Genomic DNA, 72,089 nt, shown 5'->3' on the forward strand with positions numbered 1-72,089 from the left:
TTAAATTTCATTGTAAATTTGTAACCCAAATATCCAAATCAAATGTTATCCCTGTCCCTATCAAGTATCAACCAAATTAACAAAGATCCTTGTCAAAGATCCTTGTCAAAGATCCTTGTCAAAGGCAAACTGGGAAGTCAATCTTGATAACATTGAAATTAAATTTCTAAGATAAAATTGTCGGACTAAGAGATAGCCATGTAAAATCTCCTGTTGCCTTCAAACTGATGTAATGATGAAGTAATAAGACAGTTTCTGATGGAAGCTTTATTTGGGTACCGAGGTATATACCCTAACTTTTTGAATTCTCATATCTCAGGAAGCGGTTACCACCTATAAGGTCACATATTTTTCTACCATTGGCTATACTCCCTTGGTTTGTTGGAGCTGCGCGTAAGTGGACTGATCTTATTGACCGCTCAAGGACAGTAGGACACAATGACTTTAAAAATCCTTCCATAGAAGAAAGAGATACGCAGTCAACAGCACAAATTAAGCCATATTCCATGTATCGTTTGTTTATTTGTCTTCTGAATTTGTTGAATGGTTGAGATACATCTACCCGAAAAGTTCTTAATATGCAAATAAAACCTCTTTTTTTGGTGGAACTAGCCACACGACATAAGGTCAGGGATGAGATAGAGCAGTTGATGGATGATGATGGGGATATGGCAGAAATGTATCTTACAGAGAAGAAGTCACGCATGGAAATGTCAATGTATGGTGGGTAAACAATCAATCTTAGGATTCAGATTAAATGATGGTGCAATGTCCATCTTTGCTGCTCCTGTTTCTCCTGTCTCCCCTGCCCTAGATTCACGAAGACTAGAGAAAAGTTTCAGCTTATCAAGAAGCCGTCTTGGAAGCATGAGAAGTTCAGAAAGTGCTAAAGAGAGTATAGAAGAACTGAAAATATTGTTGGAAGCGTATTTTGTGGTCATTGACAACACCTATAACAAGCTTACATCGGTAAGTTGAACTTGTGCCATTTTTATATTATCATACTGGAACATTTATTTACATGCTTCATTCTTTATTCATTTCAGCTGAAGGAATACATTAAGGACACTGAAGATTTCATTACACTACAAAAAAACGCGGCACATTGTGACGCTTTTTGGGACGAATTGCGACGCTCTAAAGTGTCGCTATTTCACATAGCGACGCTTTGGGAGAGGGTTGCTATTTTCATTGCCGCTATTTACCGACGCTTTAGAGCCTCACAATTTGCAAAACAGCGATGTATTTCTCCGATCCGTCGCTATTTGGGATATAGTGACTCTACAGGGAGTCGCAATATTGGACTATATAAAGCGTCACTATTTGCACGCGTATAGACACATTTTTCCGCCACTATAAACCATATAGAGACGCTTTAGACACCCGAAATATATAGACTCTTATTAGAGTCACTATATGTTTACTTTCGTGCGAGGTCTCCCCATTCCCTCCAAAATAATTTAGACCCTTTGAAGCGTCACAATTTGCATCATATTATTTTTCATATATACGTAATAATTTAGAGACTTTGGAGCGTCACAATTTGCATCATATTTTTTTTCATATATATATATATATATATATATATATATATATATATATATATATATATATATATATATATATATATATATATATATATATATATATATATATATATATATATATATTATTTTTCATGAATTATCTATAAAAAAATATATCGACCATAGATAATAAATCATAATCAAATACAAATATTAACTTACTACGTATGTACACTATCTTAAAGCAACATATATATATACATATATATATATATATACATATATATATATAACATCATGCTATGATTCATATATATACTTAAGTAGTTAATTTAGAAAAAGTGATAAAAATCATCTATACATTAAATTAATTCGCAGAGTCTAGTCAAACTGAAATAAAAGTGATATTTTTAAAACAAAAATAACTTTCTAACTAGCATTATCATTTTTTCTACAAGATAGTCCAAAACTAAATAAAAACAAGGTTACGAACAAGTAAACCTATCCTTATGCTAGCTTAGCTTCAAGATAACTTGTTCATCTCTTGATCTACATTTACTATTACCACTTGAATCATCAATAATCTGCAAAGAAAATTTATGTCAAATATATATGAATTGAGTATGATGAAATTCCATAAAATCAAGGGAAAATTAACAGTAATCCTAACCAGCTTGATCCTAACTACTAGTGGTCTTTTCAAAATAATACCAACTATTAATCAAGGGGAAAATCAAGGGAAAAATGCATGATTATTAAAAATATAGGCATGAACAATGAATTGTTGTCCAAATTGAGTTGAAACCCAAACAACAACCAACACAGAACAGTATGCCTGACTGACTGCAAACCTGCAAAACTCTGCAACAACAGGACTGAGCAGTAGCAGCAGCTACAACAGCAGGACTCAGTAGTAGCAGTAGCAGCAGATTCAGTTACATCTCATGTGATCAAAGCTGTAGATTCTTAATCTTTCGAGTTTAGTTCCTCTTGTCAGTTATAGATTTAGATTAAGACCTCAAGAACTTTCTTTTTTTCTTTGATATAGTATTCATTAAATTATTGTCATCTTGAACTTGTTCAGCCAAGCAGATTACAGATATGGGTATACGCTGTATACCATGTTAGCTAAAAGATGGTTTTACTTCCATATCAAAGAGCTGAAAAGAAAATGTAAATAAAGTTCAAATTTTCAAAATGTCTACTCTTATATATATTCAGGCGTGAAGAGAAGCAAAGCAAGTGATGCTTACAAGTACAATAGCTAAAGAATTTGTGCCTTAAATGGTGGAACAAACTGAGTTTGTTAAATCTGAAAAGACCAGGAAGTGCAATACTACTACGTACCAATTTATAGTTGAACTACTACTACTACTACAAAAAAGTCAGCAATTCAACAACAAGGTCAAGAACAATGTTAAAGAATCATGATTAGTTGTTTACCATTTAGCAAATACCAAGTCAGTAACTCAGTCAGGCACAACTACGGACTACCAATCTCATGAATCCCTAAACAACACCTCAATAACAATTCAATTACTACTCAATTCAGTCACTACTAAAGTACTAATCATAATCTAATAATCAGTAGTCTACTGGTTGGGTGCTGATATATTGCAACAGATTCTTGCTTGCTGCAACTGGCCGCATTTTCCTCTACTTCTTAATTCTAAAATACAATTAGATAATGTGACTAATTATTGATCATTCTTGGAAAGCTGTGGCATGTGAGCTTGTGGCTAATGATTGATAATTTACTTACACATGTTCAGGAGCTCTTATCAAGTTATGCATCCAACTACAAATGTAAGACATCAATGGACTAGAACACATCTACAAGCTTGGCCTACATGTCACAACAGTGGACTAGAAGACATCTGCAAGCTTGGCCTACCACAAGACAGCAGAATTCTTGGCCTACCACAAGACAGCAGAATTCTTGGCCTACCACAGTCATGGCAGACTAGCTGAGTTTCATGGCACACTAGCTGAGATGGTTGCCAAAAAAAACACTATCGAGCTATATCACCTTAGAATGATGAATCACCGTAAAAAATACTAGCAGACTAGCTGTAGTTATGTATCGTTCTCTTAAGAACAACTGCAGTATGCTATTAGTATCTCTAATGTAGTATGTGAAATTGTTTCTAAACATGAGTCACATCAATATTCGCAAATGAAAATACAATGACCTACCTCAATTGGAAATAACATTATTCGCGAAATGAAACCAGCCCAGCATACTCAGCAGTACAACACAAACTCCTCCCAGAAAACCGTGAGTCCAGAAACTTAAACTACATCCCAAAGCACAGGAAACATGCAGCATACAAGATATTTGAACCAGCTAGCCATGCACACTCAATCACAATTTAAGAGGGTTCGGACTTCAGAATAAGGAAAAATCAGACCAAGGGAGAAGGAAAGACGGGGAAAATTTCTAACATGGTCACACAAATAGGAAAGCCAAAAGAACCACTGATAAAGCAAGGAATACATTACAGTTCGTAAGTGTCTAATTCTGGTTCGCAGGCACTAACTACAAGAAAAACATTCTTTTGTACTTTTGAAAACATACCCAAGAAAAAGAACAATTGTTTGCATGTGTTGATAGCAGCATTGTCTATACTGCATATTTTAAACAACATCATCAGTGTTCAATCATGTAAGTGCAAGTTCACCGGCAGTTAAATATCCCATGGAAAATTATGATACTCTGGAGTTTATTTTAAGTCATTCAGCTATTTTGAATTTTAAAATAAAGCTCGTAATCTGTACACACATAATAGCTTCTTAAATTCCCTGCGGCAAAGGATGCATGGCTAATTCTTGATATTTAGTATTGACAAAGCAGTAAAATATAATTTTGAATAGACCCACTTCAAAATGTAGAAATACACTTTCAATAAGTTAGAATTTATTTGTGTCTACACAAAACATGGCCAGAATGATAAGCAATTAGAAAAGCAAGAACGCAGGGGAACTATGCCACAACTAGGCTAGACCAGCCGTAGCAATAGCAATAGCAGCGGCAGCAGCAGTAGCAATCTACTCGCTTTTACTTAGTCCTATTTATGCCAACTTTTTGTTCTCAATTTATCATCTTCCACCCCATTCCACGGGACTCAATTATATTTAATAATTCTCTTACTCTCAATCTCTTTCCTTCTAAAAGAAAAAGTAGTAGGGTAACCACTTGAGTATCTTGATTTCTCCTTAGTTTTTGTTGTTAAAGTAGCTAATCAGGAAAATGGAGGTTGTACCATGTGGGTCAATTGCAAATTGCATTTTCTACTTGTGAGGAAAAGGCAGGACGACTAAACTCTGACAGCATGGGGTAGGATCCATGCTAAGAAGCTAGATATTATTGTATTAATGTTTCTTCTGTTTACAAGTCTACACTAACTCAAACTAGAGAAAGATGGAACACAGTAGTCAACTTCACCAAGAACGGCATACTGCTGAGATGAAGGTTTACTGTTGAGACCACTCTCACCAAGAACGGCATTAAATCGCTTAGAAAAAGAGAAAAAGAGAACCTATGAAGTGAAACTGACCCTTTCACATCAATTCAAATACACAATATTCTGTCAAGCACAACAACTTTCTAGGTACATGAAGACATGAAGTAAGAATTAAACAAATTAAAGGAAAGACATCCAAAACATCAATAATGACAGTAGCATTTTCTGTACTGAACTTGTTAAGACTAAGTGGTAAGATCTAAGAAATTCGGTGATAGAAGAACCAGGAAATGGCCATCCAAGTATTCTTTACAAACTCGACTAATTTTTCATAATTACTTCTCAAAAGTATACAACGGCCTTGTAGATATAGTTACTCCTTAATCCTTTTCATTGCAGATCCATACAGATTTATCTTTTGGTTCTTGTTCTGTGATAAAACACATTACCATAAGCCAATTTCCACTGCAGCATGGCACATTATGCTAATTTCCATCAAATGTCATGTGAAATGAGAAACAAGAACCAATATATGCTATTACATTTTGGCATGTCAAAAAAGTTTCGCAGTCTCAATAGCAAAAAATCCTCCAAAAAGCACCGCACAGAACACAACAAAGTCATAGCCTTATTTCCCAAAAGGATGGGGTCGGCTGCATGAACATTGATCTTATATATTTATTTATATAGGGCTATTGAATTCACTTAACCCTGAAATGTGAATCTCCGATACTCCAAGTCAGAAAAGAACTGATCAGAACATAACTGATCAGAACAGAACTGATCTGACCAGTTCTGATTATTTTTGATAAGATCAGTTCTGTTCTAACCAGTTTTGTTTAGATCAGTTCTGTTCTGATCAGTTAGTTATGTTCTGACCAGTTCTGTTTAGATCAGTTATGTTCTGACCAGTTTTGTTTAGATCAGTTATGTTATGATCAGTCTGTTCAGACCAGTTCTGTTCAAGCTTATAATTTCACCTGCTGATGTCAAAGAAGGTAATGGTCATGGATTACATCGCGGAGTTTTGAGCTAGAATCTAGGATCGATTAGTGTGCATATCGTCATATCCTACCAGCCTAAAGATAATTCTCAAAGTTTCAGCTAATATCAACATAATACCTTATTATGATAATACTAAATCTAAGCATCTACCTTCTAATCTCACCATCATCCATAAGTAATCGACAACTATAAAGTTTGTTTCAGCTATAAGTTTATCTATAAAGCATGAAATGCAGTTAATTAATTCCATATGAAATTACCTTGCATTTGGCAATAGTGTCAAAGTCTCATTTCTCGGCCTGGTTGTCACCATTGCCACCAGAATCATCAGTAATCTACAAAAAGCATTTTAATATGTAAATTAGATATGCCACATTTCAGGTAATGATACATGATGCTCAATCAGAATAATTTCCAGAAATAACTAACCATATTTATTGCTGATTCCGCACCATCTAAAAGGTTCGATGAAACATTCCCTTTGCGTACTTCCTTCAAAACTTGTCCCAAAAAAGAAGCAATCATTTTAAATGATTGTGTTGTTTCTTCGAACTTGGTATGCAGAACTTGATTTTGTTGCGCAAGGTCCTCATTTTGCTTCTTGACAACTGATATTTCACCTTTCATGTTCTCCACTTCCATAGCATTGTTGTTAACATAGCCTGACCCTTCTTTCCTCAGCAAACCTTCCACTCCAAAGATGTCGCTTTGCTTCACTCCAAATCCATAATTCAGAGGACGTTTAGGTACTTCACCTTTATACATGAGCTCATTAAAGACTGCATTCTCAATTTCAATTACGGGCTTTGAAGAAGAGGAACTCGCAAGCTTTCTTGGACCTTTTTGTTGGCATCCTCCTGTTATATAATATGAAAAGATCACTCAAAATCTATCAACCAAGAATACTATGTACAAGTAAAGAAAAAAATAAATAGACTTCAAGTGACAAGATTGATGTATAGAATTAGCTCAATGCAATGATACCACAAATTGATGAGGAAGTGTGCCCTCTTTAAAGCTTCCATCTTCTTTGGCGTAAACTGATTTGAAAAATGCCAATTCGCTAAACTCTCCTTTCTTCTCTTTCTGCAATTTTAGGAAAAAAATAAATTGAAAACTGAAAATTTCAAGTTCTTAAACCGACTATCACTATATTTGTTGAACACTTTGAGTTGTTATCCCTGTAGTAGGGTTGCTGGGTACCCGTACTACTTATATGAACAGTATGCCTGACAAGATTTATAGTGAACTGATCATTTATCTACAACCACCAAATGCTAGATTCAATACACACAGAGCTGCATACCCCTCTTTAAATCTAATACAAGTATGATCCTGAAGTACAAAAAAGAGACCCCAAAAATCTTCGAATTATTTGCTTCATCTAAAGTAACCTTTTCTAATACATGATCAGTAAAAGGTCATTGCTGCTCTATTGATTTTGCTACCGTATTTAGTTTATACCCAAAAGTAATCCAAAATAACATTAAGATCAATCCAAGTATCATACACAGCCGCATTAAATGTCTAGACAACAACTAAGAAAACCTATAGTGCTCTGTATCCAAGCTTATATTAATTATTCAGATATCAAAAGACCTTCCCCAACAGAGCTAAGATCATTCTTCACAGCAAGAGCAATTCAAGATTTAAGTACCACGAACCCTTGGCCTCTAATATACATAGAAGTAAATTTAACCACTTACCAAAACATTACTCAGTAAACTCCTAAACAGGGCCAACTACCTACTCTGTCTCGTGTTTGCCTCTAATTCACATTGAAGTGAATTTAACCACTTACCTAAACATTACTCGGTTAACTTCGAAACAGGGCCAACTACCTACTCTTCCATGTGGTTTATGATCAATCCTCCGCATAACTAACTATCAAGACTTAACAATACTTTCTTTATACTTATTCAACTGTTAACTAAGCATGAGGAAATTTTCCACAATTCTACCTTCAAAAGGAACTATGTAGTCTGAAATGTTTAAGAAAATCTTCAGAAATTGATATCTAATTTCTAAAAATTAATTGAAAACTGAAAATTAGGAAGGCAAGACACGTCAACACTACGGGTACGTATCCATATAAGTAGTATGATCACTGTGACTATTTTGGGGTCAGCTGGATTCTGGTATGAAAAACTATCAGCTGGATTTTATGTACTAAGAGTCCATAGACTCATACTTCTTGAGTCTTAATGATGATTAATATAGAGAGAATCTCGGAGTTTTGTGGTTTTATGTGTATTATGCCCTACCTTGGGCTTATAATCTGCAGTTTAGCAGAATGCTTTGGCATCAATAGCTTATGTTACTTTTCTTGTGCTGTATTGCTGTTCAGAAGTTATTTATATGCTGCAAATGGTTTTAGCCCCTTGCCCCCTTCTGAACAAAGCAGGATTTCTGCAGCAGCAAGTCTAGTAACTATTATAACAATGAACGTAAGCTCCCTCTCTGTTCAAGTCTTCTACTAGTACATTATTTCGAAAAAATAAACACAACAAAAACATCAGTATAGAAAGAACTGATAAATCTTCAACAGCATGAGGAAATTTCAGGGAACCTCAAAATTTCATGCAGAACACAGATGAACTAGCATAATTCAGGATATTTTTTTTTTCACTGAAACATCTCCAAGCTTATTACACAACTCTTAAGCAACTCCTATATGCTGCTTCTAACTGAGTGATCAATTTTGTATACAGATGACAATGATAATGTATGAAGTGCTGAGGTTATACCCACCTGCGATTCTCATGTACGGTATGACCCACAAAACAACCAAAGTTGGGGATATTTCACTGCCACCAGGAGTACAAATATGTGTACCAACAATGCTACTACATACAGATCCTGAATTATGGGTGAGGATTCCACTAAGTTCAACCCACACATATTTTAGACTTTTATATTACTCCATTTTTTTTTATGAATTTTAGACTTTTATATTACTCTTAATTGTTTATGAATTTTAGACTTAGCACCTATAGCAATTGAAATGCTACAAACCAAATAGCTAGGCTGAAAAGCATACCATATCAACTCTTCGATTAGCAAAGCTTGTAGCACCACTGTTGTGGTTATTGCCTTGTAATGCTCGAGCATTTTTTTCCCATTTCAGATTTTTCCTAGTTTCATGAAACCAATGTTAGCATATATAGGTGAAAAAAATAAAACTTACTAAATTTAGGATATTTTGGGGTGACAAACCATGGCCTATGGTAAAAGCCAATAATCTACCAAATTCGTCCAACTCCTAATGGACACTCCATCAGGCAGATTGGCATAGTTCTCTTCTGGAGATTTATTCACATCGAAAAAATTCTTCTTCAATTTGTATCGATGATTGTTCCATGGTTTGTCAATACGCATCACTAGTGCCTTGTTAACTAGAGGTCCATCAGGTAACACAAAATGTTTCTTCAAAAAAAAAAAGGAAAAATTAAGTTACGCCACATTAGTAAACAGTAAAGTAGAAAGAGAAATTCAATACTCAAGCATGGATTACTATGGTGCAAACCAATATTAACAAAATAATTTGCCTAAGTGATCAAGTTTAAGAAATATACTTAAGCTATTTTCCACTAACAAACAAACAAACAAACAACGCACCTTGGTAGTTAACAACTTCTTATAGTAAACACAAAATATTCTAATTATTTTTCACCTTTTTACCAACTAGCTCTATGAATAATAAATCAATAAATTAGGATATATACATCGATCTACAATGACAACTTGTAAGAAAATGATCTAGTAGGTTCGTTACATGATTTTTAATTTAGAACTACTTAAGTTGAATAATTAGTAGTTACAGTTTCCTTTTCATCTTAGAGATAGGGATTCGATATTCACTCTTCTATTAAGGACATCCTTTTTTTTTCCTCACATGCAAGAATCTTTTACCTTCTGACAATTTTGGTGTCACATTTTATATTTGAGATAGGATATATCAGGAGCATTTTGGAATGTTATAAAAGCTAAAGAGTTTTCGATTTTACCCTCCCATGTCATGCAAAACATGTTTGTGTTACCTGATGAACCCTCCCAAGTTCACCAAGCTAGTTCTGATCAGATCAGATTAGACTGATCTGATCTGTCTGATCTGATCAGAACTGATCTGATCAGCACTGATCTGATCATAACTAGCTAGGTGAACTTAGTGATTCTGCAGAAACTTAACCCGGGGTCGGAACCCCCATGACCAAATAAAAACCTGAAAAACTGGCAACTGGTTGATGAACACAGATGGAAACAGAACAAATTTAAAGCTAATTAAACAGTTAAAGAAACCAACCAAAAAATCTTAACCAAAGAAGCAACCAAGTTAAAATAAAACTACAATTAACATAAGTGTTAAGAACAATAAATCCACATACCCGAATCATTGTAACAACATTAGTTTTTAACTTACTGTTCACATCACGCCAACTTGGGACTCCCACTGGACAAAGTGAATCATTTTTTGCAATATCTCCAAGGAAGCTCACAAGGATCTTCCCACATTTTCGAATAGGTTGGTTGAATTCATTGAGCTTGACAATGTATTTGAACCCCTTTGCATCATGCCAAACGTCTCGAGGCAGAACTGGTCCCTTTACCAGATGTCGTATTCCATCAGCATCTGTCACAAAAGCTAAATCAGACTAAAACATCACCAAGATCGATAATTTACAGTTTGCATATTTGATGTAGAGACATGTTTACCTATAGCTATAGCCTCCTCCTCATCAAACTCCCTCGATTCTGGCCAATTTTGAATAATGATTCGATGTCGAAGTGTTGGTTTCTTCACAGCAGTATCACTTCCTTCTCCTTGATCAAATTCATTTTCACTCTCAGAAGCCGATTCTTCAACTGCGTCCCAGTTATAATTTGGCATAACTTCACTCTCAACCTATTTGGATGGAGGATATCGCGGAGGTTGAAATGCATTCTCACTCACATGCATGTATGTTGGAGGCAACTGACCAGAAGCAAGCTTCCCGGTTCTCTTTTTCATTGCCATGGTGTCTGGTGGTGTAGGAGATTGTGACATCACATGTTTTGTTGCTCCCAAAGGTGCAACAAATTCTCTTTCTCTAAGTGTGGTTTGACACTTGTAAAAGAAGATACCGGCTGTTGTGTAGCTTTTTGAGGCTGCTGTGTAGCTTTGTGAAGCTGATGGGTAGCTTTTTGAGGCTGATTTGTAGTTGTTTGAGGCTGTTGGGAAGCTTTGAAAGGCTTCAAAGAAGGCTGCAAGGTAGCTTTGAAAGGCTGCAACACAGGCTGCATAGTAGGCTGGTGTGGATTCGGTGTTGACGCTTTTTGTGTTGCAATTTCAGTCAGATTGGGAAACGTAGGTCCTTTATACCATCTACTTTGTGTTGTTCCTGTAAGAGTGGGCGGAATTGGTTGTTGTAATGGGTTAGAGGATGGTTTTGTCTGGGTAAATGATGGTTTTGATAATGCCTTCAGTTGTGGCTTTGAAACCATGGAAGTAGGCCGAGGCAAGGATGATTGTGGTGCAACCATGGTTTTTTTAGCAGCTACTGGTTGCTTAATGGGTTGTGTTACCGTCCCAAATGTCTGTGACACTCCAAGTGTTGGAGGACTGAACGGTCCCCAGTTTTGGGAGGATGGATCAAAAGATTTTGGGGACTTGGATGCAGCAATGCTCGACCATTCGTCAACAGCTACCAATGTTCTTTTAGTCCTGTAACTCATATTTTAGTTCCTGTTCAGAAAAAAGAAACACAATCAGCCATGAATAAAAAGGTCATTAAACCAACTCAATTGCTAAATTAGACTTGATTCAATATCAGAAGTTGATAAAGCAAAATATGTATCACAGGCTAGATTTACAGAAAAATGAACAAATGTAGGGAAGAAATGTGCTAAGCGCAGGTCAAAGTGTGAGGGGGTCGAAAAAGCGCGAGGCTAATGCGTGACCTTGTCCCTCGTGGGTGTGATGATTCTTTTTATTCAATCAAGTGTAATTGGATTTCCTGTGAGTATACACCCAATTGACTAGTAATATAGGAGTCGCCATTCAGTTTTTAACGACAATGAGAAAAACTGACAAAACCCGGTTATCGTGACATAAAGGGAGTGCAATTATGTTTGACCACGACGACCGTAGGTTCCCTTGTGATCCCTGGTGTGGGGATCTCTCAATATACACCCGCAAGGTAGAGATTGAGGGTTCGGGGGACTGTAACTACCGAGAGGAGTAATTCGCTCGTCGATAACTCCAGAGGCAGGATATCCTTACTAGCTCAGCATAAATAATTGAAGGGACATGCGTTAACTATTAAACTAATCTGAGTTGATTTTAGCAATATGCAACATATAATACTAATTCGATCGCGATTATCTTATTTAAATAACATTAAGGGACCTAGCATGATAATCCGATTTCCCAAAAATATTATATTTGTTAGGCGTGATAGAACAATCAAATTAGGTTAGTTTAACAGTTCATAAAAAGGGCGAGGAAAGCAGTTAAATCATCGAAAAGGGACACATTACGACGCACCCTTGAGAGGTGCGTCACGGTTCTCAGAAAACTAACCACTTTGACTTTGCTATTTCTCCTTTTTATTTAACGAATCTCAATTATGGGACAGGATACGTTATGGTCGATATATGGATCGATTGCGACAGAACGCGTGAACAGTTTCGCAGCGAGAGGCTTAGGCTATGGGGTTTAGAGTCAATACTCAGAATATATTATGTGTTGTTGTGTGTTCTTTCACGGTGAAACTAGGGGCCTATTTATAGGGAAGAGTTCGTGGAAAGATAGAATTAGGAAAAGAGACGTACCCAGGTATTTTCAGCGCCCAGGCCTGGGCGCCGAAGATTTCGGCGCCCAGAGCCAGGCGTTGAAAATAGGGTCTGGGCAGTTTTGTTTAGTCAGATTCGGATTCCTAAAATCCGTAGAGTTTGAGATTAATTCGAGTCTTTTAGCGCGTATCAATTTTGTGACGGAATGCGTCTGGGCCCGTTACGAACTCTAGGCTCGTTAGGATTTTAATTAATACGTAACTCTTATTTCCGAATCCTATTAGGAATAGGATTCTCGCAGTTTTCTATCTCATTTAGGATTTATGTTGGAATGCAACACCTAATTTTGACAGGTTTCTATCTCTTATGATTTGCCACTTTTAGACGCTACCTTTTACGGCAGTTACTATTTTTAACAGGTTTCCATAAATAGCAGGTTTCGGGTGAAATGAAATGGGGAATCGAGATTCGTTTATTTTATAGGAGATGCGTTGTCAAGTGGAGTTTTCATGCTTTCATCATCGAACCTTTCCCTTGCGGGAATGGGGACAAAAGTAGGTGTCTACAGTTAGCCCCCACTTTGACTGAGTCTTGGAGTAAGACGATGGTCAAAGTATTAGACGGAGTGCGTCACACAAGCCATGGTGTATGTGACTTGTTTTGCGAGGGTCTCACGAGCCCCCGAGTGATAACATTTGACTTAAGGGTCATCACTTGAAGTGTCGACATATCCCTCACGTGTCATTGGGATTTTTCAACTGATAGTATAGAAACTTCCTCACTTTGTCATTGGAAGGATCTAAAGGTGCGTAGAAACTCCCTCACTTTGTCATTGAGAGTAGCTACAAATGTTTTCGAAATTAAAGCTGTAAAGTGTAATTGGGCCTGGCCAAGCCCAATCACGAGGTAAAACGTTTTTAAAGATTCTCATTTTCAGGGCTAGCTAAACGAGAAAACCCCCTTGTTTTTATAGGACGTAAAACGAAGGAAAATCCAGCAATCGTTCTTTTTTGGAAAAACGAAAAACCAATCCTTTAATTTTTGGAAAAAGGGAAAACCAATCCTTTAATTTTCGGAAAAAGGGAAAACCGATCCTTTATTTTTCGGAAAAAGGGAAAGCCGATCCTTTAATTTTCGGAAAAAGGGAAAACCGATCCTTTGATTTTCGGAAAAAGGGAAAAACGATCCTTTGATTTTCGGAAAAAGGGAAAACCGATCCTTTGATTTTCGGAAAAAGGGAAAATCGATAAAAGTTATCGCTGCAGCGACTAAGGACCTGCGCTGTTAGTGACGCAGACCCCGCCCGCTGAAGGTGGGCGAGCCTGTCCGCTGAAGGTGGACCCCCCGTCCGATAGAAGTGGACGAATCTGTTTTGATGTTTTTTGAAAATAAGGACCTACGCGGTTTGTGACGTAGACCCCGCCGGCTGAAGATGGCGAGCCTGTCCGCTGAGGGTGGACCTCCCGTCCGATAGAAGTGGACGAATCTGTTTTGAATTTTTTATTTTTTTTGAAAATAAGGACCTACGTGGTTTGCGCCGTAGACCCCGCCGACTGAAGATGGCGAGCCTATTTTAAATTTGTAGACTTTATTTTTCGAAAACTAAGGACCTGCGCGGCTAGTGACGTAGACCCCGCCCGCTGAGGGTGGGCGAACCCATTTTGAATTTCTTATTTTGCCTATGTAGAAGAGCTTTTGGTGATTACAACCTGTTGGTGGGTCGTAGTATTTCCTGATTAGATGTGTCCTGTAAGTGGGTCCACATTGTGCATTTTTTGTTTAACAATATTTTTGTTTATATATTTTTCTTCCTTTTTTTTTTGTGATAGAAATATCAAGATAACGGATATCTTATACAAAATAGGGGAGTACGCGTGCCCGACAGCGAATATTCGCTGTCTAGGAAGCATTTTCAGCGCCCAGCAGTGGGCGCGAGAATTTCTAACGCCCAGAGCTGGGCGTTGAAAATGCGAAGGGGGGGGGGGGGGCTGGTCTTTAAATTCGCGGACCGTCTCCTTCCTTTCCCATTTTCACCATTTTCGCTCAAACTTCTTCACTTCTCTCTACTGATTTTTGCTCGTATTCTTCACTTTCCTTCACGAATTCTACTCCAAATTACTTCCCAATCTTTCCAATGTAAGTAATTTTCAATAATTTTGAGCTTTTTTGTCAATTTCAGTATTTTTGTCAAGTATTTTCGTGCATGAAATTGATTTGGGGGTTTTTGATTTTGTGCCCCTTTTCTTTAATTAGATAGTTGGAAATGTTCCACATAACATGTTAATTAGTTTGTGCATGTTAATTTTTGCAAGTATGTTGATTTTTGTTGAATTTGGGCATTTTCATGCTAGCCCCCAAGTATACCTACGAATCTAGTATTTTCTTATAATGTAGGCGTTCTTGGTATATTGCTTGCGTTCCTCATAATTCATGAATGACAAATTATGGGAGAATTTTGATTTTGCTGGAGTTAATTTTTTACTTAGGGAATTTTGCTAAGTATGAACTTAGTATCATGTTTTTAGGGAACAAAAAATTATATGACTCCATTTCATGAGTGAAATGCCCTCTTTTTAGGGATCGGTATGAGTGCCGATTTTGTCAAAGGTATAATGCCTTGTTGTATTGTTGATCAGCATGTCCGACGAGTCGTTACCCCCTCCTGGTGGCCACGAGGTGCGTGGCATGACGCGTCAGTCGACTGGCCCGGGTCCCCTATGGGTGGGCCCTGAGCTTTACGATGGTCGTGATCTGCACTACGACTTAGAGCACCATGTGACCTCCCGCCTTCACGCGAGGAGAGAGACTACGTTCCGCGGCTATGGCGCCGCGACGAGTGAGACCGTTTTTAGCTATCTGAGCTCGGACGCCCAGGCCTTGGTGAGGGCGAGCTCACTGTTTCCGGTGGTTGAGACCTTCTGGGAGATACTTCGGCTCAACATCTCCCTGTCCTTTCTGCGGTCGTTCATGAGGTGGTGGTGGGATACCACCAACACCTTCCATTTTCCTTGGGGCGAGATGACGATCACTCCTGAGGACTACACAACTTTGACGGGTTTGACCTTACAGGGAACCCCGTTCGTCTGAGGTCGGACGGCCCATCGCCGACTGTTGCTGAGGGTACCAGGCTCCTGGGCTCGTGGATGGGTAGTAGGTTACCTTCGTACCAGCCCCGTGGGATACCTTTCGCTGACCTGATGTGGGATTTGGAGCACGGGGTAGAGGAGTCGCCTTCGAGACAGGCTCGGCTGTTCTACCTCCATTTTATTACTTCCACTTTTCTATCGGGTCCGACTGACACCTTTGACCCGAGGTGGATAGGCATGGTGGAGGACGTGTCTACACTGGGTGACTATCGCTGGGGCGATTTGGGCTATGCGACGCTTGTCGGCCAGATGAGTTTGTCGGTGCGCGACTCGGACCCGAGTAGATGTCACTTTGTGATCACATTAGCGGGAGTGCCGCGTTTGATCGAGGTATGTGCCTAGACTTTCTTTTGTTTTTCTCGCTTTTACCCAGCCTCTTTTTTTTTAACGTTTTATTATCCTTTTGCTTTTTGCAGCTGTGGGCCTTTGAGCACTTACCTTGGCTGGCTCCCCGAAAGGGGCAGAGGCCTTTGGAGTTCCCTGCCGGTCGCCGTTGGGGTTGGAAGAAGAAGCTGACAGTGCGCCCACCGCCCGATACCGTGTGAGATCTTATCCGGGACGGGAACCCTGAGCATGTACAGAATCTTATCCTCTATCTCGTATTTCGTCATTCTTTTCATGTGCGAGATCTGACTGCATTTTGTACGAAAACAGGTGGTTTGGACCCTATGGCTCTCTTTTAGGGGTACTCATGCTTCGGTCAGGGAGAGTTATGCCCTGAGCCAGATGCGGGTCTTGTTCGTTGGCCGCCGGGACCCTGTCTGGTACCTGGGAGAGCGGGTACGTATGCAGACGGTCGGGGTTTTTTCGGTGCCCAGGCCTCCGCCTGCGACCATGCTGTCTACTCGCTCGATAGGCGAGTCGTGGAGGGTCCACTCGAGGACTGGCGTGCCGGCGACAGAGTTGGTGATAGAGGGAGCTAGCTATTACCAGTTTATCCAGGATTCTCTTCGTCTCCCGGAGCCTGGCGCTGTAAGTTGCCTCCTCTCTTTGTATTGATTTTAGTGTTTTCATGTTCGTGCCCATGTGTTTATGCCTACTGTGTTTTGTGCAGGAGGGTCCTGACCCCCTGTTGGGGGGATGGGTGCTTCCCGATGCTCGGATCTCGTATACCGGAGAGAGTGGATCCGAGATTGTGGAGACTTTCCCGGAAGACCGGGTTTTCCATGCTCCGCTCCCTGAGGGAGTAGAGGCGGAAGACCGGGTTTTCCATGCTCCACTCCGCTCCCGGAACACCCTCTTCTTTATATTTTTTCTTTCTTTTTTACTGACATTCTTGTTTTAGGTTCCGGCCCGTACGGCCAATGCGATGGTGGGGGTGATCAACCGGTTGAAGTCCGCGTTGGTTCGAGCTCGGTCTGCACTTTCTTGCAGGAGCCCCCACTCTACTAGGGTAATGTGCCATCTCTTTTTTCTTTTGATCTGTACCTTTGGTTTGGCTTTCGGTTATTCACTCTCTTTTTTGTCCCTTTTTGCAGACGGCTACTGGGCGTGCTGGGGCCGACGACGCGGGTCCCTCGGGCGGGGGACACGGTCGTCGCGAGAGAGAGAAAGCACGATACTCGCCCCTACGGTATCGCCGTTCTGACGCGTGGGTGAGTTCTTCCGGGGAGAGGTCCGAGCCGGAGCGTAGGCGGCGTTCCGTGTCGGTGGCCCGAGAGCCTAGCCCCGAGTTGCAGTCGCAACCTCATTTTTGGGGTGACTCTGGCTGGGGTCCCTCATACCACGGGGAGTTGAGTGGATGGACCGGCGAGGCTTGGAGATATGGAGCCGATGACGAGTCTTAGGCTTACCTCCTGTTTTATACATATTCATTCTTGTGTTCCGCATGTATATATATATTTTTTTTGCGATTTTTGGTGCAAGAATGTTTTGAGCCTTCCGTGGGCTTTGTTTTAACATATTATAGCAATATTAGCTTCCTAAACCAACGACGAATTTCGAAAAAGAAAAGACTTTCGTAAAAATAATGAGTTCATATAAGAGTGCACATATATTTTAGACTAACCGACTACTTGGGGTATTACATATGCATGTTCACTATTTTTTCTGTCGACTCGTGTCATACTCCTTTGTTGGGCTTGTTCCTGGAAACTCTTATGGCTTTTTCATTTTATTTGGTCTTGCCCGTGCATGGGTTAGGGTAGAGTGCCCTTTGCAATATCTTTTCTTCTTGATGCGTTGCATGACTTTATTATTTTTATAATTTTTTATTGGACCGAATCCTTGAGAAGGATTGCCTACGTATCTTGTCAGAATCAGGTCGTAGTTCTAGCTTTTTTGAACAAAAACTTTTTGAAAGGGTGTTCATTACTCGTCTGCTTCCCCCCCCCCAAGTGTTCGTGGTTCTTTTGAGGGTTAGAAAAAGGAGTACGAACACTTTGTAGAGGCGGGAGGGTAGGTGGCAAGAGAGAACGACGCCCCATTTAGGGCGAAGGAAATATCGGCGCCCAGGCCTGGGCGTGAGAAATAACAGCGCCCAGTCCTGGGTGTTGAATTTTTGTCCTTCGCTTTTTCTACTTTATCGAGTTTTATGCCGTTTGTTTAGAGTAATGCGCAGAATGTTTGCTTATGAGTCTTAATATGTTTCATTAGATGCCTTAACTCCGGACTGAATTTTATTAAATATAGTACTTTTTCAATTGGTCTAGGTTCGTGAGGTTAGCGAATTCCGCTCCATCTATGTCGGCTAGTTGGACTGCTCCGCCAGGTAGGATGGTCTTTACAAAATATGGTCCTGTCCAGTTAGGCCGGAATTTTCCTCGAGGGTCCGTAGTAGGTGCGCGGACTTCTTTTAAAACAAAATCGCCTTCTTTGATGTTTCGAGGTTTGACTCTTTTGTTGAATTGCCTTGCGATGCGCTTTTGATACACTTGCACGTGATGTAGAGCTCTCAACCTCCGTTCGTCTAAAAAGACGAGTTCGTCGTACCTAGCTCGAACACAATCAGCTTCGGGTAGCTTGCTTTCTAGGACGATCCGGAGGGAGGGAATCTCCAACTCGACCGGTTGGACTGCTTCCATTCCGTATACCAAGGAGTAGGGTGTTACTCCAATGGAGGTGCGGATTGAGGTTCGATAGCCCCATAGTGCGAAGTGTAATTTATTGGGCCAATCCTTATAATTTTCGGCCATTTTTTCGATTATGACTTTAATATTTTTGTTGGCCGCCTCTACCGCGCCGTTCATTTGCGGCCTGTAGGGAGAGGATTTATGGTGTTTGACATGATATTTTTTGAGCAGGTCTTGGACTTCGGCCCTGAAGTGGGAACCTTGGTCACTTATGATTTCATGTGGAACCCCGTATCGACAGAATATGTTCTTTTCTAGGAATCGAGCGACATGTTTGGCTGTTAACTTTGCATAGGAGACTGCCTCTACCCATTTAGTGAAGTAATCAATTGCAACTAAAACGTACTCGTGTCCCCCTACGCCTGTTGGTGTTACCTTGCCGATTATATCTATACCCCAGGTGGAAAAGGGCCATGGAGAGGTGAAGGTGTATAGTTCTGAGGGAGGCAAATGGTTAAGGTTACTGAAGATTTGGCATTTTGGGCAAGTTTTTACAAAGTGATGGCAATCGGTTTCCATAGTGGTCCAATAGTACCCTGCGCGGGATATTTTTCGGGATAGCATTTTTCCGTTCATATGGGGTCCGCACACGCCGTTATGTTATTCTTCCATCAGTCTTTGGGCTTGGTTTTGATGGACACAAAGTAACTTGATTTTATTCGGCGTGTATTTGTACAGTTCTCCTAGAATTATGCTATATTGTGAAGCGAGGAGGCGTAGGGCCTTTTGTGCTCGCGGGGAAGTGTTTGGGGGGAATTCCCCACTTGTTTTGTAACGAAGGATGTCCGTGTACCATGGTTCTTCTTCGGTGTTTTCAGGTTCGGAGTCTATGGCACAACAATAAGCCGGCTCTTTCCTTCGCTCGACCCGAAGGGTCATTCCGTCCCATTCATTCGGGATGTTGAGCAATGAAGCTAGCTTCGCTAGTGCATCCGCGAATTGGTTGTCGTCTCTTGGCAAGTACGTATACTCGATTTTTTCGAATTGCTCGACTATTTGGTCCAAGTGAGCTTGATATTTTGAGAGACTAGTGCTTCGGACCTTCCATCTTTTGGATATATGGTTGATTATTAGGGAAGAATCCCCGAAGACTTGTAGGTATTTGACTCCGAGGCTAACTGCGGCCTCTAGCCCGACTATGCAGGCCTCGTATTCGGCGGCATTGTTTGTGGCCTCGAAGTCAAGTTTGATGGAAATTGGTATATGGGCTCCTTCGGGACTGACTAGGAGAACTCCGACGCCGCATCCTTTTTGGTTGGACGCGCCATCGAAGTATAGTGTCCAATAGTCGTCTTGTATCATCAGAAGTTCCTCGTCGGGGAGGAGGTAAGCTTCCGGGGTTTCCTCATTCGTGGCATGCTCGACCAGGAATTCGGCTACCGCTCTTCCTTTGATTGTTTTTTCCGGCATGAATTTTAGGTCGAATTCTGAGAGCATGACTAGCCACCTGGACAGGCGACCACTCAGGGCGGGCTTTTCGAACACGTATTTTAAGGGATCTAGTTGTGACACTATATGAACAGTGTGGGCCAATAGGTAATGTCTGAGTTTTTTGGATGCCCAGACGAGGGCGAGACAGGTTTTCTCAAGTTCTGTGTATCTCGTCTCGTACTGTATGAACTTCTTGCTCAAGTAATAAATGGCTCGCTCGGATCCATGTACACACTGTGAGAGCATAGCTCCTGCTGCAGTATCCGTGACGGTTAGGTATAGGCGTAAAGGGATTCCAGGCAAAGGTGGGGAGAGGACGGGTGGCTTGCTTAGGTATTCTTTAATTTTATCGAAGGCAGTTTGGCATTGTTCATCCCATTCGGCCTTTTCCTCTTTTCTTAATTTTTTGAATATTGGCTCACAAGTCATAGTAAGCTTGGAAATGAACCTACTAATGTATTGCAGCTTTCCTAGGAAGCCCCTTATCTGTTTTTCAGTTTTTGGTGGGGGCATTTCGGTAATGGCTTTGATCTTAGATTGGTCAATCTCGATTCCTCGCGTACTAACAACATATCCTAGCAATTTTCCCGAGGTAACCCCGAACACACATTTTTGTGGATTTAGTCTCATGTTATATTTCAAGATTCGAGTGAAGAATTTTTTAAGTGCCGGGAGGTGACCGCGCCGGTCTTTAGATTTGACGATCATGTCGTCCACGTAGACCTCAATTTCTTTATGTATCATGTCATGGAGTAACGTGGTGGCTGTTCTTTGATAGGTGGCCCCCGCGTTTTTCAAACCAAAAGGCATTACAGTGTAACAATATGTTCCCCAAGGGGTAATGAAAGTTGTTTTTTCCATGTCTTCTTCTGCCATTAGTATTTGGTTATATCCGGCGTACCCGTCCATAAAGGAGAGGAGCGCGTGTTCTGCGGTGTTGTCTACTAGTATGTCAATGTGAGGTAGAGGGAAGTCATCTTTAGGACTGGCTTTGTTGAGGTCTCGAAAGTCTACGCACATTGGCACTCGTCCATCTTTTTTAGCTACGGGGACAATATTGGCCACCCATTCTGGGTAGTTGGAGACTTTTATAAAGCCGACGTCTAATTTTTTAGTGACTTCTTCTTTTATTTTCAAGGCTATCTCTGGTTTGAGCCGCCGTAGCTTTTGTTTTACTAGCGTCATTTTGGGATCTAGCGGAATTTTATGCTCAGCGATTTCTCGATCTATTCCTGGCATGTCTTTGTAGGACCAAGCAAAGACACCCTCGAATTCCCGCAAAGTGGAGATTAGATCGGCCTTTTCAGTGGGAGTTAAGGTGAGGCCAATTTTAATAATTTTAGGATTTTCTTCTGTTCCAATATTTACCGATTCTGTGTCCTCAATTATAGGAGTTTTGAGTTCTTGTTCATTTACAGCTTTTATTAGTTTGGTATATTCCTCTTCTGGCTCTTTTTCGTGCTCATTAGTGGCGAGACATTCTGCATTATTACTCTGATTTTTAAGCGGCACATACTCAAAAGTTTTGTTTATCTTATTAAAGTCATGAAGCATTACATCAAAAAGATCTCCCGGAGTAGAGATTTCCGGGTCTAAACTATTTTTGGGAGGGGTTACAATTTTGCTAGGTTCGGACTCGGAGTCAGACTCGGATTCAGACTCTAATTCTTCGTACATCGGACCCTCTCCCGCAGATATCTTGAACTTTATCCCACGAGCATTAGTCCATTTGAAAGTCTTGCGCCACCCTCGTTGGATTTGGTCATCTTTTGAGGGTGATGGAGCGATCAATTTAGTAGGATCGAACACTTCATCTTGGAGAGCTAGTGCCATAATTTCTGTTTCCTTCTTCGCTCTTTTCTTTTCTAACCCAAACAATAGCCCGAAAGCATGTGAGTTGGGGAGCGTTTTTGGCATAGCATGGTTCTTTGGGGCGAGTGGCCTTTGAGAACGTAAAGGGTCGTGTCCCAGAGCATGCATCTCTTGGGTTTGTGCGACCTCTAGGTACAGATGTTCGGGATACGCTTCTTCCTTCGCGTTTCTTGATGGCTATCACGGGCAAGTACTCAGGGGCCCTGCATTATTGTTGTGGAGTAGGAGACACATTAGTTTGTTTCGTGAGTCGGTTTTTTAGGCATTCTATGACTACCCTTAAGTCGGACTAGTATATTTGGACTGTTATGTGTGCACTTTGAACTCTTTATGTTTTTTAAAATCTCTGCCCGTGTGTCATTCATGATTATTTGCATGGTCGACTTTTAGTGTCGAGCATTGCCGTCGTAGGAGACCTAACAACGACGCAAAGAGTTATTAATTTTTCGCGAGTCGCTTTTGAAATCGAGTGCTTTTCTTACGCCCTCGTAGCAATTCTTTTTTTTATGAATATTTTTTGCTACGTATTTTTTGCTACGTATTTTCCTTTCGTGCGGCCAAGCAGCAACTTCAGCGCCCAGCTAGGGGCGTGAGAAATTCTGGCGCCCAGCCAGGGGCGTTGAAAATGCGTCCCTGGCTGGTTCTCGTTTTCTGTCTTCTGTTTATGCGACTTCGACTTGCGTGCTTGCCTAATAACGTCCTTTACGCGTAACAGCGTTTGTGGGATTCGTTACGGGCCATCCCGAGCGTCGCTTATTTTGTGGCGATCATTCGGGTTTGCGGAACACGTGTTTCGGTATAACTCTTTGGCAAATTAGTCTATGAATGTTTGGGCAGTTTTTAAGGTCGTTGGTTTTCTAGGATAGTTTGTGACACACAATCACATATTTCGCTACACATAACTACAATACAAACATGGGTTTGAAAATTAAATATGCCATGTAGTTTATGATAGGCTTCTATGGGTAGTTTATCAGCGCCTGGCTTGGTACCGCTTCTATCGTAGATCCAACACATGCCCTGGTCGAGGTAGTGTCTTCAACAGATGAATTTCGCTCAAGAGGCCAACCCGCAAGTGCAAGCCAAGGGGACATGCAGGCGAGAGGGACCTCATGGGCGAGCGATTGGGTTCGGGATAGGTGTACTACCTGCACAAGTACCGAGTGGGAAACATGCGCGGCGTATGCACCCCCCTATTGGCGAAAAAAGGTATCCTTAGTCCCAACTCCCGAGAGAGCCGAGATTCGTTATGATGTTCTGCCCGTTCACATTAATACGCTGATTTTCAGGTCGTCCCAACTTCATGGGGAAATAAACGCGGGGTAGGATCGTTTCACCCTTCGGCTATTTTGATTACCTACAAGCACGAGTATTTCCTTCACTGTCCCCAGTGGAGTCGCCACTGTGAGGGGGTCGAAAAAGCGCGAGGCTAATGCGTGACCTTGTCCCTCGTGGGTGTGATGATTCTTTTTATTCAATCAAGTGTAATTGGATTTCCTGTGAGTATACACCCAATTGACTAGTAATATAGGAGTCGCCATTCAGTTTTTAACGACAATGAGAAAAACTGACAAAACCCGGTTATCGTGACATAAAGGGAGTGCAATTATGTTTGACCACGACGGCCGTAGGCTCCCTTGTGATCCCTGGTGTGGGGATCTCTCAATATACACCCGCAAGGTAGAGATTGAGGGTTCGGGGGACGGTAACTACCGAGAGGAGTAATTCGCTCGTCGATAACTCCAGAGGCAGGATATCCTTACTAGCTCAGCATAAATAATTGAAGGGACATGCGTTAACTATTAAACTAATCTGAGTTGATTTTAGCAATATGCAACATATAATACTAATTCGATCGCAATTATCTGATTTAAATAACATTAAGGGACCTAGCATGATACTCCGATTTCCCAAAAATATTATATTTGTTAGGCGTGATAGAACAATCAAATTAGGTTAGTTTAACAGTTCATAAAAAGGGCGAGGAAAGCAGTTAAATCATCGAAAAGGGACACATTACGACGCACCCTTGAGAGGTGCGTCACGGTTCTCAGAAAACTAACCACTTTGACTTTGCTATTTCTCCTTTTTATTTAACGAATCTCAATTATGGAACAGGATACGTTCTGTTCGATTTATGGATCGATTGCGACAGAACGCGTGAACAGTTTCGCAGCGAGAGGCTTAGGCTATGGGGTTTAGAGTCAATACTCAGAATATATTATGTGTTGTTGTGTGTTCTTTCACGGTGAAACTAGGGGCCTATTTATAGGGAAGAGTTCGTGGAAAGATAGAATTAGGAAAAGAGACGTACCCAGGTATTTTCAGCGCCCAGGCCTGGGCGCCGAAGATTTCGGCGCCCAGAGCCAGGCGTTGAAAATAGGGTCTGGGCAGTTTTGTTTAGTCAGATTCGGATTCCTAAAATCCGTAGAGTTTGAGATTAATTCGAGTCTTTTAGCGCGTATCAATTTTGTGACGGAATGCGTCTGGGCCCGTTACGAACTCTAGGCTCGTTAGGATTTTAATTAATACGTAACTCTTATTTCTGAATCCTATTAGGAATAGGATTCTCGCAGTTTTCTATCTCATTTAGGATTTATTTTGGAATGCAACACCTAATTCTGACAGGTTTCTATCTCTTATGATTTGCCACTTTTAGACGCTACCTTTTACGGCAGTTACTATTTTTAGCAGGTTTCCATAAATAGCAGGTTTCGGGTGAAATGAAATGGGGAATCGAGATTCGTTTATTTTATAGGAGATGCGTTGTCAAGTGGAGTTTTTATGCTTTCATCATCGAACCTTTCCCTTGCGGGAATGGGGACAAAAGTAGGTGTCTACAGTTAGCCCCCACTTTGACTGAGTCTTGGAGTAAGACGATGGTCAAAGTATTAGACGGAGTGCGTCACACAAGCCATGGTGTATGTGACCTGTTTTGCGAGGGTCTCACGAGCCCCCGAGTGATAACATTTGACTTAAGGGTCATCACTTGAAGTGTCGACATATCCCTCACGTGTCATTGGGATTTGTCAACTGATAGTATAGAAACTTCCTCACTTTGTCATTGGAAGGATCTAACGGTGCGTAGAAACTCCCTCACTTTGTCATTGGGAGTAGCTACAAATGTTTTCGAAATTAAAGATGTAAAGTGTAATTGGGCCTGGCCAAGCCCAATCACGAGGTAAAACGTTTTTAAAGATTCTCATTTTCAGGGCTAGCTAAACGAGAAAACCCCCTTGTTTTTATAGGACGTAAAACGAAGGAAAATCCAGCAATCGTTCTTTTTTGAAAAAACGAAAAACCAATCCTTTAATTTTTGGAAAAAGGGAAAACCAATCCTTTAATTTTTGGAAAAAGGGAAAACCGATCCTTTAATTTTCGGAAAAAGGGAAAACCTATCCTTTAATTTTCGGAAAAAGGGAAAACCGATCCTTTGATTTTCAGAAAAAGGGAAAACCGATCCTTTGATTTTCGGAAAAAGGGAAAACCGATCCTTTGATTTTCGGAAAAAGGGAAAACCGATAAAAGTTATCGCTGCAGCGACTAAGGACCTGCGCTGTTAGTGACGCAGACCCCGCCCGCTGAAGGTGGGCGAGCCTGTCCGCTGAGTTTATTTTATAGGAGATGCGTTGTCAAGTGGAGTTTTTATGCTTTCATCATTGAACCTTTCCCTTGCGGGAATGGGGACAAAAGTAGGTGTCTACACAAAGAAGGGAGTTTTTCTACATGGAAAGTTCAACATAACTGTAGCTAACAAAATATTATCTGCAATCTACTCCGCGATAAGGCGATCAAGCAATTGAATTTACGAAAGTCGTTATTGTGGGGCGATAAAAATACCAGAGGAGAGAGAAAGGAGATAGTGGTGAACGTTGAGGGACAGGAGAAGAAGTGAACTGATCTGGACTGATCTGAGCAGGACTGATCTGTACTGGTCTGAGCAGGACTGATCAGAGCAGGACTGATCTGATCAGGACTGAGCTGGTCAGGACTGAGCTGATCAGGACTGATCTGATCAGGACTAATCTGGTATCCTTTTAACTTAAACTCAGGTGCCGTCTTTCTTGTTTGCTGCAATAAATTGGCCCTAGGACTCTTTGATTACTCTTTGATTACTCCGTAATAAATTAGTAGACATGCTTGGTTAATTTAAACTAACAGATCACATGTGCCACGACTCTGAGATCACTTGTGCCACAATATTCGTGTTTTAATGTTCTTATCTACTTATCACCTGTAGCAACTGAAATGCAACAAACCAAATAAGGTTGAAAAACAATCAAAAACAGCTCTCTGATTAGCAAGCTTGTAGCACCACCGTTGTGAATATGACCTTGTACTTTTCTACGGGATAATAAAGGGGCAAGAAAGAAAATATAATTTGTGATATCTTATCTGTGATTCTATTCATCAGGTAAATGTAAGAACAGTTTGTTCCTGGTCAACTACTCTGATCTTGAATTTCTAATCACTAAGAAAATTACAAACTAAGCTCACTGAATTCTCTTCTTTAAATCAAACCAAACTAAGAACAATAACACCACATAACAGCAACCACTGGATTAAATAGAGCGAGAAGGCAAACCAGATAGTCATTATAGTAAAAAAGTTCACCTAGTGCATGAGCAAAGTAGAATCAGCACTGTTAAGCAAGTGCAAGCATAATCGCATGGTATAGCAACTAAGAAGTGAAATATAATAGAATAGTACCCCCATCCTGTTTGAATTAAGATATAAATGTAACCAGAAAACTGCAAAATCAAGACATAGAACTATCGAAAAAATTGACTCGATTTAAGAACATGAGACTGCACACTCATAGGGTGTTGGCTAACGGGCGCACTGATCTAATTACAGTCATCTATCCAAAGACATTTCAATTCCTTATTTCTGCGTGAAAGAACAATTTGTAAGTGTAACCTTGCTGACAGACAATATACCATATAAATGCTCAGGAAAAAACAAAAATTACTCGAGTTTGATCGAGGAGCCTAACAAAAAGCAGAACCAGCCAGGAAAGGCGCTAGAGAAAACAAAGCAGAAGAGCTAAAACTAAACCAAAGCACTTGAAATCTTTAGTATATACCCTGATCAATAGTCAAACAACAAAACAACCAAGCAAAAGTAGATGACAGCAACCTGGTATTAATTAGTATAATGAAAATGTGCTCTTAGCCTCTAAGCATAGGCTAGCTAGTTGTTACGACTTACGGGCAGGGATTCAATACGATGTGTGCTTTTCTATCTTGTACTGTAATCATATTTGGTTTGGTTATGTATTTCGATTTTCTTATGAAGGTATATAAGAATCTTCAGAAAGCTGTTAGCCCTCCAAAATGCATATAGCTCCTACCTCCGCTCAACTACTCCTAAGAACAATTCTCTACCTATTACAAGTTTCGGTAACACAAGAACAAACGATGAACCGAATCAAATAAAAAAGGGGGAAATCACAAAAAATAAAGAAAAATTGCCCCCTTTTACGGAATAACAGTATAACAATCTATGCAACACCATCAAAGAAACAAGTAGTAAGGGCACTTGGACATTAGTAGACAATAAAAGAAGTTAGTATAGATTAAGTATATAACTCATTATTCAACCAGATTAAACAATATAACTCACAATGTCATGAACAAATACAAAACCAAAGCAAAACAATAAAAAGATAAGCATAATCAATTGGCCCCACCCTCTTCCTCTACTGGTAAAGAATCCCCTAAATCAAACATTTCTCTAGGCTTGTTCTTAACAATATGCAACCATCCCTTTTGTATCTCATCTTCTACGTAAAAAACTTGTTTTGCTTGAGATGAGAATACAAATGGATCATCTTGCAACAATCGTCCAGAATGCATCAATTTAGAGAAATTGACGCATACTCCGCCGTTTGGATATGCTCTTACACCCCTATGAATGTCTACCCAATCACAACGAAACAATACAACTTTGTAATCTCCGTAATAATCTAATTCATAGATATCTTTCACTTTTCCATAGTATTCCTCTCCATCCGCTTCGACTATAATTCCAGAATTTTGTGTCAAACGACGACAATCGCGATCCGTGGAAAGGAATTTGTATCCATTGATTATGTATCCTTTTAATTTTCTGCCATAAGAATGCAAACCACCCGCCAAAGCTTTTCTTAGTTTCCCATCTTCGGTGGTTGCATCTATGCAATGTAACTAGAATGATACATCATTAAATCAAATAATTTTTTTTAAAAAATAAGTATTTATTCACATTAAAAGAAGTTAAGTAACCTTATTTTGCAGCCACCCTCCAAATTCATTGATGATCCAGTTACTTTCATCACTCTCCGTGACAGGATTTTGTAAGTTCATTTGACGTTTCTCGGTTAAAAATTCACTTCATGGAAGAAGAACAAAATTAATAGTCATCTATTATAACAATAGATAATTCAAAGGAAAACCAACATAATACTTACTCTAGATCCCCTTTTATCTCATCGGAGTGAAGCAAAATGTAGCGATGAGATTGTTTTAAGCTTTTGTCATCAAGGCGAATGCTGACATCCTTCCTAATAACTCGACCACCGGAATTAAACAAGTAATCATTGGGATTTGGAATGTCATCATCCATCCTTTAGGTATGTTGAAGATGGTCTTAACACCTTGAAGATATCTCGAACAAAACCTAATTGTCTCCTCTAAAAGGAAGCCTTCTGCAATAGATCCTTCAGGTTGGGCTTTATTGGTTAAATGTGATTTCAAATGGGACAAGTACCTTTCAAATAAAACATTTGTACTTAATATATAATAAATGTGAAATATTTAATAAAAATAATATAATTTAGACGTGTAAGATATTAACCTTTCAATGGGATACATCCATATGTATTGCACTGGTCCACCAAGTTTAACCTCCTCCACTAAGTGAATCAACAAATGGACCATGATTGTGAAAAATGAAGGCAGAAACTCCCTTTCCAAGTCACAAAGACTTAAAATAATTTTATCTTGAAGACCATCTAAATCATCTAGATCAATAGTAGTAGAGCACAACTTCTTCAAAAAGGAAGACAATCTAGCCAACAAGTCAATCACTTTTGTAGCTTTAGAGGCCCTTAAGGCAACGGGAAGGATATCCTGCATTAGAACATGGTTGTCATGACTTTTGAGGTTAATCAGCTTCCTTTGCTTCATATTCACACAACTAGAAAGGTTGGATCCATATCCATCAGGAACTTTAATTTTCTGCAAAACATTTAGGAACCTCTCCTTCTCCTCCGTAGACATAGAATAGGAAGCCAAAGGCATGCATTCACTTCCGTTAGGATTAGTACTCAGCCAAAGGTGAGACTTTATTCTCCATGCTTCAAGGGCTTCTCTATCATTCTTACTATCTCTACTCTTATCCATACTAAGAAGAGTTCCCAAAATATTCTCAGACACGTTTTTCTCAATGTGCATCACATCTAAATTATGCCTTAGAAGATTATGCTCCCAATACACCAAATCAAATAATATGCTTCTCTTGGTACCAAAGTCACTTTCATCTTGGACATCATCATCATCATCATCATCATGTCTTCTTTGCCTCTTTTTCGGTGGTGCTTTTGACTTTCCGTAAACATGCTTCAACTTTTCTTGCTGCCTCAATATATCAGTGCCGCTAGGACGAGATGGGGCTTTACCCCACTCATTAGTTCCAAACTTCTCACAAAACTTGGCACCTTGACATCGATATGGGTGATCTGCAGGTAACCATTTTCTATAGCTACAATAGCAAATCTTGCTCCCAAATCTATCAGAAGGCGTGGAATCTAAGCATATAGGACATGCATTGTAACCTTTTGTGCTCAAACCAGAGAGCATTGCATAGCCGGGAAAGTCATTAATAGTCCAAAGCAAAGCCGCACGCAAATTAAATTTCTCTCCGGCAAAAGCATCAAATGCTTCAACCCCTGTCCACAACAATTTCAATTCATGCACTAATGGTTGCAGATACACGTCAATATCATTTCCGAGACTTGATTTTCCCGGAATAAGCGTGGACAGAATGAAAGAAGACGGTTTCATACATAACCATGGTATAAGGAATCAACATCACTGGCCACGTACTATAAGTGGTGTTCATTAAACGGTAAGGATTAAAACCATCACTCGCAAGACCTGATCGAACACTACGAGGGTCTAATGCAAAATCTCTATGACGCTCATCAAATGCCTTCCATGCTAAGCCATCTGAAGGATGCCTTAAAATCTTCTTATCATTTTCACCCAATCGCTCTGTATCATGCCATCTCATATCTTCTGCTGTTTCTGATGACATGTAGATTCTTTTAGTCTAGGTATAAGAGGAAAATATCGCATTACCTTAGCTGGCACACCTTTCTTACAAGTATCCGTACCTTGATCACTTACAACGCCACCCCTATCCTTAGTTTTCGTCCACCTCGATGTACCACAAACATGACACTTGTCTTTTTCTAAAAATTCACCCCAATACCACATGCAATTATTCGAAAAAGCATCAAACTTTTCATACCCAAGGCCCAAGTCTTTTATCATTTTCTTACTGTAATAATAAGAAGAGGGAAAATCAAGTATTTGAGGAAATGCATCTAGAATTAACTTCAACAGCATATTGAAAGATTCTATGGACCAGTGATTCATACACTTCAAGTGAAACAAGTGTAACAGAAAAGATAACTTTGAAAAATTGATACACCCCTCGTATAATTTTTCCTCGGAAGCTTCAAGAAACTTCTTATACGTCACATCTTCTTCTATTGTAGAATAATCATATTCTACATCTGTGTCATAGGCCACGGGCTCCTCAATCAATTCATCATCCTCTTGTGCTTCTAAATTTGGGATATTGGGAGGCATATTAATACTAAATGCTGATCTTAATAGCCCTCCCATATTATCTCGACCTACAAACCCACTTTGGTAATCAAGGGATCCTTCACTAGTAATCCCTCCATCACTCTCAAATATACGCTGAAACGTATCCCCTTTTCCATGAAAAATCCAATCCTTATATGGCTTATAAAATCCCTTAAACAAAATATGCCTCTCCACTTCATTTACGGAGAACCATTTCTCTACCTTACAGTTCTTACATGGATATCTAATTTTTCCTTCGACTAGATCTTGCTTGGAAAACTCAATAAATTCCATACAACCGTCGATATATTCACGATGACCAGTGGGTAGATCGATCCAATTTTTATCCATATCTATACGAAATTAGTAGAGTAATTAGTAATATACGTCGTTCGTAGAATAGGATATTTTTATATGTACTTATTAAAATATTATGATCATTCTTAGAACCTTGATATATCACACGAGATTAATTTAAGTGACATATAAAATCAAAACACCTCCGTACACAACTCTTCTTAATTCATACCATAACTTATGCTTTTTTGTTTAATCATTCTTCATTAGTGACTAATATTTGTTATCTATCTTCATCTTCTAAAAGTTATTACCCTCCTTCACTTCCATATTATATTTTCTTTTTGCGTACAAGATGATACTTTCAACTTCACATGAATTTGCAAGGAAAATAAAGCATGTAATTTTAGCGCACAAGGTGATACTTTCAACTTCACACGAAGACAACATTATAAATCCATTTTTTATAAGGAGTAAGAGTACCTTAAGTAACGTGGCATCACGTAATCAGAATTTATGGTAGTAAAATTTCATGAATTAAATGTAATTCAGCTAAGCAAAATTATGCAGTGGGGATAATGTAATTAGACAAACAATACCAACACAAAATGCCAAAGCTAACAAAAATACCTACTTACAAATTTAAAGCTATTATATCAAAACATTTGAAATTAAATCAACAGGAATACAACAGAAAGAACCAACTTTTGCATGATTGACGTAAGTTAAGATAGCACAATAAACGTCAGTATATGCTCATTGTATATAAATTAGACATCGAGGAAATGTAAAGCCACGGAAATTATATTCTAACACTTAACAAACCTAACTTGCAGAGTTGCAGCCCACCCTTCATTGTCCATACAAAATTTGGGAAATAACAATTGTCCAATAAAAATCCTAAAACGGACTTTATAGTATACATACCTCTAGTATCAAAGAGAAGATGCAACGCACGAACCGATGCACGAACCTATGAACAACGCTAAAGACTCGTAGGAAACCTTGAACCGGTGTAGCAATGCATGAACTGATGCACGAACCTACGAACAACGCTAAAGAATCACAGGAAACCTTGAACCGGTGTGGTCGGCGAAACCTGATAATGTTGATAAATTATGGTCAAAATATAAGGACAACAACATTATCCGGAATTTAAAATCTAAAAAATATAGTAGATGAAGTTATCAACTTAAACAGAAAACACTATAAACATATTAATTCATGACTATGAATGCTCCATGAAAATGAACAAATGTAGGGAAGCAATGCGCTAAGAGAAGGTCAAAGAAGGGAGTATTTTCTACATGGAAAGTTCAACATAACTGTAGCTAACCAAATATTATCTGCAATCTACTCCGCGCGATCAATCAATTGAATTTACGAAAGTTGTTATTGTGGGGCGACAAAAATACCAGAGGAGAGAGAAAGGAGATAGTGGTGAACGTAGAGGCACAGGAGAAGAAGTGAACTTATCAGAAGTGAACTGATCAGGACTGTTCAGAACTGACCTGATCAGTACTGATCAGATCAAGACTGATCAGAGCAGGAATGATCTGATCAGGATTGAGCTGATCAAGACTGATCGGATCAAGACCGATCAGAGAAGGACTGTTCCACTAAATTATTTGTATTTTCTTATTAAAATTAGTATAAGTTCTATTGTGACAAATAATTTTGCAAACTCATCCAACCTAATATGTTGTGTTTTCAACAGGTTAAGCTATCTCCATTCTAAGAAGATTATTCATAGAGATGCAAACACAGAGAACATGCTACTAGATAAAACTAGGACTCTGAAAATAGAAGATTTCGGTGTAGCCCGTGTTGAGGCTTCAAATCCTAGTGACATGACTGAATAGACAAGAACACTTGGTTATATGGCCCCCGAGGTATGTCTGCCACACTTACCTGTTTTCATTTTGAACGAGGATTGAGTTAAGGGATGCAACTAAACAGTTAGCTCCAATGCCTTCCCCTAGTTTTTAGTTTTCTACGAGTTATGTTTGCCTAAACGGTGGCGTAGCTCAATGATTAAGCTGAAAAAAGTCATTCTAGTACTAAAAATTGCTTGGAAGTTGTATCACTGTTTTCAGAAGGAAAAGACTGGACTGGAATATCCATATGTATGGATTGCTTGGTTGGTTTCACTGCTATATTAACATACCCCTACGGCCCTACTAGAACAGAAAAGAAAACAACTCTTCTAAAGTAACATGATGAGCTGATGGAAACTATGAGTAGAGTAAATATGTAACAAAATTTACCATGCTACTAGGTACCATTTCCAGAGACTGGCTTTTACTTTAGCATCTTTTTGTCAATGTATTTTGGAGTATGGTTGATTTAACAAAGAAAAATACAAAGTTTTATAATGGCGGTCTTATGCAAACGGCCGTCTTGGTGTCATATAAGTTACGTAAGCTCAATATACATACAGATTAATCATAACAACTCTGAGTTTTAAAGCTAGTAAGCTCAATATATATACAGATTAATCAACAAGTTGGCAACCACTTCGGGATCTGGATACAAATCATCAGGAAAGCTGTCATATAGAACTAATATAGAAGTACTATATTAGCCTCTGTATCTGTTTCTACTTTTAATTATGGATAAAATTGTTTTAGGGTTCAACAACACTTTGTGTCTAGATCAGCTGCCCATGCAAGTATGCAACTGAAATTTCAAATGATCATTTCTCATGTGAAGTAAAAAACATCCCTTCCATGGTAGGAGGTTGAAACTTTGTCACTATGACCTAGAAAAATCTATAGTCTACAGCCCTACACAGAACTTATCAAATACTCAAACAAACCCCATAAGTTTAACCATTTGTGGAATGATCCATAAGAAATAAGATCAGAATATCAGCTCACGTCATAAAATATGCTTGGTAAAACAGAACACCACATATAGGTATATCATCTCACAGTGCTCCTGTTAGCCTCCTAACTCTTCAGTAAATCAACCAACATGGAAGCATAAACCAACACAAATTTTTAATGAAAAAAGAAAGGAAAACATTAAAGCGATATCACATTTAAATTGAAGATAGCATAGAGCACTCATGTATCAAGTGTTGAAATTTTTTTTTTTTACAACTTGTGCATCTTCAGTGCATGAAGCTGAAAAAACTATTCAATTTAAACAACAAAGGCATACAAGGGAAACCAGAGCCCGGGACACAAAGGCCTCAAACTGAAGCAGATTCGAAAACTTGAGCAGCAAGAAACAAAATTGAGGATGTGAAAGCATTCCAAACTCTCATTAGTTGGTGAGGACAGAGTACATAAGATCTGAATATCAGCTCAAGCCATAAAATAACACCTAAAGCACAAAAGCCCTGTATTTCCATACACCAGCCCGGTATTTTCATGAACTAGGATTCGAAACCCCTAACCCCCTACTCTAGATGCCTTGACTATCAACTACAGCGAGGCTTAACAATATTGTAATACCATGTCATTCTTTAATAAATAATAACTAGATTTTCTTTAAAAACTAATCAGATTTTCTGGTTCCACCTCCCAACCTCCCAACCCCCCAACCCAAGATTAAGTTAAATCATCTTGCAATCAAAAAAACACTCTAAATTTATTATGCAAAGCCTCTTAAACCCCGGAGTTCATGCAAAGGACAAGCAATGGGGAAATAAAATTTCTTCTGATCATGGAAATAGTATAACTTACACAATCAACAACATCTAAAATTAACAATGAAGCATATAATTTCTGCGAATTTCAGAAACAAAAGTATAAAAAGAAACGAATTACCTGGCGAATTTATCCGGCAACACCGAGGACCAAGCAACAAATAAGAAACCATAGGATGCTCGAATTTCCCCAATTAAAAACCAGAGAGAGCAACGAATTTATCTTGAATTTGTTGGGCGAATTGTGAATTCAATAATTGGGATTTTTCATGAATTTATAGGATGAGGAGTGATATAGCTTATACTGGGAGATTTGACTTTGCTAACGTAAAGGTTGAAGACGGAATTCAAGGAATTCGTTAATGGCCGGTGCTGAAGGTGAGGAGGAGAGAGACGAATTCATTGGAAATCTGACGAGGGTGGTTAGGGTTCGTAACGCAGAAAGGTATGTCGGTGGGAGAAGGTTGAGAGAAACGTGGGAGCTCGGTTGAGAGTTAGGCGGGATTCTGTGAAAAAATCAGAGAGAGTTAGGCGGGATTTTTTGCCCAAAAATTCAGTTGCTTTGCTGCCTCACAAACACGTGCAACACACGTGTGTTTTTTTGGTAAATAGCGACGCTTTAGAACGTCAAAATATTTTGCGGCTCTCTAAAGCGTCGCAATTTAAAAATAAATATTCGCGCCCCACCTTTCCTTGCGACTCTTTGTTAGACCGTCACAATGATTCCGTCTCAATATGTACCTCTTTTTTGTAGTGTTAACATTCGGCTGGTATGTGTGGTTCATGTTTATGAATAGAGAAATGAGAATATGAAGTTGAACATAGTTGAAGAGAGAGGGGAAAGGAAAACTAAAGGAATTAGGCATGTTGATAATCAGTTAATAAGAGCCTCAGTTCTTGGCCCTTGTCTCCTGGTGTTTGATCCTTTTTTTTTTTAGGCCATGTTAGAGCTTTTAGTTTGACTGAGTTACAGTAATTATATACTACATAGTTAATAGAGAGAATATAAATAGAGTTACAGTAATTATATACTACATAGTTAATAGAGAGAATCTAAATATTGGAAGAAAGCAAGGAAGATTTGCTTAACTTTTTTTGTCATATGATGGGGAACTAAATAGGTTCTTGTTTAAATTTTGGCAATTTTCACATTAGCTTTGCGGGTGCTTCCAGTTTAGTTAAAGTATACAAAAATGTTAAGATGAAAAACACATTCATCTAAATAGGAACAACATCCTTGTCAAGGATAAGGGTTTTAAGATGGATCATCAACTCCAATTCTTTCTACTAGGATATCGTTTCTTAATGGCGTTTTTGGAACTCTCTTGGATTCTTATAGGAACATATGATTTCTTAAATTCCAACAGAAAAACAAGCTATGTGTTCCTATAAGACACCTTTTTCTTTAGCAATTAATTGTTGTAGTGATGTATATTTTTGCTGAAACAAGACGCTAACTTGTAACAATGTTGGACATACAACTACCTTAACAACTGGGTATCATGTAACAAATTACCTTGGAGTGGTTTAATTGAGGGAATGTTGGGCCCTTAATTTTGTAAACTATACATTATAATTTAGTAATGAAATACTCATATGTATATATGCTTACGTTGAAAAACTACAAGTTCCATAAACTCCTAGATTCACTATTGTAGAATAAAAGCACAACAAAACCATACGTACTATTATTCCATAGCCTCATAAGCACTAGAACACATTAGTGTCAAATTTGAAAATCCCAGCTACACCGTGCGCAACGCGCGCGGACGGCGACTAGTATATATAAAATAAGAAGTTGTTGTGAAATAAAGAGGAAGAGAGGAGAAAATGGGAGAGAACAGTTGTGTGTTTTATTTCATGAACAATGGGTATATATACATACAATAGAATAGATTTATTTGGGGAAAAATAAACCCTAAGATCTAGAATATTTTGGAAATATACTAGGGGTATAATGGGCATCCACATAATATTCATAACACTCCCCCTTGGATGTCCATTATTGAAGATTATGCCTCGTTAAAACCATACTAGGAAAACCCCGTGGGATAAAAACCTAGTGAAGGAAAAAGAGTACATCATTCTTCATAATATGCTTGAGATGTTGCCTCATTAAAAAACCTTACCAAGAAAACCCAGTAGGACAAAACCTTGGTTAAGGGAAAATGAGTGCAACGCGTATTTCTCCCCCCGATGAATACATCATTTGAGATCTTCTGGTGCAATTGATCCAATATTGTTGAGTAGCTTCTGAAATGTAGAAGCATGGAGTTCCTTAAATATTGATTCTCCAAAGTTTAACTTGAATCTCCGATTCTCCACTTGAACAGATGAAGTGAATATCTTTATCACCAATGCTTTGAAAATAATACCTGTAAGATCATTTGCTTTTCACTATCTCATTCGATACGTTTGTTTTTAAGTTTCTCGATGCATAATACTTTAGCTTCACCTTAGATAAATACAATTTCTTGTATGATATTACAAAACTTATCCGTACATATTTGACATATATACCTTCTTCTGGAGGACATAAATGATAGTTTTTTATCAATATTAATCAAATTAACTTTCTTTGGTCATACTTTTAAGGAAATACATGATCATCGTCCAACTTGGAGGTATAATATAACTAATAATGTTACCTATACTATGGTTCTTCTGGGCCATAAAATAAAATCCATCATAAGGACATTACATACTTTTATCTTATATTTTGAATTAACTCATATTTGTACAAGAATTCTTTCGTGAATAAATTAATATGTATATTTCGTAACTCTCAAGTACTCAAACTACTGGTTGAGAACTTAAAATGAAATTTCAATAACACTCCTTTAGAGTTTTGATGATATCTCATCAATGTTGTGACATTCATATGCAAAACTTAAAGGGCTAGATGTTTAGGAACATCATGTATAAGTTCTCCAGGAACTCTTCTTATTTGCATGGTTCATAACATGCTATTAAATCAATAATACATATTTTTTTTTCCGCAATTATTAGCCCAATGGAGTAAGAATCCCCTCTTATAAATCTCTATGAAATTGCAAATCCGTCTTACCATTCTTTGGATGCATATTCATGTACAACATCATAATATTTTTGAAACACGTAATACGAAATTATAACCGGGTAAATCAAAATCATACCATGATAAAACATAAAACAAACTAAATGTATAATGAATGATGCATTTACCTATTAACTACACATGTATATGAATGTAAGACTCAAAATGCAAAATACTATACAGTGTGGATATTTCAAATCCATAACTTGTTGGACTTCAGGTCCATGAGCTCATTTGATCATTATAATGATGTCTACATCGAAATAGACATAGATTTACAATCCCCTATTCAATCCATTATTTCTCGCATATGCATTATATTTCGGTTCAATCATCTACCGGTATCATCAAAATTCTTCAACATATATTGTGCACGCTATTTATTAATGATATATGAATACTTATTCAATAGGTATCATTCCTCTTTTCTCATACACTATATAATAGTGTTTTCTTTCTTTTCAAAAATATTATCAACTGCATTATCTTGCCGTCATTTTCATATCATCACTATGTTGGAACCGTATTTATAATCTACTTCACGTGTAGAGATTTAAATAGTTATTGGCAAGATATATATATTTCTCAACACTTATTATATGTAACATCGAGCACTATGACTATCATATACCTTTATGTCTCTGGACGTGTAACAATTTAACACAATTAAGTCATAGATATTTATGTCCAAACATACTTAGAGGACATAAAGTGGCATGTACACTTATTCATATGGGTATCAATTTAACATTTCATTCTCTAACTTCTGGTTAGATTCTCAAAGTGATCATTGTAATTATGATAATATAAAACTTGGCCATATTGTGATGTGATATAACGACACAAACAGGTGTCTCAATTATAACGGCAAGACAATCAAAATAAAACTTATGGAAGATAGCTTGTACTCTTCGGGAGTATTAATTACAATTTTGGCACATATCACAAAAGTATCCATCTTCAGAATGGTGTCAAAACGATGTAATCTTGTACTCATGCTCATAAAACGAGTCAATAAGATATGAACAAATATTTGTACCAAATTCAACATCGTTGTATTACAATATTTATCATACTACTACTATTATTATGTTGAGAGCTATCTCCCCCTAATCCTGGCATGTATTCATGTACAAATTTGGTTCGGAGAGTGCTACAATTTCTATTAGACATATGCTTTCATTATCTTCATACACCATGTTTATCTAAAGTTTCTTCCTTTTTCTTTCAATGAGTTCTAGTAAAGCACAACAAGATATTTTGGTGTAAAAGCCCCAATATTTTTTTTTTCCAATACTAATGGAAATATAAATTTGTGTTTTCTCGTCATCAACTTTTACATACTTTCATAATTTACAATTTCACTTCTAGTGTGCATATGTATATCTTAAAATTACATTCATATTCATTCATTCCACCATAAATATACTATATTATACTTTCACGTTCTCGGTCATAACTACTGGCATGATCTTTTTCATTTTTAATCATACAATTTCTCATTCACTTCTGGAAATGATTTATCTAGTTGAACATGAATCATGAATTTTAAGTTTTGTTCATCCAGAAACAGAAAATGTAGTTACTATTAAAAAAATCTTCCTTAAAAATCCTTCTCGCAATATTGTTTTTTTTTTTCAAGAACATACTAGTTCCATTAAGGGTAAAAAAAATGTTGGAAAAACACTTTTGAAACTTGCAAGATTCAAGCAAGATTATATTTACTTTGTATTAAACCAATTGAGGTTATCATGAGTGGTTAAGAGTCTTTTGCTTCTTAACCAAGGTCTCGGATTCGAATCTTGTGTATGGAAACAGAATCTCAACTTGGAGGGATGCTGCCCATCGAGGTACCCATGCAAACTCATGCGGGAGATTAGTCCACTCGCCGAAGACGATGGGAACTCCTCGTATAGACAAAAAAAATTGACTTTCTACTAAAATAATTAATAATAATGTGAATAACTTATTTCATATATCATGTGATCTTATTAAAATAATATATGCAAGAATCGATCCGAATGATCCAAGGAATAAACATAGCCATGGACATATATAAAAGCAGTAAAACTTATCCATGATGCATATGGACTTATATAAAAATGTATTATTTGATATAAAAATCATTTGAAATCTATCACTAAAACAAAAATCCATGGTAATGCTCAACAAATTAATAGGTATATACCTCTCATCCAAATACAAAATTAAACAGGTATTAATCAAACCTTTTTTATAATAAAATTCAAACTAGTAACTTGCATAAGGGAACTTGGACCATGTAGATATATGACACAAGTAATTATGACATGTATACAAAGTATGAAATCAACTCAATCCATGTACCAATAGCAATTAGCAAGTGACAATATTAAACTTATATATTGATCAAAACAAGATCATTATTCATAATTTCACGCACATGTTTAACGATGTAAATAGCCACAATAATATATTTTGTCTATGGTCATCTATAATATAAATTGTTGAAAATGTCTATACTGGCACTTGTTTCCCATATCTACCGGACTACCGCTAGTAGTAGTCTGCAATGACCCCGCGCTAGAAAGTACACCCAAGTTGTGGTATTTACTAACTTCTAATACTCACACCTTTTATTGGCAGCAAATCTTCCAAAAATATTCTTATCTAGATATGTGAGTCTCAATAACAAAGTTCCATAAAATGATCAACTAATAGAAGATGACTAAATAAGATTCGATTGGAGCCTTCCAATTTAATTAATATATCATCCATCCTAAACTCGTATCCACCTAGTACTCCTCCCAGATTTTACGAGAAACATTAATTTAAATCGAGAATCAAATTGTTGATTGTCAACAGACTTATACCAGATTCAAGTTTGGGTCTGTCAATGCCTATCTGTCTCACATCCTATATCCCAAAATTACGTTGTTTCTCCTCACAGATAAAAGAGTATGAGATATTGGCTGGACATTAAAATTGACCCCTTTCCCATGTGAGGCAAACTTGTTAATACTCTATACCTCCACTAAATTTATCTTAAATCAGTTTTAAACACCGCAAACATTGTCCATTTAACAACTCTTAGGGTATCGACGCTTAAAAGTTATACAATTCAGATCTTAATGTAGGAACATATAGATGCATAAAGCGGAATTTCAGTAAACAATTTCCTAACATCTATCACAGGATCTCATGCATAATAATAGTATAGATCAAATTATGACGAAAGAATAATCACCTTTGTAGCGTGTTCTCCCGTTCGTATGCAAGCTTCGAAGATCTGAGAGCCCCACTTGTTGCTACTCTACTTAGTCCACAAGCACCAATTGAATCCCACGTATGCTAGTACGGAAGAGAACGATCACGATCAATCTCTTGCTTTGTTTGGGAAGAACGGCGTTTCAGAGAATAAGAGTTAGGGTTTTGTGTTTTTCTTTTGTCAGATATTGAACGAACGTTATTTCTGAATCCCTGACATTATAACTATTATAATGTTAGGGCTTTTAGGTTAACACAAAGCCCAACCTTATTTCTCTTAGCAGGCCGGTTGTCATAGGACCTTTTGGGCCCATTCCAATTAGTGCTTATATGTGTGACCTTATAGGATTAATATGGTTTAGTTGTAGGTCCAATAAATATTGTCCTACTAATCACATTTATTCTCTAGCAAGCAAATATGATTACTAAAATAATTAACTTATTATCTTCATAATTAATTCCTATTTATATTTAGTAATTGCCGGAAATGTCTAAGGACATAATTCCTTCAATCTCCCACTTGTCCGAAGACAAGAACGCAATGCTAAATTCCTTAAGTCTCTTAATGCCAAAATTTGATAACACACTGTTATTCTCAAATTCTAGTTTCTTGATCGCCGAGTTCGAACTGTTCAAATAATGATTAACATTTTAATCCCATTCCGCATGGCCATACAATTTTCAGTTCTCGCTCATCAAGAGGCCCAGACACCATTCCTATCAAATAGGAGGACTTATTCACTCTTGTATGACCATAAATCCCACTCAATTCTTAGCCCACCTGATCACTGCCTTTATAACCTCCTTTTACGGCGCGGCGTTTAACAGCGTCACGGTTAAACTAGTTGTCTCGTGGTTATTAAGACATACTCCTGTCTAAGGAATCCACTAAATATGAAGTTTGATTCTACTTTTAGAATCTAGTTAGGTCAAGTCTCAATGCATCAAGTATACATCCATATAATCAATTAGACATCCCTATGTCTCCATAGCCCATGGAACTGCACTATCAATTACTCCCTCCGTCCCAGATTAGTTGTTACACTTTCCATTTTCGTCCGTCCCAGATTAGTTGTTACACTTCTAAATTAGGAATGACCCCACAATTATTATATTGTCTCTCTCTTCCCACTAATTTTTTTCTTTTGTCCTCACACTCTCTCATTCAATTAAAATAATACTCCACTAACTCCTATCACATCTACTTTTTCAATAAAATAACAATTGCTAACCAAACAACCACTTATCACCTAAAACTTTGTGCAAAGGTAAGTATAACAACTAATCTGGGACGGAGGGAGTAATTACATGCTAGTCTTCACATAAATCACTTATGTCCAATTTAGTGATTTAGACTAGGGACTTTAATAAGTTGTGATTTCAGTTCACTTTATAGGGTTCCGTTATCAAAACGTTTTCGATAATCCTATTTGAAAACACAAGTTATTTGGACATTTTATTTAATACTAAACCAAGCAATTAAATAAGAATGAACTTTCATTGATAAACATTCAAAGCATAATAAATGTCTTTACAATTGTAAACATGGAGTGAAAAACCTAAAGTCATTCTCCCATATGCCTAAGCCCCATAGACCTAGTATGACTCTCATGCTTAGGTTGAGCAAGGGGTTTAGTCAGAGGATCAGCCACGTTATCCTCAGTATGAACCTTTCTTACTTTCACATCCCCTCTTTCAACGACCTCTCGAATAAGATGGAATCTCCTGAGCACATGTTTGGATTTTTGGTGTGATATGGGTTCCTTGGACTGAGAAATGGCACCATTGTTGTCACAATACAACTCAATGCCATTTTCAATGCTAGGAACTACACCAAGTTCACTAATGAACTTTTTGATCCAAATAGCTTCTTTTGCTGCATCACTTGCTGCAATATACTCAGCCTCTGTTGTAGAATCTGCGATGGTACTCTGCTTAGAACTCTTCCAGCTCACAGCCCCTCCATTGAGACAAAATATGAAACCAGATTGTGATCGGAAATCATCTTTGTCACTCTGGAAGCTTGCATCGGTGTATCCAGTGGCAACCAACTCATTATCTCCACCGTAGACTAAGAAATTATCCTTAGTCCTTCTCAAGTACTTAAGGATATTCTTTGCTGCCATCCAGTGTGCCTCTCCTGGGTTTGACTGGTATCTGCTGCACATACTCAAAGCATATGCAACATCCGGTCGAGTGCATGCCATGGCATACATAATGGACCCTACTGCAGAGGCATAAGGGACATTACTCATGCGCTTGACCTAATCAGGTGTCGAAGGACACCGAGTCTTGCCAAGTGAAATTCCATGTTGCATGGGAATGAAACCTCTTTTGGAGTTTTCCAGCTTGAACCTTGCAAGAACCTTATCAATATAACACTAGTAGAAAAAACCCCTGTTGCAGCCCCCTTGTTGCAGCGTACAGGTATTAATACGCTTCAACAACCAGTCGGTCAACGCGGGTCAAACCCTTTAAAGGGTTATTACAGCGTACAATTTAATTGTTCCCTGCAAAAAAGTTTGTTGCAGCGTACATTTTAAAAGCCCCCTGCAATAGCCTGTTCTTATTGCAGCGTACAATTTAGAAGCCCCCTGCAATAGCCCGGGTAAAAAAAAATTCGCTGCAGTATTAGTTGAATAATTCAAAACAAATCAAAGCATCTCAAAATTTGGGTTCTCGCACTTAACTCTCTTCTTCTTCCCTTAGATTCCCTGCGTCGTCCCCTCAAAAAAAATACCATTCCCTGCATCGCCCAAAAAGCTTCCTCGTCGATCGTACTGGCCTCCTTGCCAGTCGCTGGTGGGTCTCTTTTTCGCCTCCTCTCCAGTCGCAACCTGTTACCTTGCTCGGCCGGTGGTTTCAAGGAAAAACTTAGCTGGCTCGCGCCGGTGGTTCCAAGAAAGAACGTTGCTCGCGTCCTTCTTTCCGTCAACCTCTTCCATGTCCCTTCTTTTAGGTTTGTTCAAGTCGCTTATCTGATTTTCGTTTTAAGAATTAGGGTTTGTTCATTTCATTTTTAGGGTTGTGTGAGTTTGTTCAATTCGTTTTTAGAGTTCAATTCGTTTTTAGGGTTTGGTCATAGATAAAGATGTGGTGGTGTTGGAATTAGAGAATGGTGGTGGGGTGGTGGTGGTGGGGTGGAGCAAGGGAGGTGGAGTTGACGGTTGTATTTTCACTACGCACTTGAATCATGTATGACAGTGTACCCGAAATCTCTGACAAAACCCACCAAACTCCATAATTCTATATTTATTTTATTGTATTTATGTTGTCTTAAGTTGAGTACATCTTGCCTCTTTTTAGCTTGTAATTTCTGCTACAGATCTCCAGTGGTGCTTGTTCTTGTTCTTAATCTTCTGTATTAATATTCAAACTTCTGTATGCAAGATGCTGATTGATTTTCTCTTCATTACTTGTCAGGTTCCAGAGCAAGATTGATTCTGCTGAAGGATCATAGCTGCCAGGACATTCATACCCGTCATGTTGCACAAGGTTGTAGTTGCCTGCTTGGTGATGGTGGTGGTAACATTGCCTTGTAAGATTCCCTGTGTATTGGTAACTCCCTTAAGAACTGTGTAGTAGATTTCATCATTCCATGTGTCTTATGCAGTTGATTTCTAACTTGAGAATTATTGCCTCTAAAGTGTGTGTATTTCTAGTAGTTATCCTTTCATTGATATGTATATGAACTAAAAATCGGTTAGGAGCGGGTCACATGAAAATGGTGTCGAACATTGGTAGAAAGGGATTCAATATGTTCTGGACTCCTAGGAGATTCAATATATTTTGCCAACCATCAATTGTTCAACCGAGCTTAAACTTCAGATTGGATTGTGTTGCAGATGAAGAAGAATGGAACCTGAAATTTGCTTTCAGTTATCTTCGCTTGATATTTACAGAACGTAAAATGATGTTGCTGAACTTATGTTATTTTTAGGAACTAAAATTTTGTTATGAGCTATAAGTATGTTTGAGGGAAATGCCAATTTATATTATAATATATGTTCCATTTCAGTGTTATTGCTTTTGGGACTCTTTGCAGTCATCTAGTAAGTTAGTTTTTAGATTAATTCAAGACTAATTTTGCTGTTCTTGTCAGTAAACTAAGAGTTAATTAATTGATGATGATTGTTTTCAACAGGGAACAACTTTGCTTTGGTTGACATCCATGATCCCTTCACTGAAACCATCACCTTGTGCTTAGTCTAGTGGTGAGAGTTGTGCCTCAGCTACTCCAATTCAGTATTATTTCTGTTTGGTTCTTTTTGCCTAATCTCGATAAAGAGAATCCCAACAATAAAAGGGTTATAGATAGTTTCTTCAACTGGTATTATGCCTCAACAAGATTAGCAACTATAATTGCTTTGACAGTTATTGTGTTCATTCAAGATAAAGGTTGGCCAATTGGGTACGGTGTGCCTGCATGTCTTATGGTACTTTCAATCGCAGCCTTTCTATTCGGTTCACCATTGTATGTTCATGTCAAGGTTAAGGATAGCTTGTTTGTTGGTATGTTTCAAGTTCCAATAGCCGCTTTTCGGAAAAGGAAAATTTAGTCGTCCTCCTATTGAGGATGAAGATCAGTACTTTCGCGGAAATGGCTCTGAGAAAACAACCCTCAGTGACATCTTAAGGTAATATTTTAATACTCTAACATTCTACAGCACTTTGAGGTTTTTGGTGTGCTTATTCTGTTGATCATGAATCATTCCACTACTCCAATATTATACTCTGGTCAATATGGACAAAATCACTACCATGATACTATGCTCAATAAGTTCTAAAGGTAGTATACATCATTCATCGTACGTTAGATGATGACATTTATTTATGGTTCTTTTTAGTGTTTTTTGTTTAATTATTATTTTTATGATGTATGAAGGACATATCCCTGGAGAATGTGTCAAGCATGTATGAGCTTTTTGAGGCATTTCATGTTGTGCCATTGAGGCAGGCTAGCATCCTTTTCATTTTAGTGAAGCATGATAAATTGAGTGCTAGACCAAGGTATGCAGTTTATCTAATATGTTTTGTTTACTAGCTTTTGTTTTAGCATTACGAACTTGGTGTTTCAGGAATTCGGGTTCATATCCAAAATGATTATTTAGGGAAATAGGGTGGAAATTGTAACTAGTTGTTTATGTTATTGTTTCATTTGAAGGTTTATGCTTTAGATGCAAACCGCAGCAAGTTCTGAAAATTAAAATAGCATTGATATTCTGCTTCTGACAGGTTCTAACATTGGTGTTACTGGATCTTCCTGGACTTCTGTTTTTCTCCACATATACTCTCCTTGTCCTCTTTTGGGCAGAGATCGATCATCAGGTAGAGTGTAATTAATCTGATGTTGCCTTGCTTACATTTGAAAATGACAACATTCATTTCATCTTAGCTCCTTTTCCGCCTAACAAGTGCCTACTTTTTCAGGCTAGATATCTACCAACTGATAAGCTGAGGCTTGTTTACATATTGCTAAACGCTGGAATTTACTTCATACAGGTTTATTACATCTCATGTTTACTTTATCTTTCATGTTAGTGATTTGTTACCAGTTTATTTTCAAAGGGTTTGAACCCATGATAGTTATATTTTATGCTTTAGGTTTGTATCTGGATTTTTCTCTGGTTGTATAACAATGAAGCATTGGAAACCGTAGGACGGATCTTTATTGCAGGTTTGTTTCTGTTATTGATGATGATTTTTTTTGTTATGGGACCACTATTTTCAGACTGTCTAAACTTCTTTATATTCTGTCAGCTGTCTCATTTGTTGCTGCTATCAGTTTCTTGTTTTACGGACGAAGGTCAGTTTTTGAATGTTTGAGTAGTTTGATCGTCTATAACCGAAAAACAATGCAAATTTGGTATACCAGTATACTTCGTATCTGTATTTACTTGTCATGTTTTCTATGAACGACTCCAGATTGTTTGTAATGCTGAGACAGTTCCCAATTGAATCTAAAGGAAGAAGTAAGAAGTTATACGAGGTTTGTCTTCTTTCCTGAAACATTTTTAGTCCAGTTTCCCGCGTAATTTCTAAGTTCTAACCTGCTAACAAAGCAGCCTTCTCCTGGAAAAAACCAGTTAATAGACAACGCCTAAATGAGTTTAAAGCCAATAAAACCTAGGGTCATGTTAGCTCTCCTCAAAGCTGGTCTCATTTATCAGGCCATTATCCTGAGATAAACCAGTTTAAAGCTAGTAAAACCCTTTAAACAGGAGTCAAAGTGTACTGCCGTTATATACAACACCCATGAACAACCTAAATATGACCTATAGAAACAAATAAGAGCACGGGAGAAAACAACACTGTTATTTCAGAATAGAGTCTGGACTCAGTCGACGAGCTAATACCCCTCTTCTCTCTCTTTCTTCCCCTCAACCCTGCTTGTAATAGATTTCCTGTGTGACCTGGCTACTGCTCACAAATTCATCAGATAAGATCTGATAACTTCTCAATATTTGAAGATAGGTCTTTAAAATTTTAGTTTGGCCTAATAACTCTATATTTTACATCGTGTTTTATCCTATTTACAAGAATTTTAGGGATATTTCTTTCTTAGTTGCTTGAATGTTAAAATGTGACATTTCATTTGCATTTAATCTAATGCTCCCTACAAATTTTTGTTTTTGTAAAGGTCTATACTCTGAGGAATGCGCCTTATGCTAATGAGGAAATTGATGTGGTTCGTGAGCAATGGTCTATACTCCGAGGAATGCGCCTTATTATTGGCCTGAGCGCGCTTGATCGAGTTGGTTTAGATGTTATAGAACAATCTTTTATATTAAAATGTATGCGTATGTTGAAATTGGGACGTACATATATTTAAATGTAGTACGTGTATTTTGGTTTTATGATATATACAGAACACCGGTTATTGTTTTTATATTTGTTATACAATTTGAGATATTATTATTGTTGTTACAGGTTTCTATATTTGGTGCAAGGCACTCTAGCTATCCCTAAATAAAATTAAATTTTTTCCGCCAAAAGTGATTTGTTGCAGCGTACATATGTATATGTACGCTGCAACAAGGCTGTAAAATTTGGCAAAAATTATGACCTTTTGCAGCGTACAAATAGATGTTCGCTGCAACAGGATGGGTTTTTGGTGTACGCTGCAACAAGTCATGATTTTGGCAAATTTTTCACACTTGTTGCAGCGTACAAATATATGTACGCTGCAAAAAAGCACTTTTTGCAGCGAACAATGTACGCTGCAACAAGTTTAGACTTGTTGCAGGCCCCCCAGTTGCAGCATACGATGTACGCTGCAACAGGGGTCTAAAAGCCCGCTGCAATAAGGGTTTTTTCTACTAGTGTCCAATCAGCCTTTTGGATCTATCTCTATGGATCCTTATTCCCAAGATATACTCAACTTCTCCTAGGTCTTTCATGGAGAAACAACTTTTAAGCCATTCCTTGACTGATTCAAGCATGGTCTTGTCGTTTCCTATGAGTAGTATGTCATCCACATACAAGACCAGGAAAGCAATACTACTCCCACTTAACTTCTTGTATATACAAGATTCCTCTTCATTTCTGAGGAAGCCAAAAGATTTGACTGCCTCATCAAATCTGAGGTTCCAACTCCGGGATGCTTGCTTAAGCCCATAAATGGACTTCTTAAGCTTGCAAACTTTCCTTGGACTGTTTGGTTCTTCAAAACCTTGTGGTTTTGTCATGTACACATCCTCTTTCAAGAACCCATTCAAGAAAGCGGTTTTGACGTCCATCTGCCAAATCTCATAGTCATGAAAGGCAGCAATCGCAAGATTTATCCTAATGGATTTCAGCATGGCTACTGGTGAGAAGGTTTCGTCATAGTCAATACCATGAATTTGTCTAAAACCTTTTGCCACTAGTCTTGCCTTAAAGACATCAATGCTTCCATCTTTGTCCTTTTTCAGTTTGAAAATCCATTTGCAACCTATGGGTTTAACCCCATCAGGCAAATCAACCAAGTCCCATACTTGATTTTCAAACATCGAACCCATTTTGGATCTCATGGCTTCAAGCCATTTCTCGGAGTCTTGACTCGTCAAAACATTTGTGTAGTTAGTAGGTTCCTCATGTTCTAAAATCTCTATTTCAGAACTTTCAGTCAAAAGGAAATCAATATATCTCTTTGACGGAATGACGGTCCTACTAGACCTACGTTGGGGAACAACAGGAGAAGTTTCCACCTCATTTGGTTGAGGGACTTCGCATGGATTATCTCCAAGTGGGACGGTAGAAGGCGCGTGAATGGAATGCACCGCCTCCTGAGCATTTTCATGCTGGGTCGTCTCTGACGAGGTGTGAACCTCATCCATTTGTTGCTCATCTCGAATTTCTTCGAGATAAACATTACTCCCACTTGTTTTTCTGGAAATAAACTCCTTTTCCAGAAAGACACCATGGCGAGCAACAAACACTTTGTTTTCGCTTTGGTTGTAGAAGTAGTATCCCTTAGTCTGTTTTGGGTAACCCACAAAAAGACATTTATCAGACTTGGGTGAAAGCTTATCAGATAGTAAACTTTTTACATAAACTTCACAACCCCATGTCCTTAGAAAAGACAATTTCGGAACTTTTCCAGTCCACATCTCATATGGCGTCTTTTCTACTGCTTTGGACGGAGCTCTGTTGAGTGTGAATGCCGCTGTTTCAAGCGCAAATCCCCAAAATAAGGCAGGAAGGTTAGCAAGACTCATCATGGACCGAACCATATCTAATAGACTTCGATTCCTTCTTTCGGAAACCCCATTCAACTGTGGTGTCCCTGGTGGAGTCAATTGCGAAAGTATGCCACAATCTTTCAAATGATCACCAAACTCTTGAGATAAATATTCACCACCACGATCGGATCGTAATGCTTTAATTTTCTTTCCAAGTTGGTTTTGTACTTCATTTTGGAATTCCTTGAACTTTCAAAAGATTTCGACTTATGCCGCATGAGGTAAACATATCCAAATCTGCTTACATCATCAGTAAAAGTAATGAAATACCCGTACCCTCCCCTAGACAAAGTACTCATAGGTCCGCAAACATCAGTATGTATGAGGGCTAAAAGATCATTGGCCCTTTCACTTGAGCCTGTGAACGGAGACTTTGTCATTTTTCCCATCACTAGTAGAAAAAACACATGTTGAAGCCCCTTTGTTGGGGCGGGCATATAATATTACGCCTCAACAACACTTAGTCAACGCGGGTCAAACTATTTGGTGATAGAATTGGACGGGCTTTTTTAAAGTTCGGATCAATAGCAACTGTAGGGGCGGGCTTCCGCATGCGAGCCTCAATAGATACATGGCTGTAAGGGCGGGCCTTTTGTTGTTCGCTTCAACATGCCTGCCCATATTTCTTCAAATACAATTGCAGGTAGGGTTTCTAAATTATGTCGCTGTGCTTCCTGCTCCCTCCCTCTCCCTCCTCCATGTTTTGTCCGACTTTCCTTTATCTCTTCTCAATCGCCATTAATTTTAATTTCTTTTTCTTCAAATACTGATTGCACTCTTTATCGGTGAACGATGGATTGGGGTGGGATAACATTACCCCATTTCTTGAGCTTTGCAACGATCGCGTCGCCAACACTGGTTGGTTAGTGTTTAATTTCGATTTTGATTTTGATTTTAACTTTAATAATTAGTAATTGGTATCATTAGGGTTGAGTTTTTAGTTTTCTTGGGTTGGGAATTGTAGTGCGAAGCGTTTGCTTGTTTTCAACAGATTCAGTTTCCTCATTGCACTTGGATAGTTGGATTGAGTTTCTTTGTCGAGATTATTAGGTTGTTCAAAATTTAGATATGTTTTTTTCACTCTTTTATCCTCTTGATTTCGCATTCTTAGTTTTGTTCTTTATTTTTGTTTTTAGATACTTTATTTTATTTTCTTCAAATCATTTACTCAGTGATAGATTTTTTTTTTTTTATGTTAGATCTGTGTTCTTATTGCTCGAATTTGTTCGTTTTTCCAATTTATTTTTTACTTTAATTAGATATCTTATCTTATAATTTTGAATCTTAGCAGGTTTTCTTTTAGAAGAAATTGAATTAGACGGTGAAGACAACCATAACTTCGAAGATCTTAGCCTTGACCCTCTCCTTCCTCGAGCTCTTATGCCCACCCCTATTCAGCTATTCGCCATCCTTTAAATTATGGTAATTTCTTCTTCTTTTGCATATTAAATTCTTTAATTTTTACCCCTTTTTAAGGATTTTATATTAAGTTGCTCAATAATATGAATTTTACACGAAGGGAAGGATGTGGTATCTCTGGATTTTATTTTAAGTTGCTCAATAATATGAATTTGCTTATCTTGTTTATATCTCCAGAAATTGTTTTTGGATTCCAGTTCAAATAACTTCTTATCTCCTTCCTCATTTGTTATTCTTCCCACCCGCGAGTTATGCCACCATATTTATAATTGATTAATCGGGTTATATTTCAAAATATTATCATGTTGGATCTTGTTAGATCGGTCTCATTTTCTTTTTCTTCAAAATATTAACTTTTTATAATTTGTTATCACATGAAATTGGACATATCAACGGGTTAAATATCGTATTAGAGTTCGTGCAAATAGTGAGTGTCAAGAACAGAAAGGAATAGAGGTAGTAATAATTAATAGTCTTACTAATATTATAACTTAATGTGTTGGCAATTAACAGCATTGGTTTAATTCAATGGATCTTTATTTTAATTATGGTAGTTGGATGTTGAAAGTAACTTTTGGAACCCAAAATTGGGGCCTTTTCTGGTGAGAGATATAGTTCATCCAATGGATTGGGACATTCTATTGAGCGCAAAGTCTTAGCTTTTCATTGTGATTTTGTTTCTGTTCCGTATTCATTTAGATCGAATATACCTTCGTTCTACTGTACTGAAGCGTGTATTATGCTGAGGCTTTGTTTCTCTTGGTTCGTTGAATTTGGATTCGAAAGCCATAATTGAATTGTAGTTGGTGATATTATTGTGGTGCCTTTCGATCTAGCTTATTTTTTGTTGTGTATCCTTTTGAGAGTGAGTATGATTCTCTTAGAATATTAATGGAAGAAATTAAGAATATATTTTTTACAGATAGGAATTTGAAATATTCTTGTTGTATGCTTCTGGACATTCTGTTACCTTTTTGCGGTGAAGTGATCTAACTCATAGCTTCTGTATTGTTGAAGTAAAAATGATTAGTTTAATACTGACGTGGCACTCCTTTATTGTACTAGGCACCTGACAGGTTAGGGAATTATCATAAGTAGGATTTAGCTTTCAGTTCTGCTTCGTCTCAGTTGAGCTATGCTTCTACAGAGACTGGGGGTCAGTGGTTCACGAGGTTGTATCCATAGTTTACATCATGGGACAACCCAAAGGAACCTGAAAGACCTCTTGTTGTTGGATATGTTTCCCCTGATTTTTTCACACTCTCTATTGTACTTTGTGGAAGCACCACTAGCACAACATCACTACACGAGCTACAAAGTGATCATATATTCAGCAGTAGTGAAGGTATGCCTTTAAACTGTTGAAAATTTAGTTTTGATTCCAAACACTCTACTTGGTATCTTTTCTTGTTCCAATGCCAAACAGATGACTTCGTGACACTAGTTGAAGTAAATTCATTGCAATCGTCCGAGTGTGATGAAAATTTAAATAAATTTGCATTCTGTTGGGTTTAATAACCAGGCTTCCAAATGGAAGGCATGACATATTCACTGGTATAGAAGTAGCGTGCATCTTAGCGGAGTTAATAATAATTCTGAACCTTAGATTCCCGCTTGGAGCATTGTTTGTGTTCCAATATTGCCCTGTAGTTTCGGCTCAGGGACGCCCAGTTACTCAGAGATAATGAAAAATATAGCCAGAAACAGTACAACACAAACTTAAATTATGCAAGCTAAATCAATGTTTACTAATAACTAATAAGAAATAGAGGAAATACAACGCTAGCTAGCTTGTTCACTTACCGAGGCTACTTCACCTCCTAAGAGAGTGGTTTGACCACCTTGGTAGATGACTGTGATTGCCAAATAGTTTGGATATTTGCTGTACTTTTCCACCCTGATACCCAACTTTTGACCTTTGTAAATACAGGGCACCCTGATTCATATGGATCAATATCATATTATCAATTAATGTAATGGTCACATTGATAATGCATGTAATTTTAATTAGTAGTGTGACAACTACATATCTTAATAGATTAATATGGTATTGCACAAGACCTATATCTGGTTTTGGGTCGGGTAATTGGACATGTACCCGTATATCACATCAGTGCTCGAGTCTGAATAAGACAACACAAGGCATATAAATTTTAAAAATTTACTTTATGTTATATCTATTATGTAATGGTTTTTCATGTTTATGATTCATGACCTAAGTGCCTGCATAATGAAGATTGAAGAATCTTTTTCTTTTGTTTAAGTGACGGCTAATGTATGTACCTGAAAATTCTTTTAATCGTCAAAGACTTAGGTAGTGCTTTTCCCATAAAAAATAGGAAACATGAGCTTTGAATTGTCTTCCTTAGACTACTTTACGCATGATAATTAGTTTTCAATCATAGGATTAGGCAGTACTGCATACTGCAGACAGTGCAGGGGAACTTGAGAAAAGTAGAAAGCACGAACTTAACTAATTATGAACGCGTAATGATGGGTTTACTTGTAATGACTTCAACCTATGCTAAGTATGTGTCTATTAGTCATTAGAAAAATAATACTTAAGAGATTGTAAGATTCTTCAAAATGGTTCCTAGACTGACTTCAAAATGGTTAAGGTAAATCACCAATCATTCAGAATCAGGAAGCAAGACTCAAAACTTTATCATGTTAGGGGTGTTATGAGTAATAATTGTGATTACTCTTGGTGCACTAAAAGATGCTTAGCTTGCTTTACCTGGCGTATTAATACTCTAGAAATGATTCCTGATTATAATAAACTTAAACTTTGCTTGCTTTAAGGGTTTAATCATTTTGGAAAGTGTAAACCCTGGTTGGCAACTTAGCATATGAATGAACCTGAACTATTATTCCATTCTGAGATTTCTGACTTTGATGTTTAGCTTGTGATTTGTTCTGCAGTTGTCAATTTTGCATATGATTCAATAAAACTAGATGATAAATGTCTAAATATAATGTCGTTAGAGTAATTTTGCATATGATTCAATGTCCTGTTTTTGTTGCCTTAATAGGGAGGAATTCTGCCTTCTGCTTTTGGTCGCAACAAGGCATTCCCGCATACAATATTTCCTCCCAAGAGTTTGACAGTAGTAGACACAAAATGTTGCTGCTGAAGTGTTGTCACTCCCTTGTGTAGCAGCTAATTTTGTAGATTCAAAAATTATTTTTGTGTGAATTTATATTGTAAAATTACATTGAACAATATTATTTCAATATTAATGTGAATGAAGTATTTATTGTTTACAATTGTCTATTTTATGAGTATTATAGATCTTCTATTACCTAACAAAGAAAATTCAAGCAGAATATTAGTGGTGGTAGCCCAGCTTACGTGCTGTTGATTAAGACTGCTAGTTGGGGCGGGCAACACAATGTTTGCCTCAACAGGCTTGTCTGTTGAGGGGGGCAATTTAATGTTCGCCTCAAAAGGCTTGTCTGTTGAGGGGGGCTTTATAAATGTGCGCCTCAACAGGCTTGTCTGTTGAGGGGGGCTTTTAAATGCCCGCCTCAATAGGCTTGTCTGTTGAGGGGGGCTTTCAAATGCCCGCCTCAACAGATATCTTTTTGAGGCGGGCTTGGCCCGCCTCAACAGATCTCTGACCTGTTGAAGCCCCCTCTGTCGAAGCGGGCCATGTTCGCCTCAACAAGCCCGAAATGCCCCCCTCAACAGGGGTTTTTTCCACTAGTGGCATTAAGCAAAACTCACATACTTCAAATGATTCAAAATCAAATGATTTGAGAATTCCATCCTTATGAAGTTTCTCTATGCGCTTTGAGCTTATGTGGCCTAATCGACAATGCCATAGGTAAGTAGGGTTCAAATCATTTGGTTTGTGTTTCTTTTTTTCTATGTGATAAATATGGTTTTGTAAGTCTAGTACATATAAACCATTTGATAATTTAGCGGAGACATAGAACATACCATTCAAATATGCTGAACAACACTTATTCATAATTTGAAATGAAAAACCTTCCGAATCCAAAATTGAAATCGAAATTATGTTCTTGGTAATAACTGGAACGTAATAACAATTATATAGTTCTAGTATTAAACCAGAAGGCAAGCTTAAACTATAATCTCCTACAGCTAAAGCAGCAACTCTTGCTCCAATGCCTACTCGGAGATCTACTTCGCCTTTGCTCAAGCTTCTACTTCTTTTTAGTCCTTGCACATTACCAATAATGTGCGACCCACAAGCGGTATCAAATACCCAAAAAGTAGTTGTAGCTAAATTAACTTCTATGACATTGATACTCTTGAACTGCTTACCTCTCTTGACCATTAGAACATCATTATGTTCAGGCTCACCAGGTAAGTTCCCCTCGTCCTGAACCATCATACTATGCAACCTCCCTAATCTAGCATTCTTCTGAAACAAAGTTCAGTTGCTGGATTATTGTGTAGGCATCCTGACCATCAAAACGCTTTTGATACTCTGGTTCCATGCAAGCAAGCATCAAACATGTTACTTGCAGAGAGTTATCCTGGAGAGTTTGTTTAGCTCGACATTGAGCTTCAGTAGCATTTTCTGGCAGGGGTTCAAGAGGGAGTGGATTGTCAAGAACACTTTCTTTTCCTTCCGATCTGAGAACAATTCTCATAGCCTTTTCCCATTGGAAGTTGTGTGCATTCAGTTTATTTTCAATTAGAGGGCACAAGTTAAAAGTAGAGTTGTCGTTTGTACTAGACATGATAACTACAACAAAATGGTAAAGCAAGATTCAATATAATGTTTATCAAAAGTAGCAATTAAACAAATTTAATTAACTACTACCCTTTATTCAAAATTAGAAGTCCCCATTGAATAAAGAATTAACCAAGATCCCCTCCCACTACAATCAAACGGACTTTGGCCCTGCTACTTTTAATTTATAGTACTTGAGGTAAGTAAACATTTTACTAATTATAACTGATTATAACTCCTGATAGACAGGTTAACAACTCTTTGTATTTTCCTATCTCTTAGCTTCAAAACCCAAAACTTTGTCTTTTGATAGTTTTGTTGAGTTAAACCAAACATTAACATGTAAGTTTCAAAAACCTACCCTACTATCCCCGGAATTATAAGCAACACCATGCTTTGGCAGAACCTATTACTTATGATCTAAGGCTTTATAGGTGTTGTATGGAAAAGCACATAAACTCAATATTATTTAGGACCTAAGTTTACTATGTTGGTTAATTAAAAGTGAACACATTGCTTTAAATAACCACGTACATAAACTTAATGAGCATTTTAAGGCAATATAAAATGCATAAAAATAAATGTGATCCTAGTATGACCCCTGAAAAATAAGCTCAAATCTTCTTGGGTTCCTGTTCATCTTTCTTGGATCTCCATCCTTGAATTTTTGATTGAACCTTCTTACTCCATCGAGCTCATAATACGAACTTTATAATCTAAGTTAAACTTTTAAATTAAATTACAACAATACAGAATGATGCGTAGATCGATTTCAAAATTTACAAGAATACAAAACGATACGCAGATCGTATTTTCTATCCTATTTTGTGCCATACTAGTCACTTTCCTGTAACAAAATATCATATATATTCCATACACGCATATAATATCATAATATATTAAACACAAATTACTTATTAACTGTTAATAAGTAAATAACTATTGCAAAATAATTATAAAAACTTAAAAAATTTAAGTTTAAAATTATTTAAGAAACTTTATTATTTTAATTCAATTACCATTTAAATATGGCTAGAATAATCTTATTAATCAAGAATTTACATTTATTGGAAACTTATGATTTATGCTCAATATAGAAAATTTATTTTCATAAAAAAAAAAATCAAGTTACTCAAAATTAATATTGGAAATTATTTTATAATTCCAACTTTCCTTTTCAATTTTAAAAAACAGTTGCCCAAAACATTCAATAAAGACCATTTCCCAGAACGCTTTTGGAAAATAATCGTTTATTTGAGAAAATCTCCATTTTTCCAAATAATGTAACTGCACAAATTATTTACAAGGAAATCGCAGCAACAAAATCGAACAATATTATTTCAAGTATTGCACGTGATTTAGGAGACCTGATCTTTCCTTTATTTTTTTTAAAATTTTTTTTTAATAAAATCGTAACTGCAGCAGTAAACCACGACTTCAGTAACCAAAAGGCAGCTTCCCCACGATTCTTTTACCAGGCATCGCCGGCCAGCAACCACTAGGGCCGCCGACCAGCAGCCACTCCGGCCGACCCGACCACCATTAGAAACCGGCAGCATTGTCGACCAGCGAACCCACGCAGCTGCAGCGACTCAGGCGCGTCAATACGCCACCTCTCGTGCGGCCCTGTCGCTGCCCGTCTGCCTGCCGGAAGTTCGCCCTAATTCATCCTCCACCGTGGCTCCACCGGCGCAGGTGGTGGCCACCCAGCCATGGGGTTTGTTCTTTTAATTTGTGTAACAATACCTAAATTAAATCAATCTTTATCCAACTTTTGTTAAAGATTAACAAAATTAATTAGGTGAGATAATCAGAAAATTATGGCAGAAAATTTGAATAAATTAACAAAATTAAAACTGAATTTTAGGTTTGTTAAAAGTTAGATTTCAATTAGAATCTTTATTCAAATTAAATCTAACAAGAATTCAAATTTAGGGCATAATTATATCATTTTATTCAAATAATTCAGAAAAATAACAATTATAATCCGAAAAATTAGAATCAAATTATTAGGAGGTTCTATTGAATTTTCTTAACAAATAAAATGAAAATTTTTAATTTTTATCCTTGAATTTTATGGTTAATCGAATTAAACATAAAAATTAACCAAATTCAATAATTAATAAACAAAAATTCTGAAAATTAGTTGAAAAATTACCAAAACAATTCGGCATTCGTATAACAATGGGATATGATGAGTAGACTTATTTAACAAATTAAAAATCAAATCTTTAATTGTTAACAAATTATTTTCATGATTAATCTTATTAACCAATAAATAATTTAAAATCTGACCAATTTAATTTTAAAAAATCCTAAAATTTTTATGTGATATTAACTGTTAATTTCGACCCTATGATAAAAATTTCGGAATTTTATAAATTTATTTTGAGCAAAAATTAACTAAATCACGATTTAATGATTCCAATCAATTAATATCATATATTAATTTTGCAAATTCAAGCCATAAACAAATCTTCCCTTAATTGAATCAAAATAATAATGTTGCATACAATCATGATCCTAAAATATTATGCAAGAGGCTAAAACTGATACCACTGTAGGAACATATAGATCCATAAAGCGGAATTTCAGGAAACAATTTCCTAACATCTATCACGGGATCTCATGCACAATAATAGTATAGATCAGATTTTGACGAAAGAATAATCACCTTTGTAGCGTGTTCTCCCGTTCGTATGCAAGCTTCGAATATCTGAGAGCCCCACTTGTTGCTCCTCTACTTAGTCCACAAGCACCAATTGAATCCCACGTATGCTAGTACGGAAGAGAACGATCACGATCAATCTCTTGCTTTGTTTGGGAAGAACGGCGTTTCAGAGAATAAGAGTTAGGGTTTTGTGTTTTCCTTTTGTCAGATATTGAACGAACGTTATTTCTGAATCCCTGACATTATAACTATTATAATGTTAGGGCTTTTAGGTTAACACAAAGCCCAACCTTATTTCTCTTAGCAGGCCGGTTGCCATAGGACCTTTTGGGCCCATTCCAATTAGTGCTTATATGTGTGACCTTATAGGATTAATATATTTTAGTTGTAGGTCCAATCAATATTGTCCTACTAATCACATTTATTCTCTAGCAAGCAAATATGATTACTAAAATAATTAACTTATTATCTTCATAATTAATTCCTATTTATATTTAGTAATTGCCGGAAATGTCTAAGGACATAATTCCTTCACTTAATGTATGATAAAAATTAATATTACCATCACAATTGAATTTGTAATTGCATCAAAATAATTAGAACATTAACAAGGAGCAACAATTTTCCACAGAAAGTCAGAACATGATGAAACAAATAAGATAATGATCCTCCCTCAAAAAAAATAAAAAAAAATAAATAAATTAGATAATGATCCAATCAAAACATTATTGTATAAAACTTATTTCCCACGACAATTGATAAAATAGATTTAATATAATAAAACACCATTGAATTAATTCTTTGAAAATAATAAACATGATAAATTAATTGGTTTTAAACAAACCCTATAGTCCATGCCGTGCATAAGATCCATGGAAATAATCTCATATCAAGATTATAAAAAAAACGTGTCACCATCATTAAATTCTTCACAATCAATATGGAAAAGAATTTCGTAAAAGGTAAACATATATAATACGGAGGATCGGATGAGATGAAATAATCTGACCTCCACAGATTTATACGTCAATAGATGATTTTGTCCATCACTTCTGTATTAACCTTTTGCGATCAAATTGTTGAACATAATAATCTAATTAATCTAGTCAAGCTATGGTGCTGATAACGAGTTGTGAAATAAAGAGGAAGAGAGGAGAAAATGGGAGAGAACAATTGTGTGTTTTATTTAATGAACAATGGGTATATATATATACAATAGAATAGTGTTTATTTGGGGAACAATAAACCCTAAGATCTAGAATATTCTTGAAATATACTAGGGGTATAATGGGCATCCACATAATATTCATAACATAAGTAACTGATTATATATATATTTTTTATTAAAATCAGTTAAATCTGATTTTATATATTTATTAATTCAAATTCTTAGGCTCTGTTCTGTTCACCCTATTTCCACATAAGTACAGTAATTTAGATAAAATCAGTTCAAAAAAAAAAAATTTCAAATTTATATAAGATAAGTTCAAAAAAATAAAGGTTCAAATACAATTTACAACTAAAATAAGTTCTGATAAATTCTAAAAATCCATATAAACTAGTTGTGAATCCCGGTCGTTGCTCGGGTTGTACGATAATATTTTATGCATTGAAATCTTGAGAACTATAATATATCGAAAAGTAAATGCATAAAATAACTTAATTAAAATTGTATATTTTTTTTAAGAAGAAAATTGAGTTTATATAAATTGATAAATTAGAATTTTATTTTTCTCAAAACTCTATCTATTTACTTTTTCTATCTTAAAATATTATGAAGTGAATTGACATTTATCGATTTACTACTTTTACAAATGATTAATAATTGATTTTAAGACTGTTCGTACGTGGACGCTCCCAAGAGAATTATGATAAAATTTAGTTGGAATCTATTTTTATCTTAATCATGACAAGACCCTAATATTATTTATTTAATTAGTTAATATGTTAATTATACGTGATAATTAAGACGTGATCGAGAATCCTAGGTGAACGCTCTAAATGCTCTCCAAAAAAATCCCCTTTATATATTTCTTGTGTGTAACCTATATGTGTAATACTCCACCATCGACTTTTGCGCTGAAACACAATAAAGAGTTAATGTACGTGAGTTAGTTAAGCAATATAAAATCAAGCACAAACGATGAAGAAAGATAGAGCAATTTGCCTCATAACTGTGAACACATTTTTTTCCTATATTATTTGGTGAGGGTTGGGATTTTTTTGTTTCTTTTCCAATGAAATTGTATATGCATGCGTAATATCAATAATTAATTAATAAAAATATATACGTGGCACCTAATTATTTATCTACATGACACTCGACTTTTACTCAAACATAAATTTGAAATCTTATTTTTCCTTAGCCGAAACCATCAGACTTCCTACGTGGGCTCTAATATTGGATTAATGTTTAATTTTGGATTGAATTTTATTTTAGATTAGTGTTTGATTTTGGATGAATTTTATTTCAGATTTATTTTTTAATTATTTGAGTGTTTGATTTTATATGAAGTTGTATATATTATTAATTAATTAAATAAAATATCTATGTGGCACCTAATTATTTATTTACGCCGCACTCGACTTTTTTAATTTTAAAAATAATTTAGAAATCTTACTTTTCATTGGCCTAAACCATCATATTTCATACGTGGAGCTATAATATTATTTGTATTAGTGTTTGACTTCGGACATATATTTATTTTAGATTAGCGTTTGATTTTGGATTCAATTTTATTTTAGATTTATTTTTTAATTAATAGAGTATTTGATTTTGGATGGAGTTGTACATATTATTAATTAATTATCTAAAATATCTACGTGGCACTTGATTTTTTTAATTCAAAAATAAATTAAAAATCTTATTTTTCGTTGGCCGAAACAAGTAATAATCCTAGGTGGCGCTATAATATTTCAGCAAATATATATATATATATATATATATATATATATATATATATATATATATATATATATATATATATATATATATATATATATATATATATAACATATATGTAGGTTTTGGTGAGAACCTCTCTTAAGATGAGAACTTCTACTATAATGAGAACCTTTAGCAACCGTAGGATTTAGATTGAGTGGACGGATGAGATTTAATCTCAAAAAATCCCAAATGCCGCCCTTTCACGAAAACGACAAACGTGATTTGCCTTTCTCTCTCTACTTCCCCGACATTATTTCTCTCTCTTCCTGCTCTTCAATTTTCTTCGAATTCCTCCAACAAATTAGTACTAATTAGGTGTACATTGTCAATGTTCATCGCAATTTAACGGTTGATATCAATTTTCAGATTCAATTTTTGGAGGTCTTCGAGGTTTTGCTGCAAAATTCGAAGGTAATTTGAAGAATTTGCTTCTAATTTATGCGGCACATAATTATTCACTTAAATCGCAAAGTGAAGCTCAAAATCAGTTATTACTAAAGTTTCTTATTGGAATTTGTTGTTGCTCAACAATTTTGCAAATCGCAACCTATAATTCTGAATTTTGTGATTCTTTAGTTAGTTTTGTGGAGGTTTTATTGCGCTCGAACTTCTGTGCTTATTGGAATGATTTTTACTTGTTTTTGATGAATTTTAGAGCTCGGATATGTGCAATTAATTTCAGTTAAATAATCTTGTCTTGTGGTTTGATTCTATCAGTGGTTGTGTTCAGTTTAGAGGGACTGCCTGCTGTGTAGAGCTCCATTTCTGGATGTTAGATGCTGCAGTCTGTACAGGAAACTACAATTGAGCTTCTGGTTCTTAAAGTGAACTAATTAAATTGTTCTGATACGTAGCTAAATCTCTCCTAAAGTAAAGTAAATCTTCTTGAAGTAAACTAAATCTCTTTTAACGTAAACTAAATGGTTCTATTTCAAATTGTCCCATAATGCTATTCGTTCTTGAAGTAGATCAAGGCGGCTCATAAGTAAATCAATTAGGTCAAGAAGTAAATTAAGTTGTTGCGTTAGGGCGTCTTTGATGTAGATTCCATGATAGGCGTGTTGACTGCTGTTGTGGAGATTTTGGCTGGATTATGTTGATGCTTGAGTTAAATGATAGGTAATTTAATCAATTATATATATATGGGTATCCATAGGTATCTTGTTGTGGTGGAGGCCAGATTTTGAGACTTTTAATTTAGAGCTACAACTCATATTTCATTCCTGTCATCATGTAAGTTGGATAGTGCCATAACCTTGGTGATTATTGGTGTTCGTAAAGTTTTATTTCTCAAATTTTAAAAAGTATATAGATATTTGATAAAAGTAAATCAATTAGACTTAGAAGTAAATCTTGTCTGCTGGTTTAATTCTATCAGTGGTTGTGTTCAGTTTAGAGCTGCATGATGTGTAAAGCTTCAGGTTTGGATGTTAGATGCTGCAGCCTGTATAGGAAACTGCAATTGAGCTTCTGGTTCTTAAAGTAAACTAAATCGTTCTGATACTTAACTAAGTCTCTCATAAAGTAAACTAAATCTCTCTTAAAGTAAACTAAATATCTGTTAAAGTAAACTAAATCGTTCTATTTTAAATTGTCACATAATGCTATTCTGTCTTGCCCACCTGTAGAATGCTACAAGGCTAATACAAATGCTTATATTGTATCTGGAGGTGGTGCTGGCTTGGGAGTATTGATACGGGACGAGGTGGGGGCTGTTAGGGTTATTGCTGTGAGGAGAATGGCAGTGAGGTGGGATGTAGAGCAAACAGAAGGTCCAGCTTCTTTTACCTTATAATTAATTCATTTTTTGCATGTCAAACTTTTTTCACTTGTATCACTTTTCTAAGAAAAGCTTGGTCACTATGATGATAATTATTTTTGTGATGCAATAATATTCAATGACAATTCTCTCATAAAGTAAAACGAATTCTCACATATAAAGGTAGACATTGTGAATTTAGTCCAAAGAAATGTCTAGGTATCATAAATTACTTGCTTAGAAATTTTGCTTATGTTAAACCATAGTTGTTGTCTGCAGTTCAGACATTGTTTACTGTAGATTTTAATTTAATAAAAGTAAACCAGTTAGACTATAATGTATATTAGCATATTAGAAGCTCTCTGTAATGGATTTACCTCTTTTTTTATTGAAAGACAGAGAATAGAAGGGAATTAATAAGAAGAAGAGTTTAGGGAAGGTGGTTACTATGAAGGAAATAATGCCCTTGGTCCAAGTATGCATTCTATGTTAAGTCTAATAAGTGCGGTTCAGTATTAATTAACAAGTTAATAATTCAGTGAGATCAAGTGAGCTGAATGCCTAGCTAGAGGCCGCTTCAGTTCAAGTGGAATTAATGATATTAATCCACAGCTTACTCTTGACTGAACCCGTAGGGTCACACAAATAGTACGTAAACGGATCAAGTTTTTAATGGCATTAAATACTCCATCTATGGATATTCGGAATCGACGGATCTTGGTTTCAGTGGGAGCTGAGATCGTCACAGGCAAGAAATGAATACTCCGGAAACGATGATATTGCCGGAAACGGAAATATGGATCGTATCGGAAATATAAATATTATCCAAGCCGTAGATGTTGCCGGAAACGGAAACATGGTACGTATCGGAAAATATTATCGGAAATGGAAATATTGCCGGAATCGGAAATATTGCCGGAAACGGAAATATTGTCAGAATCAGAAATATTATCGGAATCGTAAAATAATTCCGGAAACGGAAATATTAAATATTTGTTCGAAACGGAAATTAATTCCGGAATCGAAAATATTAAATATTGTTCGTATCGGAAATAAATTCCGGAATCGGGAATTTAATCGGAAGCGTATCGTACGAATAAGCATCGGACGAGGCCTGCCGGACGAGGGCCCAGCACGAAGCCAGGCCATCGCCCAGCAAGCCAAGCGCGCCACACGAACAGCCAAGGCCACGCCAGGCCCAGCGCACGGCCACGCCCAGCAGGCCGTGGCAGCGCGCGCACAGCGCGCGCAGCTGCAAGCAGTGGGCTGCGAGCATTGCTGCAGCTCGCGTGGGCTTGTAGCTCGCGTGGGCCGTGCGGCCGTGTGGGCTGTGCGCGGGCATGACCTGCACGCTTGCGGGTCATGCTCGTGTAGAGTTTGTGTTCACATACGAAACCTAAAGAGTACAGGATTTGTTTAATGATTAAAATTCCTAATCCTAAAAGATAAATTAATTAAATAAGAATTCTACTAGGATTCTAATTTAATTAATTCGTATCCTAGTAGGATTCGATTATTTATTCCATGGTCTATAAATATGAGTTAAGGGCTCATAATTTATATCGAGTATTCAAGTATTCAAAGTGATTTTTGAGAGCAAAAATTCAGTCATATAATTGCCTACAATAGCCGAAAATTCTAAGTACCTTAAGGGCGATCCTAGTTGGTCAAGCTTAAGGCGGATCCGGACGTGCTGTGGACTATCTACGGAGGGACGACACTTGGAGTCCTAAAGACTTGTTCTTGTTCGGTTCGGGCGCAGCTAGGGAAGGCACGCAACAAAGTGTATGCATCTAAACTATGCTAAATGATTATGTGTAAATAATATGCTTTCCTGGCTTTATGGTTTTTCCGCATGATTTATGAATTGTCATATGTATCATAACCTAACAGTGGTATCAGAGCCTCTTATTATTTTCATAATCTAAATTGCATGAACATGGTTAAATATTACAAATTTGCAAGAATTAAAAGAGGTGATTAATTTTCGTAATTGTTAATTAATTGCAAATTGCGTCTATTTAATTATACGTACGCAGTTTTTCGGCAGTTTCTTCGTTGCTCATCCAAATCGGGTGATTTTTGTGTCAATTCCGCATGTAAAAGTCATTCTAAAATTTTGACAAAAATAATATTTTTCGGCCGAACCTTGAATTCTCAAATTCGAAGCCTAACTATAACTTTTCGGAGGTTTTAGTTTTTCTAATGCAAAATTTCGTAAATTTAAGATGTTAAATTAAATATTTGCGATTCTTGTTGATAAATCTTGAATTTTTGATTGACCTACTGTATATGTTTAACAAGTTTGAATGCCTAGCCTTGTTAATTATGCAATCTAATTTGTAATTATGATTAATTTGTTGAAAATTGAAATAATTTAGAATTAATTTGATTTTCATAATTAGTTATAATTTAATTAGATACCTATGATTAAAAACCACCATAAAAATTGTAAATTTATGTTAAATTTTAAATTTTTATGACCTAGACTTGAATCCATGTTAATCGGAAATCAATTAAATAATAAATTTTTGATTTTTCGCCCTAAAATTATGAAATTAATATTATTTATTAATTTGTCATTAATTTTGAATATAAATTTTTAATTTTTATGCGACTCGCTCATATAACTTGCACGCACAAAGAAATGGACGCTACGTGTTACCCTTAAGGGGTGTTGTATAGTGCGGGCATGCGACGACGAGCAAGGGAGCTCGTCGCCCATGCGGTACGAATGCAGCGAGCAAGGGCATGGTGCACGAGCACAAGGCAGCAGCCCTGCCTTGTGTCGTGGGCTGTGAGCAATGGGCGTGTGGGCAGGGGCGAGAGCAAGGCACGAGCAGTCGCGTGTGGGCAGCAAGCGTGCTGCGCCACAGCGCGCACTGCCTCGCGCAAGCATGCGGAGCCTCGCGCGCAGCGAGCGCAAGCTCGCGTGCCACGAGCGCTACGCACAGCGTCGATGGCTCGCGCGCAGCAAGCGCCAGCTCGCATACTGCTGCCTCGTGCGATGAGCGCAAGCTCGCGTGCGGGAAAGGCAGGCGCGCAGCGAGCGATGGCTCGCATAAATCGAGCGCTGGGGCGCGCAGCGAGCGATGGCTCGCGTGCAGCGAGCGCTGGCGCGCGCAGCGAGCACTGGCTCGCGTGTTCGATTGGCGCCTTGCGATGGGGAGCAGCAGCGATCCGACGCAGCGCATGGGGTGCGCGCACATGGCCAGCGATGGCTGTGTGCGTGTGGCCCATGGGCGTGCGTGGCGTGGGATTGTTGCGTTACGATTAGATCGTTTTGAAATTTTAATTTGAAATTTTCAGTTTACGAAATTTTAATTAATTTTAAAATTAATAATTTAAATTATTTTCTTGGATTTTAATTTTGAATATTGTAATTATAATAAATTTTATTTATTCTAATTATTTTACTAAAATTAAAATCATGAATTAATTTAAATACGACTGAAATTAAATTAAATTTATGGATTCAATTATAAATTTATATGAGCTTTAAATTTTAATTAAATTTGTATGTTTCCGGTTAGACTAGAACTACATTTTTATGTTTAAAATTAGTAAAGCATATGAATTTATTGGTTTAAGTGGGAGCCCTTTTTAGTCATGTACTCTTGATTAGGTCTACAAATCCTTAAGGTTAAAACAACTTGATTAGAATTAATAAGGACTGAATAATTTGTAGATTATTGGTGCCCTTGATTAATTGCTGCAAATGTTTATGTGATGCATAATGTGCTTTACTAACCAGCTATGTGGGCCATTCATGATAATGAATGGGTGAATGGTATATATTGTATATGTACTGTTTTGCAGGTTATGAAGTGACTAGTATGGCCCAAATAGGATAGAAAATATGGTCTGCGTACCATTAATTTGAATGTAATTGGTCTAAAGTACCAAAGTTGTTTTTCAATTCAAATATGGTCTGCGTACCATCAAATAGTTGTAATTAGTTTTAATTATAGCTTATCCTATTTGAAGAAAATGGTGCCTCCCACGGAGATTTTCAAGACGGACTTTGAAGTTAAAGCTTCAAGATGAAGTCGGGCCATACTAGATCACATTTATCTTATGCATGTTTTAAGTTATTTATTGCTTTTAAATATGTCTTAAAATTCATGAGATCAAAGCTTGATTATGTTGCATGATTAAGGATTTTAGTTCACTTAAAATCTAACCAACATAGTAAGAGCCTTAAGTTTCAAACTTAAAAATTGAGTTAAAAGTTGCCATGCCAAAATATACACTTGCTTGGATATCCTTTACATCAATCTAGTAATAGTTTTCGCTCAGCGAGGTGTTACTTATTGGTCCTAAAGGGGCAAGGTACACAAAAAATTGTGAGTACATGTTAGTTTTGGTGAAACTCAACGATATAAGTAAGGAGTCCTTTTATGTCGTGGCAAAATCGATAGGTTTACCTAATAAGTTCTTAGACGTACCTATCAACCAAGAATAGTTTCTAGACTATTAGCAAAAGGCTTTTGCTTACCTAAGATGTTTTAGAATTGAGTCGACAAACTGTTCTTAGTTCTTCAATGATTTTAGGATCTTGGAATCATTTTATTCACACCTGCCGGAACACATAACTTGAATAAAATGCTTAATGAACATTGAATTATGCATGTATGCTAGAATTTAAGTTTATTAAGAGAAACTGTGAATGGTTATTTATTTGTTTATTCTTTTCAATTGTAGTTTTAAATATGGCAAACAACAATCAAAACATCATCATGGGTTCTGAGCTTATGGTCAAGCTGAACCTGGAAAATTTTCTTGAATGGGAAGCTAAGCTAGTTGAAATAGTCAGACTCAATGGACTTGAGTATGTACTATCACATCCCATGCCAAGCTACTATGCCAGAGACATGACCCCTGAGAGATTTTTCGCCTGGGATGCGGATCTCAAAAAGGTTATGAGTCTCATGCTGAACAATATCCCTGATGATTGGGCTAGAAGGTTTGTAGCCTATGAACCTTTTACGCTCATCAAGAATCTGAGGGATATCTGTCGTGGAAGCACGGTGGACAGGGACCTGAACGTCCATGAGTTGATTGAATCAATGTCTGGTCTAAAGGTTAGTTCTCCCAACAGGTGTTATAGGATGGAAGTCCAAGAAACACATGTTCAGCTCCTTCGCACTAAACAGAGGGTAGGCGTCCCACTGAGGTTCCATTGGATCTTATGCGTTCATACTTTGATCGCCTAAGTCTACTAGGAACACCAATAAGCGAAAGGATGGCAGTCTCTATCTTGCTCAATTCACTACACAGTGGGTTTGGTCGCTTCAAGCAACTATACCTAAGTGAACCAAGAGAAGAAACAGTTGCAGAATTTGTTCACCTTGTCAGAAAGGCTGAAATAATACTGGACTGTGAAGCCAAAGATTTACTCAAGGCTAGAAGGAGACCGTTCAAGAAAAGTGGAAAGTCCAAGGGCAATGCTAAATCAAAGCAGGACAAGTCCACATCAAGCTGTCTTTATTGTGATGGAATAGGCCATTACAAAAGAGAATGTCCAAAGCTAAAGGAAGATCAGAAGAACGGAACAGTCGTTCCATCTTCAGGTATTTTCGTTATAGACTGTATACTTGCTAATTCAACTTCTTGGGTATTAGATACAGGTTGTGGCTCACACTTATGTTCCAATCCACAGGGACTAAGAAGAAGTAGAAAGTTAAGCAAGGGAGAAGTCGACCTACGAGTGGGAAATGGAGTAAGGATTGCTGCATTAGCTGTAGGAACTTATTATTTGTCGTTGCCCTCCGGGCTAGTTTTGGAACTGGAAGAGTGTTTCCATGTTCCAAGTCTTACTAAAAACATCATTTATGTTTCTTGCTTAGATGCTAAGGGATTTTCCTTTTTAATAAAAGACAATAGTTGTTCGTTTTATTTTAAAGAGATGTTTTATGGATCTGCTAGATTAGTCAATGGACTTTATTTATTAGATCACGACAAACAAATATATAACATAAATACCAAAAAGGCCAAAAAGGATGATTCAGATCTCACCTATCTGTGGCATTGTCGATTAGGCCATATAAACTTGAAACGCTTAGAAAGACTTCAAAAGGAAGGAATTCTAGAACCATTTGACTTAGAGGATTATGGTAAATGCGAATCATGTTTACTTGGCAAAATGACAAAGCAACCTTTCTCTAAAGTTGGAGAAAGAGCAAATGAACTATTGGGTTTAATCCATACAGATGTATGTGGACCAATGAGTACAAATGCTAGAGGTGGTTTCAGCTACTTTATCACTTTCACTGATGACTTCAGTAGATATGGTTATGTCTACCTAATGAAGCATAAGTCTGAATCCTTTAACAAATTCAAGGAATTTCAGAGTGAAGTAGAGAATCAATTAGGCAAGAAGATTAAGGCACTGCGTTCTGATAGAGGCGGTGAATATCTGAGTTATGAATTTGATGACCATCTGAAAGAATGTGGAATTCTATCAGAATTGACTCCTCCTTGAACACCACAATGGAACGGTGTGTCGGAACGGAGGAGCAGAACCTTGCTAGACATGGTCAGGTCAATGATGGGTCAGGCCCAACTTCCATTAGAATTTTGGGGACATGCACTAAATACAGTTGCACTCAATATAAATAGAGCTCCGTCTAAAGCTGTCGAAAAGACTCCATATGAGTTATGGTTTGGAAAACCTCCAAATGTGTCTTTTCTTAAGATTTGGGGATGTGAAGTATACGTCAAACGATTAATTTCAGACAAACTTCATCCAAAATCTGACAAATGTATCCTTGTGGGCTATCCAAAGGAAACAAAGGGGTATTACTTCTACAATACATCTGAGAACAAGGTGTTTGTTGCTCGAGATGGTGTCTTTTTGGAGAAAGATCACATTTCCAAAATGACAAGTGGGAGAAAAGTAGACCTCGAAGAAATTCGAGTCGAACAACAAACTCTAGAGAATGCTCAAGATGACATTCAGGATAAAACTCAGAGATCTTTAGAAGAATCTGGTGAGAATCATGGTCAATCTAGAAATGTTACCCCGCGTAGATCGCAAAGATATAGATCTCAACCGGAAAGGTACTTAGGTATTTTGAAGAACAAGAGCTATGACGTTCTATTACTTGAAAGTGATGAACCTGCGACTTACAAACAAGCTATGACGAGCCCTAGCTCCAAGCAATGGCAAGAAGCCATGCAATCTGAATTAGACTCCATGTCTGAAAACCAAGTATGGGATTTGGTCGATTTTCCAGATGGCTACCAAGCCATTGGAAGCAAATGGGTTTTCAAACTGAAAAAGGACAAGGATGGGAAACTTGAAGTTTTCAAAGCTAGATTGGTTGCAAAAGGTTACAGGCAAGTCCACGGTGTGGATTACGATGAAACCTTTTCACCAGTTGCAATGCTAAAGTCTATTCGGATAATGTTAGCAATCGCTGCATATTACGATTACGGAATATGGCAGATGGATGTCAAAACTGCTTTCTTAAACGGCATTTTAACAGAAACTGTGTTTATGACACAGCCTGAAGGTTTTGAGGATCCAAAGAATGCTAAAAAGGTATGCAAGCTAAAGAAATCAATCTACGGATTGAAGCAGGCATCCAGGAGCTGGAATATACGTTTTGATGAAGCAGTTAGTGACTTTGGTTTCATCAAGAACGCAGACGAATCTTGTGTATACAAGAAGGTCAGTGGGAGCAAAATTGCTTTCCTAGTATTATATGTCGACGACATATTACTTATCGGAAATGACATTCCTATGTTGAACTCTGTCAAGATTTGGCTTGGGAAATGTTTTTCGATGAAAGATCTAGGAGAAGCACAGTACATATTGGGCATCAAGATTTACAGAGATAGATCTAAAAGGATGATTGGACTTAGTCAAAGCACTTATATCAATAAGGTGCTTGATAGGTTCAAGATGGCAGACTCCAAGCGAGGCTACCTACCCATGTCTCATGGAATAACTCTAAGCAAGACTCAGTGCCCAAAAACACTTGATGAGCGTAGACGAATGAATGGGATTCCATATGCATCATTGATTGGTTCAATAATGTATGCTATGATATGTACACGCCCGGATGTTGCGTACGCACTCAGTGCTACGAGCAGATACCAGTCAGACCCAGGAGAGGCGCATTGGACTGCTGCCAAGAATATTCTGAAGTAGCTGAAAAGGCACAAAGATGACTTCCTGGTCTATGGTGGAGATGATGAATTAATTGTTAAAGGCTATACGGACGCAAGTTTCCAAACCGACAAAGATGATTTCAGATCACAGTCTGGGTTTGTCTTCTGCCTCAACGGAGGTGCAGTAAGCTGGAAAAGTGCTAAGCAAAGCACCATTGCGGATTCTACAACTGAAGCGGAGTACATTGCTGCACATGAAGCAGCAAAGGAAGCTATATGGCTAAGGAAGTTCATAGGTGAACTTGGTGTAGTCCCCTCCATTAAAGGA

At 37.4% G+C, this 72,089-nt stretch overlaps 4 protein-coding genes and 2 long non-coding RNA genes across 7 annotated transcripts; 2 read left to right on the forward strand and 4 right to left on the reverse strand.

Annotated features, from left to right (window-relative positions):
* The first annotated feature begins 286 nt into the window (after positions 1-286).
* LOC110777422 (magnesium transporter MRS2-1-like) lies at positions 287-3,437 on the forward strand. 2 transcript variants are annotated; one of them, XM_056830315.1, is made up of 2 exons: positions 287-969; positions 1,047-1,542. In XM_056830315.1, exons 1-2 carry the CDS (start codon positions 655-657, stop codon positions 1,335-1,337), a joined length of 606 nt encoding a protein of 201 aa, XP_056686293.1. In that variant the 5' UTR covers positions 287-654; the 3' UTR covers positions 1,338-1,542. The 2 variants fall into 2 exon arrangements, with proteins under 2 accessions (XP_056686293.1, XP_056686294.1); XM_056830316.1 differs by lacking the exon at positions 1,047-1,542 and adding an exon at positions 3,299-3,437 and having other exon boundaries at positions 288-969.
* On the reverse strand, positions 1,828-10,552 carry LOC130461988 (uncharacterized). Its single transcript, XR_008922069.1, has 7 exons — positions 10,381-10,552; positions 9,212-9,421; positions 9,036-9,129; positions 6,980-7,081; positions 6,425-6,852; positions 6,256-6,330; positions 1,828-2,110 (listed from the first exon to the last, which is right to left on the reverse strand). It is a non-coding gene; the product is annotated as an uncharacterized lncRNA (long non-coding RNA).
* A 228-nt stretch (positions 10,553-10,780) lies between these two features.
* On the reverse strand, positions 10,781-32,537 carry LOC130461865 (extensin-like). The gene is made up of 2 exons (XM_056830103.1): positions 32,369-32,537; positions 10,781-11,717 (listed from the first exon to the last, which is right to left on the reverse strand). Exon 2 carries the CDS (start codon positions 11,705-11,707, stop codon positions 11,039-11,041), a length of 669 nt encoding a protein of 222 aa, XP_056686081.1. The 5' UTR covers positions 11,708-11,717; positions 32,369-32,537; the 3' UTR covers positions 10,781-11,038.
* On the reverse strand, positions 27,965-30,560 carry LOC130461633 (uncharacterized). The gene is made up of 6 exons (XM_056829786.1): positions 30,374-30,560; positions 29,124-30,216; positions 28,947-29,036; positions 28,738-28,893; positions 28,553-28,658; positions 27,965-28,474 (listed from the first exon to the last, which is right to left on the reverse strand). Exons 1-6 carry the CDS (start codon positions 30,558-30,560, stop codon positions 27,965-27,967), a joined length of 2,142 nt encoding a protein of 713 aa, XP_056685764.1.
* On the reverse strand, positions 30,557-31,495 carry LOC110777423 (uncharacterized). The gene has a single exon (XM_021982024.2). The coding sequence runs from the start codon at positions 31,493-31,495 to the stop codon at positions 30,557-30,559; it is 939 nt and encodes a 312-aa protein (XP_021837716.2).
* A 14,119-nt stretch (positions 32,538-46,656) lies between the features above and the next one.
* Positions 46,657-47,089, forward strand: LOC130460936 (uncharacterized). Its single transcript, XR_008921162.1, has 3 exons — positions 46,657-46,746; positions 46,849-46,920; positions 47,023-47,089. It is a non-coding gene; the product is annotated as an uncharacterized lncRNA (long non-coding RNA).
* Positions 47,090-72,089: the final 25,000 nt, after the last annotated feature.

Source organism: Spinacia oleracea, chromosome 5 (assembly GCF_020520425.1).
Source record: "Spinacia oleracea cultivar Varoflay chromosome 5, BTI_SOV_V1, whole genome shotgun sequence".
Taxonomy (NCBI): domain Eukaryota; kingdom Viridiplantae; phylum Streptophyta; class Magnoliopsida; order Caryophyllales; family Amaranthaceae; genus Spinacia; species Spinacia oleracea.

Excerpts from the sequence above, each read along its gene's own strand:
- LOC130461865 (XM_056830103.1), bottom strand. The coding sequence starts at position 11,707 with ATGAGTTACAGGACTAAAAGAACATTGGTAGCTGTTGACGAATGGTCG.
- LOC130461633 (XM_056829786.1), bottom strand. The coding sequence starts at position 30,560 with ATGAGATGGCATGATACAGAGCGATTGGGTGAAAATGATAAGAAGATT. Across the intron at positions 28,659-28,737 it reads GAGATAAAAGGGGATCTAGA|TGAATTTTTAACCGAGAAAC; the intron begins GTAAGTATTATG and ends TCTTCCATGAAG. Across the intron at positions 28,475-28,552 it reads GAGGGTGGCTGCAAAATAAG|TTACATTGCATAGATGCAAC; the intron begins GTTACTTAACTT and ends GTATCATTCTAG.
- LOC110777423 (XM_021982024.2), bottom strand. The coding sequence starts at position 31,495 with ATGGATAAAAATTGGATCGATCTACCCACTGGTCATCGTGAATATATC.
- LOC110777422 (XM_056830315.1), top strand. The coding sequence starts at position 655 with ATGATGATGGGGATATGGCAGAAATGTATCTTACAGAGAAGAAGTCAC. Across the intron at positions 970-1,046 it reads CCTATAACAAGCTTACATCG|CTGAAGGAATACATTAAGGA; the intron begins GTAAGTTGAACT and ends TATTCATTTCAG.